General features: G+C 35.7%; 2 protein-coding genes across 2 annotated transcripts; both read right to left on the reverse strand.

Annotated features, from left to right (window-relative positions):
* Positions 1 to 32,806: 32,806 nt before the first annotated feature.
* Positions 32,807 to 34,717, reverse strand: LOC122525850. The gene is given in 3 exon segments (XM_043648836.1): positions 32,807 to 32,837; positions 33,987 to 34,446; positions 34,519 to 34,717. Coding segments are annotated over 3 exon segments (690 nt in total).
* A 5,065-nt stretch (positions 34,718 to 39,782) lies between these two features.
* LOC122525851 (fatty acid synthase-like) lies at positions 39,783 to 47,488 on the reverse strand. Its single transcript, XM_043648837.1, is given in 16 exon segments — positions 39,783 to 39,975; positions 40,168 to 40,905; positions 40,985 to 42,819; positions 43,290 to 43,673; positions 43,739 to 44,013; positions 44,077 to 44,297; positions 44,370 to 44,675; positions 44,751 to 44,810; positions 44,812 to 45,069; positions 45,154 to 45,314; positions 45,419 to 45,638; positions 45,709 to 46,002; positions 46,088 to 46,515; positions 46,689 to 46,920; positions 47,001 to 47,254; positions 47,341 to 47,488. Coding segments are annotated over 16 exon segments (5,889 nt in total). The 3' UTR covers positions 39,783 to 39,900.
* Positions 47,489 to 62,078: the final 14,590 nt, after the last annotated feature.

Genomic DNA, 62,078 nt, shown 5'->3' on the forward strand with positions numbered 1-62,078 from the left:
ACCCGCATCCCGTTTCTCCCGTTACCCCTGTTAGGCTTAACTCCTCTTCCTTCCATGCAGCGACCGCCATCCTCCTGGCTTCAGCGCCCAGCGCCGCCTTAATGGCCGGAGAAAAGGTTCCTCCGCCCCATTAAGGGCCACATACACCTCCGCCAGCCGGGGCGCAAGATGGTCGAGAGGAATGATCCCCGCAACCATCATCGCCGCATGGAACGACACCGTTTTGTATGCACAGCACACCCTGATCGCCACCCTCCTCTGGAACGATCGAATGGCCCGCTTGACACGCATGTCCTCCACAGCAGTGCGCCACCACACCGGTGCCCCATAAATGAGCACCGACTGGACCACACTACTGTAGAGGCGTCTCTTCTTCTCCCCCGGTCCATGAAGGTTCGGAAGGAGCCTTCCAAGGGACCGAAGGATCCCCTCCGCCTTCGGAATCAAGGCCGCGAAGTGGGGCCTAAAGTTAGATTAGAGTCCAACACCACGCCCAGGTACTTGATTTTGGGACCTATAGCAACCCTAGACCCCCTAACCCTAATGGCGGGGGCCGGAACATTCCTGCGTCTGCGGAGGGCAGAGGCAGGGAAGGCCATTGCCTCCGTCTTGTGTGGCGCCACCTCGAGGCCAAGCTCCTCAATCGCACTCACCAGCACATCAAGGTCGCGTTCCGCATTCGCGATCGCCTCCGACAGGCCCCGCCCCGATGACAGAAGGGCGTGTCGTCTGCATAACAGACGACCCGGGAACCCCCCGGCATCAGAACCCGGAGGACACTGTCATAGGCTATGTTCCACAGGGTTGGCCCCAGCACCGAACCCTGCTGAACCCCGCACGAAACCTGTCTTTCTTTTAATTGTCCACTCTTCCCAACAAACAATAATGTTCGGTTGGACAAATAACTCCTTATAATGTTTACTATGTATGTGGGAAGGCCCATCCCATCCAACGCCCTGAAGATGGTCTCCCATGGCAGCGAGTTGAAAGCGTTCCTGATATCCAACGAAGTTAGGATCCCGACGCACTCACTGTCCACACACTCCCGCACTACGTTTTTCACCACCATTATGGCACCAACCGTCGAGCGTCTGACGCGAAAGCCATGTTGCGCCTGCGACAACAGACCCCCTGCCTCCAGGCATCTGTTTATTCTTGCCACGATTACCCGCTCGAACAGTTTCGCGGTCTCATCCAGTAGGCAGATCGGTCTGTAGGAGCCAGGCAGATCCGGTTGGGCGTCCAGTTTCTTCTTTATCTGGACCAGTCTTGCCCTCTTCCAGGCTGTTGGAAAGTTGCTGGCCCTGAGGCACTCCGTGAACAGTTCAGCCAGGCCGACCCGCAGTGGACCGCTGCTGCCTTTATCACTATGCCCGGGACCCCGTCCGGTCCCGGAGCCTTTCCACCGGCGATCTTCCTTGCCGCAGTCAGCACCTCCTCCAGCGTTACCGCCGCACCATCCACTTGAACACCGCGGAGGTCCCAACTGTTGTCCCGCTCTACTTGGGGAAATAGGCCCCCCAGCACCCGGTCACACTTCTGTCTCGAGTACCTTCGTCAAGGGTGCTGAGTATGGCCTCAACTTCCCCATGACCAGGCGATATGGTCTGCCCCACGGATCCGCCTCAAGCGTCCCCACGAAGTCCCTCCAGGCAGTGGCTTTGGCCCTCCTAATGGCCCTCTTCAGTTGTTTTTTAGACTCCCTGCGGGCCTCCAGGCACAGTTCCACTCTTCTTTGATCCCCACTGCGCCTGGCCTTCAGAAAGCGTCTCCTAGCCGCAGTCGCTTCTGCCCTAATAGCAGACAGTTCCTGCGACCACCAGCACGCCTTCCTCCTCCTGTTCCTCGTGTTCCCCGCTCTCGGCAGTGCCATATCACATACACGCACTAACATTCCGCGCAGCCACTTAACGAAATCCCGCGCACTACTCTCACCACTGGGACGAGTCCAGTCGCCCGATATAAGGGCAGCGTCGAGCATGTCCCTGTCCGCAGCCCTCGCATTCCACCGAGGGAAAGTCCTGCCGGGCCGGCTCAAGCTTGGGACCCCTGCAGTCTCATGGCAGTACTTGAAGACTACGTACGCATGGTCCGAAAGGACTCTGCTTGATCTACCCTCCACTCCGATAAGCGGATACTAGCAGCTGACGAGCTTCACGTGAGGTCAATGACGCTCGACCCTTGCGGCCGAACGCACGTGGGGGAGCCAGCTCGGTTGAAGAGGTGCAAGTTCAACCGATGGCTTAGGTAGAGAGCAACCCACCCCTTAGGTTACTCCTACCCCCCGGGTCCCATCTATGGGCCCGGGAATTAAAGTCGCCAGCCAGCAGCACCGGAGAGGTAGGAAATCTTCCCAAGAGCTCTTCGAGCTCGTCCACGAGTTTAAATATTTACTAATTACCTCGCTGGGGGAAAGTAAACGGAAATCACCAGCGAGACCCCCCACTTAACAGCTACGAAAAAGTTACCCCTTTGCACCAGACTGCAGGGTCTTCCACTTTCACCCATCAATACCGCAGATAGCGGAGCCCCACCCAGGGACCAGAACCATTTCTCATCACCGGGTGGAACCCACCACGGTTCTGCGATAATCGCGATCCCCGCCCCACACTCGCGCATACGCTGGATCAATAGATCCTGCGCACCCCGCGCATGGTTCAGGTTCACCTGTACGCAGCACTCACTAAGGGACATTGTTGATGTTTACACCACTGACCCCCGCTACTTCTGCAGGCCCCGCACACCTGTTCCTATCGCAGCCCTTGCCCTGCGCAGCTTTATCGTTCGTTGTTCCTGTAGGAGTGATAGGTCCGCGTCCACCTCCATACCCTCTCCCCACCGAAACACTAGGCACCCGAGCCCCACTACCCGCGGACGCGCACGCTTCGCTGTTCGCCCTTCGCGGAGGGACCACCGGGCACTCCCAGCTCCCCGCGCGATGGCTCCTGTTCCTGTGCCCAGCGTCCCTACATACCGGACACTCTATCTTATTTCTGCAATCCTTTGCGTTGTGGCCCGGTTGGCCACACTGATGGCAAAGGTTCGCCCTAGAGGTTGGACTAGGGCAGCTCATAGCGACATGCCCCCTGGCCAGACAGCGGTGGCAACGCAGTGGCCTTTGCCGGAGCTCGACCACCTTTGCCCGGTATAGACCGAAGTCTACCCCTCCCCTGTTGATGACAGCCTGGGCCATTTCTACCGGGGCAGAGACGACCGTCTCCCAGAGTCGTCCCCTGCCCGCCCTGATCTCACCAACCCAAATTTTATTTGGGTAGATGTTCCCCTTTATAGCGAGGAGGGCATTCCTTATTACGGTCATGTTCAGGCTTGGGTCAATACCCACCAGCCTAAAGGACCTCGTTCTATGTGGCCGAGCGTTCTTGGCTTCCGGCACCGTCCTCTTCAAGGCATCAGCTACCCGGTCCGCCTCAATAGCAGCCTCCTTCCCCCTGATGCTGAAGATGAAGGCCCCCGTTAGACCCCTCCTCATTGTTACCTTCTCTACCCCAAACTCTTTGAGGCTAATGCTCTCTCTGGCCTTGGCGAGAGCATCACGATATGACAGTGTCTCATTGCACGCTAGTGAGACCGCTGCTGTCTCCCTGGTCCCACCGCTGCGATTCTTCCTCTTCTTCTTTTTCTTCTTCTTCTTGGTGCCACTTCCTGTGGCACCTCGATCCCCCGATGTGGTGGTCTTCTCCTGTCTAACAGCTGGTTTTGTCTGCTGGCGTCGCTTCTTCCTTCCGACTACCTCGACAAACCCATCCTGTGAGGGGGGGACAACATTATTCACGGTAGGAACCCTTTGGGCAGGAGCCCTCGAGGTTCCCGGGGCGGGAGCACTTCCCTTCCCCCCCGCCGCAGTCCGCCCTGTTTCCCGCTGGGGTGGCTTGTTGGTTTCCCTGAAGATCTTCCACATCTCGAGCTGTGTCTTCTGCAGGGCCTCAATGCTCTTGCCAAAGTCCCTCAGAACCGCCATCACACAGCTCATACCATCCCCAATCCTAGCATCCTCCAATCTCTTCTCCAAAGATGGGGTTACTTTGTTTATTGTAGGCGTCTGCCTTCCCTGATTCAGGGCAGCAACCGCCTTCACTCCATGGCTTTGCTTTTCTGCCTCTCGCTTTTTAAGCTCCCTTTGAAGCCTAGCAATTTGCCCTTCCATTTGACGAATCTGCTCGTCTCTGATCCTTGCTTCCGTCCTCAGCTGGAATACTGCCTCAGCCCTTGAGAACCGGGAGCCGGATTGTTTCTCCATCCTCTTCTCCATTTCGTCGGCAATGATAAGCGACTCTTTAATAAGTCGCTTTATTTTTCCCGACACTTCCCCTTTCATGTTAGAGCATCTCGCTCTCTCCTTTTCTATTCCTCTTAGGTATGCTCTGAGTTCTTCTGGCAGCCTTCCCGCCTTCAGTGTCAGCGGCGTCCGGCTTCTTCTCGGCGCGTCCTCTTCCACGATGAGGCAGTCGTCCTCATCCGACGACGTGATGATGCTCCTCAACCTTTTGTTGCCCCTGGTCTTGATTGGTGACTCCGGGTCCGTCAACCGCAACTCCTCCATGGCTCTGGCCTCCTTCTGCCATTCCTCCATTGGTACCTCCTTTCCTAATGCCTTAGTCAATTCGCAGGCCAGGTCACCTACCTGCGAACAACTTCCCGAGGCATTAACCAGAGTCTGGGCCGTGTTGCCTACCACAGACTCCTCACAGTAGTATGATGACGACGATGGTTGGCCTGTCCTACCACCACCAAACACCGCCGTTGCGTGGGTATCCCTCCCACACGGGTTTTTCTCCAAGCTTGTACTTTCCATATTAATTTTTTAATTTCGGTAGGCACAAGCCCAGAGGAAAGGAGAGGAAATGAAGGAAGTAAGAGACGAAGAAAAGAATAGAAAAAGGGTGATAGAAAGAATTAAAGATAGAAATAGCCACAAAAGAACATACACACACCATTCATACCCTCCCTTTTAGTCGCCTCTTACGACAAGCAGGGAATACTGTGGGAGTATTCTACTACCCCCTACCCACGGGGGGAACCCTGACGCAACCCTGACGCAACCCTGACGCAACCCTTTTTTTTTTTTTTTTTTTTTTTTCGTCAGGGGGAAAACCTTCATAGGCCCCTTGAGCCCGGTACTCAAGGGAGTGTCGGATTCTTACCGACTAAAAACCCACCTGGTGCAATCACATTCATTCGTTGGATGGGAGGGGCGGAACCGTGCTACATGCACATACTTCACCCACTCCCACCCCGATGAGCCTGGCCGGTGTTTTGCCAGGCTCTCTCCATTCACACACACTCACATACATCTTATAATTAAGTTGTTGCACCCCACGGTGGGGCGCACCCTAAAACTACTATATATATTAATATACACCAACCCGACCATCCATCCCATGATGCAATGGTCGGGTTCATACACCCCATGCATGAGCATGCTCATTCATCTCCTCAGGGGAAAGCGGCGCACTAGACTAGGCCAGTCGCCGCAAAAGCTGCCCGGAGCCTCGCCCGGGGGGGCCGCCTAGGAGCTACTCTCCTACGCGGCCTAGCATTCATTCTTCTACGGTCTCTCATTATTCTTTCTCTCTCCCTCTCAGCATCCTCCTTGGCCCTCATAACTAGTCCCGCAAAGGACTGGAATGCAGCCCACGCCCCCGGGGTATCCAGGGATCGCCCGACTATCCCGGGGAGAGTGAGCTGCACCCCCCCCAGTTCCCTGACCAAGGAGGCCCTCGCATTCGTCCATGCAGGGCACTCAATCAGGGTGTGATCAGCATCATCGTTCCCCGCATCGCAGTGAAAACACCGCGGGGAGTCTGCTTTCCTGATACCGTATAGGTACGCGGGAAAGCAGCCATGGCCAGTCATCAGCTGAGTGGTGTGGAAGGTCGTTTCCAAAGAAAACGGCCTTCCAACCCACTCCTCTAACCTGGAAGCGATGGCTGCTCTCACGCGCACCCCCGTTGTTCCTATTGCGCCAACGAGATTTTCTTCTTCTTCCTTCCATGCGACAATTGCCCTCCTCTTGGCAACAGCGCCCAGCACGGCCCTTGTCCTAGGGGAAACGGGATCCTCCGTTTCCCGGACCGCTGCGTATACATCCGCCAGCTGCGGCGCCAGATGTCGAGGGGAATAATCCCCGCGACCATCATTGCTGCATGGAAGGACACCGTTTTATACGCGCAACACACCCTGATTGCTACCCTTCTTTGCAGGGCCCGAACATCCGCCTGACCCTCTGATCTTCCACAACAGCGCGCCACCACACCGGAGCACCATAAAGGAGCACGGAGTATATCACGCTGCTGTAGAGGCGTCGCTTCTTTTCCCTCGGTCCGTGAAGGTTCGGAAGGATCCTCCCAATGGACCGAAGGATCCCCTGCACTCTTGGAATTAAGGCCTCGAAGTGTGGCCTGAAAGTCATACCTGAATCTAAAACTATGCCTAGGTATTTCACACTGGGCTTAACCGCAATACAAACCCCCCTGAGTCTGATCACAGGGGGGGAGCAATCCTGCGTCTGCGGAAGGCTTATATTGCCCACACGTAACGCTTATATTGTTAACGGTGCCCTGTCCTCCTATGAAGGACAGGAGCCTATTTCTAAAATAGTCTTTTATTATGTTCACTAGATGGGTGGGGAAGCCACACCTCGTCATAGACTCGATTACGGTCATCCAGGGGAGCGAGTTAAACGCGTTGGCGATGTCCAGTGACACCAGGACACCAACCCGTCCCGCACCCACGCACTCCTGTATATATCGTCGGACCTCCCCAACAGCCCCAAGGGTGGAATGGCCCACCCTGAAGCCATGTTGGCTCGGCGACAAAACTCCTCTTAGTTCCAAAAACTCGCTCACCCTGGAGACGATCACTCTTTCAAATAACTTCCCAACCTCATCTAGCAGGCATACGGGCCTGAACGAACTCGGTAAAGTGTCCTCTCCAGTCCTCTTTCTTATGAGGACCAACCCGGCCCTCTTCCAGCACTCCGAGAACACGCCGTTCCCTAAGAGGCCAGAAAAGCAGCGAGCCAGTCTCCCGCTGCAGATATCAGCAGCCCTTTTCACTACTAGTCCCGGCACACCATCAGGGCCTGGTGCCCTTCCAAGGCCAATCCTGGCAGCGGCCCTGCGCACCTCTTCCGGCAGCACCACCACCCCAGCAAGGTCCTGCAGGTCTTCATTCGGGGACACTGGTTGGCCGTCCCCCGGAAATAAGGTTCCGACGATTGTGGCCAGCAGAGAGGGGTCCAGTGCCTCAGTAAGGGGGGGGAGACCCCGAGCTCTAAGCTTGTTCATAACAAGCTTGTATGGCCTCCCCCAGGGATCTTCCTCGATGGTAGTGAGGAAGTCCCTCCAGGCTGAAGCCTTGGCCCTTCTGATAGCACGGACCAAACCCCTCTTGGCCTCTCTCCTGCGCTCCAGGCATTCATGTACTCTGGCTGGGTCGCCGCTGCGCCTAACCCTCTGGTAGCGCCTCCTCGTCGTCGTGGCCACCCTCCTTAGTGTCGATAACTCCGACGACCACCACGACACAGCACGTTCTTGGTTCTTCGTCGATCTAAGTCTTGACATAGAGATGTCACACGCACCAGTCAAAGTATGTCTCACCCACAACACTAAGTTCTCCCCACTGGCACTATGGTCCCGTGTCCAGTCAGCAGATACGAGGGCTGCGGCGAGCCTATCATCGTCCACAGCCCTCGTATTCCACCTAGGGAAAATTCTATCCCTAGAGCAAAGGCTTCGGAAGCCTGTAGCCTTACGCCTATAATTGAATATAACATACATATGGTACGAAAGGGACTCGGCCTCATCCACTCTCCAATCCGATAAGCGGACGATGGCTGTCGGAGATCCCCACGTAAGATCTATAACGCTCGACCCTTGCGGCCGAACGCACGTGGGGTGGCCAACCTGGTTGCCCAGGCTTAGGTTCAACCTATTGGCCAACATGCAGAGCAACTCACCCCTTAGGTTACTTCTGCCTTCCGGATCCCATCTTTGGGACCGGGCATTGAAGTCTCCGGCAACCAACGCTGGGAGAGTAGGAAATGTTCGTAAGAGATCTTCGAGCTCGTCAAGGAGTCTACAGAATTTGCTAATATCCTCGCTGGGGGGAAAGTAGACTGAGACTACCAGCGAGTCCCCCCATTTAGCGGCCACAAAAAACAAACCCCTGCGCACTAGGCTACAGGTTCCTCCACCTTTGCTCACGAAGATCGCGGCGAGAGGCGACCCCCCCAGGGATGATAGCCATTTCTCATCCCCAGGGGGAACCCACCACGGCTCCGATACTATGGCGATGTCCGCCTTAACCTCCCTCATTCGCTGGCCCAGCAAATCCTGGGCCCTACGCGCATGGTTGAGGTTGATTTGGACCACCGCCATATTAATTCAACACCATGTTGAGGTTGCATGGAGGGGGAGGAGCCGCCTGCTCCACCTCCTTTGCGTTGTTCACTGGACCCACGTTAGGTCCAACACTCGGTCCCGCACTTTTGTCGGCCGGCAAATCACTAGTACGCGCTGGTGCGACGTTTTGGACCGCAACCACCAGTAATTGTTCCCTTCGTCTAATGGGAGGCACCAGTGGACACTCCCAGGAGCCCGCCCTGTGCGAGGTCTGGGAGCGACCCGCCTCCACACAAACCGGACACCTGGGACCGCCCCTACACTCGCGAGCAACATGCCCTGGCTCACCGCACCGTAAGCATACATTTGTTCTAGCACAGGGTGCCGGGCAAGAGGCCGCAACATGGCCTCTTGCGAGACACCTGTGGCATCTCAGGGGCCTGGGTCTTACGAGGAAGACCCGCACTCTCCCCCACCCCACAAGCATATTGCCCCTATCTATGGCCGCCCGGGCAAGGGCCGTCGGTGCCACCATCGTGGCTTCGTAACGACCACCCCTGCCCGGCCGGATATCTCCCATCGTTATGAGGTTCGGGTCATTGCCCGACCTCCCCTCTAGCAACGCGCACCTAATCGCGGTGAGGGTGGTTGTCGGGTATAGACCCTCCAACCTGATGGTGGAGGTCCTCTGAGGCCTTAAAATTTTTGCCTCAGGGAGGACCCCCCTCATCGCCTCAGCGACCTTGTCCGCCTTCGCATTAGCGTCCTTACCCCGGACCTCCCATATGAAGGAGCCCGTCAGGCCCCTCCTATATGAGAGTCCCTTGACACCAATAGTGTCCTGGTTGACGCTACTTTCCAGTTTCTTAAGAGCCTCCAGGTAGGAGGCTCCTCCCTCGCAGGTCAGGGAGACTGCGGCGGTCTCCCTGATCCTTTTTGCCTTTTGATCCTTCTTCTTCTTTCTTTTCTTACTTTAAGGATTCACAGTGGGGGGGGGGCAACCCTCCCAACACCTGGTTGTGTTGGCAAGGGCCCCCCAGCAGGTATCACACCCCTGCCTTTTCTTCTGACCACCGTGAACCCGTCTCTGTCCGGAGCAGGAACCGGTGGTGTCGCGATAGCCGTCGGAACCCTGACGAAACCCTGACGCAACCCTGACGCAACCCTGACGCAACCAACTAAAACTAAATTCTTGAGATTTAACAAGCGATAATATTTATCATATTTGTCGATACTATTTTTCCAATAAAATAATTGTATTAATTTACTGTACAAATAAAAAAATATTTTTTAAAAACTATGATTATCCAGTTTTTATTAAGGATATCGGTATTCGTATTCTTAGGAATAAAGTATACAATATCACAAATAGACTGAAAAATAAACACATTAAATTAAAAATTAAGTATTTTACAGAATAACTCAAGAGATACTTAAGTTGCTTTAATCGATAATTTGGGTATATTGAGGATATTTGATTTTATTCAAAGAAGTCAAATTTTTTATCGTTTGGTAATTTTTAAATTTAATATAAAGTTATTAGTTTAGAGTAAGTCTTTTCTCTGTATCTTCGAGTTTGATTCTCACTGTCGGAACGGTTTAAAAAAATGCGCTGCTCGATTCGATCCATTCCTTTCGTTACGGCTTTACTTAACCGCTTTCCTACTTCGAAGTAACGATAATAAATCCAAAAAAAATTCATGCATGCAGTTCACACGCGGTAGAAGTGAATTCTCCATAAAACTAAACTTCTGTCGAAGGACAAATGAGAAATCGATAAGGTAAGAAATTCATCTCCGATTCGTTTTTAAAAACTTTCATTATATTTTCAGAATAAAATTTATATTATGGAGTAATGCACGTTTTTTTATATAATATCCTTATCGGGACCATCTTTCGTAATATAGCTCTATGAGATAACTGTGCGAAGTCGCAGTATTTATTCAAGAAATTTTATTTAAATAATAATACACACGATATCGCAGCAAGTTAAGCCACAATCTAGTGATAATTTGGATAATAAGAATCTGATGCTTTTTTTGTATGATTGATTGACTGATTGAGAAAAAAAGTAGTTACTTTATACTGAATACAAATTATGTGAAATAATGTAAAAAACGAAGAGAATATATGTAGTGATACGTAGACTCCGATACTGATACCCTTAGCCAGCTTTCTATTTCTCCTTATCATTTAGAGAAAGCCCAAAAATTAAAAATAGAAGTTCCCTTTTAAGCCAGTCAAAAAGAGCCAAACTTCCAAAATTTCTTATCAGCCTGCGAATTTGAACAAAAGAAAACTTGACAACGCTAACTCGAATGGTACAATTTTTTTTGCAACTTGATGTGTAAGCTTTAAAAAAAAGGGTAGAAAAGGTTAAAAATTGGTAAAAAATAGCCTTTTCTTAGAATCTAGGCATTTAATCAAAAAAAGTTTCAAACGAAAGTTGCGGAGAATTACAAAAAAAGTAAAAATTGTTGTATGGTTTATCTTCGTATTTGCACAAATAAGCGAGAAATATTGGAAAAAAATGGTTAAAATAATTTTAAGAGTGGGGAAGCAAGTTCCGCCTCTCAGTCGGCTTTTACACGCGAGCGGGCTAGTGTGCGTGCGAGCGTCCGTGTGTACTAATACACAAACGAACTATCTTCGGTAATCTTCGGGTCTTTCGGCCTTAAATGCAAGTGCGACTGAAAGAAGAAACCGATATTTCTCACTTTCTATATGTTTAAGCGATAGCGAGTATTTTTGTCTTAGCTGTCGATTGTTGAGCGTCCTGTATACGATTGCGAGTAAGACTAATATTATTATACCGATATTTCTCTCTTTTTATTTTTTTATTCTCGGTAGCGAGCATTTTACGTTTTGGCCATCAAGTGTCGTACGTTATGTATATATATATATTAGACTGTGCTAAATAAATCGACTATTTTTTTTTTTCGGTCCCATATCAAAATTTCGTTGAGAGTGACGAAAAAAAAATTGTGTCAAAATTTGAGCCCTCTATCTTTATTTTTCAGTTAGCGCTCGCTAAAATAAGAATTTTCGCCAAAAAAAGTTTTTTTTCACTTATTTTTTGGTTATAGACAATTCAATATACCAAATATAAAAAAACCCTTGGTATGGTTTTGTAGGAAATTAAATTCTCTACAAAGATGATTTTTTATCGAACTTAAAAAGTCAACAGCTTTTTTTTTATAGCTAATTTAATTACATTTCGTTCTATAATTTTCATTTTTAATTATTGATGAACACTTATTAAACTACTTCCTAACGAAAAGAATATACTAATGTAATTTTTCTAGGTATATTTATGATCTAAAAAAATAGTTTTTATGCCGTAATGAATGTAAATACTGTTGAGTAATTTATATTCTTTACTTTTAAAATAATGAATTACATGTTAATTCTATTTTTTTTTGTTTTTCACCTTATTGATTCAAAAATTCGGTGAAATTTTTCTGTTTACAGTGAGAATTGAACAAACCAATGATTGTATAAAAAATCATTAGTATTTTAATAGAAATAGAAAATTACTAAAAACGAAATATCCTAAAAAATTTTAATAAATTAAAAAAATGATATGCTAATCTAAAAAAAGAAGCTGCATCAACTAAATTTCTTAGACATCTCTGGTACTTGGCCGAAGATCTTGTGGCATTATCATTCTTCGATGAAAGAATTCCATCGGCCATCAAGATAAAAATGGTTCAAGCAATAAAAAATCGACAGAGTTCAACAGAAAATACGAGAAAGTTATGTTTGAAACAAGAAGATTTAAAATCATTCGGCTCAAAAGATATAAGTGATTTTGTTACTCAAAAGTCGATGGTTTTATTCGAGAAGTTCGGTTTATCTACAAGTTTTCTTGATTTACCTGTAGATCAATGGGAATTCGATGACGAGTACAAGGCTTCTTTAAAAATTGTTCGATCGATAAAAGTTGTAAATGATATTGCCGAAAGAGCTGTAGCGTTAATTGATAAATATAATGATAGTCTCACTTGTGATGAAGAACAAAAACAGTTTTTATTACAAGTTGTTGCTGAGCATCGCTAAAAATATCCCAATTGTAACAAACGAAATTTATGTGAGTAATATGTTTACTCGAATCTCATAACTGATTTTAAAATAATTTAAGTAAAGATCTTATTAGTTTCATTTATATATAACAAGATTAAAAGTGTGTCTATCATAATTATATTAATGTTTATTTAAAAAATGTAAGCTCTTTAAAACTAGTAAAACATATGAATAAAGACAATAATAAAGATTAGCATATCATTTTTTTAATTTATTAAAATTTTTTAAGATATTTCGTTTTTAGTAATTATCTATTTCTATTAAAATACTAATGATTTTTTATACAATCATTGGTTTGTTCAATTCTTACTGTAAACAGAAAAATTTCACCGAATTTTATGTAAATCAATAAGGTGAAAAACAAAAAAAAATAGAATTGACATGTAATTCATTATTTTAAAAGTAAAGAATATAAATTACTCAACAGTATTTACATTCATTACGGCATAAAAACTATTTTTTTAGATCATAAATATTCCTAAAAAAATTGCATTAGTATATTCTTTTCGTTAGGAAGTAGTTTAATAAGTGTTCATCAATAATTAAAAATGAAAATTATAGAACGAAATGTAATTAAATTAGCTATAAAAAAAAAGCTGTTGACTTTTTAAGTTCGATAAAAAATCATCTTTGTAGAGAATTTAATTTCCTACAAAACCATACCAAGGGTTTTTTTATATTTGGTATATTGAATTGTCTATAACCAAAAAATAAGTGAAAAAAAACTTTTTTTGGCGAAAATTCTTATTTTAGCGAGCGCTAACTGAAAAATAAAGATAGAGGGCTCAAATTTTGACACAATTTTTTTTTCGTCACTCTCAACGAAATTTTGATATGGGACCGAAAAAAAAAATAGTCGATTTATTTGGCACAGTCTAATATATATATATATATAAGGTATATTCTATATGGTTCTTATAGGGATAATGTCTTGGAAATATAACTGCCTTGAGTTTCTGCAATTAAGAGATTCTCTCGATTATTTTATTAATATTATTCACACTAACCTACATTATCTGCATTGCGTTACATTGTAAAAATACAAATTACACTTAAAACTACACTATATACACTAGTTGCATTACCTGCAAATAAGAGAAACAACATTTACAGCTAATATTCACTCTTATTTTATTGTCTTATTTCTAGCTACGCAATTTGAATTCTAACCGGCTCAGCTTAGCCAACTCCTAACCGTTTCTATACTTTCGGTCTCTTTGTTAACGTTCTCGAATCTTCTAAGCCTAATACGCCATCGCGTCTTAACTGTAGGACGACGGGAAATTTAAATAGTAAAGGTGACGAAATATAAATAGTAATATTTCGTTACATCACGCCTCCTCGGGGAAAGAAAAACGAAAGACAATATACTAGCTTTCTTGATCATCACACATAAATGGTACTAGTTTCGTGATGTGAAACAATGACTCTGATTTTTTTCGGTCCGTCTGTATTTTATAAATAGTATTTGAAATCTTTTCTATAATTTTGTACGGTCCTATTTTTAATTCATCTAATTTTTTTCTGTTTAATCTATGATTATTTTCTACATATACTAAATCTCCTATATTAAATTCGTGATGTCTTCTGTTCTTATCAAATATCTTTTTATTATGTTAATGCGATTTTATTGTGTTTTTTAGAGCAATTTTCCTATCTCTGAGTAGATCATCATGCGTTTTTGTGTATTTTAGTTCTTCAAAAATTATTGCTGTATTTGTGCCTTCTAGTAAGTATTGTGGGGAGAATCCTGTCACTGCGTGTTCGGTTTTATTATATTTTGCTACACATTCATGTGCTATTGTAGTCCAAGCAGTTTTTCCTCTTTTCTCATTTATCTTACATCTAATTTTGTTTATTATGGTTTGATTTAACCTCTCATTTAATCCATTCGAAAAGGGTGCGTTCACTGCCGTGAATGTTAATATAATGTTTTACCTGTTTAAGAAGTTTTTAAATTCTTCCGAATTAATGCCCGGATATTGGTCTGACAAGATCATACCTATTTTGTTGTCTGCTGTTATATTTTGTATTAATCGTATGAAATGTTTGCATTTTGAGTTCTTGATGTTAGAATATGAACATATCTCGTGAAGTGGTCGACAAGCAAGTGTAAATAATTTTTTGTTGAACGGGAGCCCCCGAATCCTCCAATCGTGTCTATAGAAACTATCTCATGCGGATAAGTATCCAGACCCAAATGTGATGTCAATCCAATTTTATGTCCTCCTCTCGATTTGTTCTTTATAGAGATTTCACAATTTTCACAAATTCTTTTTATATTTTGATCCAGATTCTTTGCTACATAAAATGGTTTGATTTTTGCTCTCATTTGATTTGTTCCTATATGACAGTAAAGCGAATGTATTTTCTTTATAAATTCTTTACTGAAACTTTCTGAAAGAATAATTTTTTCTTTTTTCCCTATTTTTTATAATAAATTTTGTGTTTGAAATTTTGCGTATCTTTAGCATTTTGTAGATCAGTGTTGTACTTTTGATCGCATTCGATCTCCACCACTTTTATAAAATTAACAGTTTTCAAAATTTCATCTTCATTTTCATGAGATTCTAATACCAGGTTTTGGCTTAAACAATCTGCCTCTAAATTGTGTTTCCCTAGACTGTACTTAAGTTTAAAATCATATTGCGATAAGTCATACATCATATCTCCTAATTCTTTATCTGTTTTAGTCTTAATGTTCATATCTTCTGAAGGCTTATGGTCCGAGTATACCGTAAATTTTTTCCCGATGAGCCAATGCTGCCAATATTTTATTGCTTCTTATATTGCTAAGCATTCTATATAAATTGCTTTTTTTCTTTTCTGAACTTCATTCAATTTTTTCGAAAAATATGCCACTGGTTTTTGTTCCCAATTTGATTGTGTTTGCTTCAAAACGGCTCCAACACCTTGCAAACTCGCGTCGGTGTAAATACATATTGGGAGACTTGGATCAAAAATCGTTAAAACTGGCTGGGAGCATAGTAGTATTTTCATATCATTAAGTGCCTTTTTGCATTGTTCCGACCAAATGAACTTTTGTTCCTTCCTTAGCAAGTTATGTAGTGGTTCCCATACAGTCGAAATATTCGGCACGTATTTTCCGTAGAAATTAATTTTTCCTAAAATTTGACGCACATTCTTTTTTGTTTTAGGTGTAGGAAAATTTTTTATGAATACTAAATTATCTTTCAGTGGACTGATTGAGTTGTTTTTTATTATATGGCCCAAATATTTGACGGAATCTGCTGCAAAAATACATTTGGAAAACTTTAATTTAAAGCCCTCATCCATAATTGCTTGTAATAATCGTGACAAATTATCTATGTGCTCTGTAAAATCTTTAGAGAAAACCAAGATGTCATCAATGTAATTTACACAAAAATCAGCAAGTTTGTGTTTTCTTATTATGTTACTTAAAATTCTTTGGAAAATTGCTGGTGCTGTTTTCAAACTAAATGGTAAGCACGTCCATTGTTAATGTCCCTCTTGGGTTACAAAAGCTGTTTTCTGCCTATCTGCAATCTTCAAAGGAATCGACAAGAAAGCCGAGTTTATGTCGAGTGTCGAAAATAGTGTGCAATTTCTGGCCTTAACTATAAGATCCTCAATTAGCGGAAACGGTTGCGGTTGAGGGATAACGATTTTGTTTAGTTCCCGAAAATCTATGCATAACCTTGCTCTTTTTTCCTCATCTTTTTTAAATGCCAAAGTCAATGGAGCCGCAAACGGACTATACGATTCCTCAATCAAGTTTTTCTATAATAATTTTGTTGTTCTATCTCTTTTTTATCTTCTATGGAACATCTGTATGGTCTTTTGTAACGATATTTATTAATTATCAGGTCTATATGAGCTTCATAATCTCTAACCTTTCCTACATCATATTTATCTCTAGCAAAAACTGTTTTTTGTTTATCAATCAACTTATCAATTTCAATTTGTTGTTTAGTTTCTAAATGAATGGTTGATTTCTGAAATTCACTTGTATCTATGTGTTCATTGTAATTTATTTGGTATTCATTATTATTTTCTTTTTCTCTTTTTGGATTGTCCTTTGAGCTTTGTGGATTTATTTTGTTTTTGATTTTATCCTTAGGGATAGACTGAATTTTTTTTTTAGTTATTTGCAATCTCTCATTTCAAGTTAGTAGGAATTTTTTTATACAGTCTAATCCAATTAAAAAATCATATTTAAAATTTTCTTTATCAACTACTGAAACATCTATTTCCTCTTCAATTTCAAAAATTTTTATTTTTAAGGTGACCATACCATCTATCTTTTTCACACCATTAATCGTTGTTAAACCTACATTTTTTGTATTACTAAATCTTTTCTTTGGTATGTTTAATAGTTTTGAATTTATCAAGGAGACATTCGAGCCGAAATCATAAATACCTATAACCTTGATAGTGTCGTTTAACAAAATATTTATCTTGATTAATGGTGGTAATATTAGTTTTTTTGATTGACATCATTCAATTTCAGTTCTAATTCGGAGTTATTTACGTGTTTGTTTCGCTCTTTCTTACTCTGTTCGTTTTCTTTATCTTTGTATCAGCATAACGATTCTGGATGGAAGCGATTGCTTTTATTTCTCTGTTCGCAGATCGTACATGGTTTGCGATTATTAGGTCCATCTTTAGGTATTTTTTCATAATTAACAGTAGTCCTCCTCGCTACATTTTTTGTCATATATTCTAGGCCTCTAATCTCGGTAAAGGTGACGAAATATAAATAGTAATATTTCGTTACATATATATATATATCGGCGTATAAGCTCGGCGTTTTTTTATTTATTGTCAAAAATTATGAAATTTGAATAAAAGAAAAACAATAATTAATTTTAACAGAAACTAATATTATTTAGTTAAGAGTAAAAATAATGAATTAATTTTGTGTCTCGCAATATAATTAATTAGTATTAATTGATATAAATTAAAAAAAAATAAATAATAATAATAAATAAAATTTATTAGAATTTATTGATATAAATTTTTGCCTCACAAAAATTTATTTGTATATCAAATTAAATACGTATTCTCTTTAAAACGAAATTTACAATTCAAATATTTTTATAATAAAATTATTCCTATATAAATTTTAAATTACTGATTGTTAGTTTCGTAAAAATTTATTAGTGTATCATATTGAATACATATTTGAAAAGGAAGAATCTTACATCTACGCATAAAATGAATTCAAAATATACAGGAAAGAATATTCTAAAAACATAGAATTTTTTTTTTGGCTAGACATATATAATTTTAATTCATTTTTAGTATGTTCTATAAAAACAGTAATGCATATTTATTTAGCTTCTAAGTTATAAGAATTGTACGAAAAAAATCGAATACTCGTCAAGTGGTACGCTAACGTAAGTTGTATCTTCCTGGATTCTCGTGCCGGTTATTAACGTTCGATTCTTCGTAGGGGAGTTATTTTTTTTATAAGTTTTTTCAATCTTTAGGTTATATAAATAATTTTTACATTTCCTAATTTCCAATTATATACAGAAAAAAAATTTTAATTATTACGAAAAAAAAAGCAATAAATTTTTTCACATCTTGCACAAATAAAAAAAGATTTATTACTTAAATTACAGATTCATTCTGTAAATATCATTCTAAAATATGTATCGTGTCGGCACGTTAAAAATTAATTTTTGTTATTTATTGGATATTATTTAATGTCTAATTAGTAATTTTATTACTCGCGTATATAATAATGTTGATTTCTTAATAAAATTTATATCGTTAGCACAAAATTTGAAAAAAATCTGAGGTAGGACCCACTGACCGTCTTCTTGTTAAGGATAGAAAAATTTATACAAAAAATAACTCCCCTACGAAGAATCGAACGATAATAACCCTCACGAGAATCCAGGACGATACAACTTATGCTAGTGCACCACTGGACGAGTATCCAATTTTTTTCATACAATTCTTAAGACTTTGAAGATGAGTAAGAATGCATTACTGTTTTCTTAGAACAATAAAAATGAATTAAAAATAAAAATGTGTAGCCCAAAAAAAAATTCCATGTTTTTAGAATATCTTTTCTTGTATATCTTGAATTATTTTATGTGTAGATATACAATTCTTGTTTTTCAAATATGTAATTAATTTAATACACAAATAAATTTTTAAAAACAAAAGATCAGTAATTTAAAATTTTATAAAATACATAATTTAATACGAAAAAAATTTAAATTTTAAGTTCCGTCTTAAAAAAAATACGTATTTATTTTGATATACAAATTAATTTTTGTGAGGCAAAAAATTTATAACAAATAATTATTTTATTTAATTTTATGCGTCGAGAGACAAATCAATTCATTATTTTTACTCTCGACTAAATAATAGTAGTTTCTGTTAAAATAAATTATTGTTTTTTTTATTCAAGGTTCATTATTTTTGACAATAAATAAAGAAAAAGCGTGCTATAAGCATTAAGATTTGATTTAAAAACGCCACTCTTATACGCCGATATATATAGATATATAGAACGCTCGACATTTGATGGCCAAAACGTAAAATGATCGCTACCGAGAAAAAAAAAATAAAACGAGAGAAATATCGGTATTTTGTCTCACTCGCACTCGTATACAGGACGCTCAACAATCGACGGCTAAGACAAAAATACTCGCTATCGCCTAAACATATAGAAAGTGAGAAATATCGGTTTCTTCTTTCAGTCGCACTTGCATTTAAGGCCGAAAGACCCGAAGATTACCGAAGATAGTTCGTTTGTGTATTAGTACACACGGACGCTTGCACGCACACTAGCCCGCTCACGTGTAAAAGTCATCGGAAAGGCGGGACTTTGCACCCTACTCTACAATTTATTTCTCGTTTATTTTTGCAGATACGAAGATAACTTTTTGAACATTTTTTATGTATATGTTAATTCTCTACAACTTATATTTAAATCTTTTTTCGATTAAATGCCTAGATTCTAAGAAATAAGCCGTTTTTTCTCTTTTTTACAATTTTTTCAGAAACGGCACATTTTATTGCAAAAGAATTAGCACTTTTCGGTTAAGCGTCGTCTATTTACCCTTAGATCAAATTTTCGAATTCTTACCTAAAATTCAGAAATTTGGACCTTTTTTATTGGCTTACAAGCAAAAAAAATCATTAGAAGGAGCTTCCCTTATCATACTTCCTCTCTGCTTGCTTTATCAGCCGATCGCTTCTGTGGTGTGTGTGTATGGGTGCGAGTAATGGGTTGTTTATTCCGTATGTTGCTGTGCCAGTACCCGATAATGCATTCTTTCAACGTTGCTTAAATAGTAATTTGATATTCTATAGGATACCAAAATATTATGTTCAATGCTGAGGAAAAGCTGTAAGAATTCTCATGTTTCCGACTTTGTCTAAAAGGGCTTTGCATTGTTGACTTTGCCTAGGAACTGCTACCAATGGCGGATTTCTAGCTTTGACGGTAACATATATATATAAAACAATTTCTTTGTCTTGGTAATGATGGTAACTACGGTTGAATAATTAGTACAACGGTTGATGCTAAGATGAAACTGAATCAACAATATGTTCAGCTTCCTTTTATTATGATTATAACAAATATAACTTAAATCAATACACATAGGTTATAACAAAAATATCTCTACGAGTCTACTTCTCGTCTCACGTAGTTACGACTCTCAAGTGCCACGGCCAGACGACTTGAGCTTGGTCTGAGTGTCAAGCGGCTCCCTCTAGCGAGTCGCCTTACAGTTTAGATTTACCCTCAAACTTACATCCCCCCTCCCCCCCAGACCTATGTCAGGAGACTGAAATAGGGAATCATCTTACTCGCATGGTAGATGTTTGACTCTGGTGTTTTAAATCCCGAGTCGACAACATATATCAGATCGGAGATTTTCTACTTTATTCTAAAAGGACCTACCCTGACTGGATCCAGTTTCTTCCGATTTAAGCGATTTCCGTTCTGAATATAAACTAGGTCCCCTACTCTGTATGTAATCTCACGTTTATTTTTATCATAATAAACTTTATTTTGATTATGAATTTTCTCCGTATTTAAAAATGCTATTTTTCTGTTTTCTTCTAGATTTTCTAAATTATTTTCGTTAAGTTCTGAGGGAAAGAAAGATCTGTCAATTCCGTTTAATAAATAATTTGGTGTAAACTTTGTTGTGGTGTGTATTGTATTGTTGTAGTTTTCTACACACTGTTCCGCTATGACTGACCACGGCCTGTCTTTATTTTCAAAAATTTTACACCTCATTGAATTTACCAAAGTTTGATTTGTCCGTTCGTTTTGCCCGTTTGAGAAAGGGCAGTCTACCGCAGTGAAAATGTTAGTTATGTTTTCTGCTTTTAGAAAATTCCTAAACTCTCTTGAATTTATTCCAGCGTACTGATCTGTTAGGAGTAACTTTATTTTCCCCTTTTTCTGAACTTTCTTTATCAAGTTAATAAAATTTTTTGCTGTTTGTGTTTTTGAGGTCACTATAAAGGCGTACTTTGTGAAATGGTCTACGAATAAATGTAAGTATTTTTTTGGTGACCTGTTTCCACTGAACCCTCCTATTGTATCCACGGAAATTATTCCATAAGGTTCAGACGCTGGACCCAATTGTGAGAGGGGTTGAGTAAAATTACCAAATCTCGATTTGTTTCTTATGCATGTGTCACATGTTCGACAAATAAGTTTTATATGTTTATGCATGTTTCTAAAATAGTATTTTTGAGGTAATGTTAGATTTAACTGCTTGACTCCAATCTGACTTTTATTGTGAACATTTTTTATCATTTTAATTCCCAAATTTTCCGAGACCCATATCTTTTCTTTGTTATTTAGAATTTTATAACAAATGTTATTTTTTCTTACTAATTTATCCTCTTTTTTTATATTTCATTGTTTTTGATCTTTCAACAATTCTTCCATTGACAAGAAGTTTGCTATTTCTATAGCTGTTTCACTGCTCATGCTTTCATCTAACACTGGGTTTCTAGAAAAGCTATCTGCTTCTGCATTATTTTTTCCTGGGCTGTACTTTATTTCGAAATCAAAATTTGAGATGTAGTGTAATAACTCTAAAAGTTCAGGATCTTTACTCTTTTTTACATTAAAATTTTCCAGTGGTTTGTGGTCTGCAAAAATCGTGAATTTGTTTCCTATAAGCTTGTATTGCCAATATAAGATACACTCTTTTATTGCCAGAATTTCCAAGAAAATAGCGCGTTTATATTCTTGTGATTTTGTTAATTTTTTTGAAAAGTAGAAGACTGGTTTTATAGAGTTGTCTTTTTGAGGTTGTTTTAAAATTGCTGCTACTCCTTTTTTAGATGCATCCGTAAAAATGTAAATAGGAAGTTTCAGGTCGAAAATTTTTAATATTGGTTACGAGCTGAGATAGTTTTTTATCTTCCTTAGACTGTCTTAACATTCTTGTGTCCATTCAAATTTTACATTTTTCCTGAGTAATTTATGCAGTGGTTCTAACTCTATTGAAGCTTGTGGTATATATTTTAAGTAAAAATTTATCTTCCCCAAAAGTTGTCTAACTTTTTTCTGATTTCGCGGTGTAGGAAAGTCTTTATTATTAAATTTAAATTAAATTTAATTAAATTTTAAATTAAATTTACTATTAAATTGTCATTTACGGGTTTTATCTTATTTTCTTTGATTTCGTGTCCTAAATACGTAATTGATTTTTTTGCGAAAGCGCATTTTTTCTTGTTTAACTTTAAACCCGCTTTTCCCATGGCAATAAGAACTTCGTTAATATGACGTACATGATCTGAATAATTTTCTGAGAAAATCAGAATATCATCAATATAATTAATCGCGAAAGATTCGAGATTATTTTTCGCTGAAACGTCGCTCAGAATTCTCTGAAAAATCGCTGGAGCCGACTTTAAGCCAAAAGGCAAGCATTTCCATTGCCAATGCCCGTTTTGGGTAATAAACGCTGTTTTATATCTATCTTTTTCCCTAATCGAGATTGACCAGAAGGCCGAGTTTATGTCCAGTTTAGAAAACAATTTGCAGTCTCGTACTCGCATTAACATATCATCAATCATTGGGAATGGATGGCATTCTGGTATGATAATTTTATTTAGTTCACTATAGTCCACGCACAATCGTTACTTTCTTCCTTCTTCCTTCTTTAAAACAAGAGTTACCGGAGCTGCGAAAAGACTAGTAGAGCGTTCAATTAAGCCTACTCTCAATAACGATTTTATTTGTAATTTTATTTCTTTGTTATCTTCTATAGAGCATTTGTACGGCGTGTGCGCAATATATTTATTTACCGACAGCTTTACTGATGCCTCATAACCGTTTATTTTTCCTACTTCAAACTTATCTTCCGTGAACAACTCTTTGTGTTTATTTATTATCTCTTCCAACGAGCTTTCCTTGCTTATAATTATGTTTGTTGATATTGACTTTGTTTTTATATTCCCATTTAACCGATCTTTCTTTGTATTTTTTTGAAAAATTTTCAAATTTTCGTCCTGACAAAGTTTAAACTCTTTAATTGAATCTAGACCCAGCAAAATGTCATCCTGAAAAGAGTCACTTTTTACAATATAAAAACATATTGTCTTAGAAATACTCATGACTTTAGATTCTAGCTTTATTGAGCTTAACGTATTCGTAGTTCCTGCGAATGTGTTAAGTTTATTTACCCCACTTATTTTTTTGCTTAATTTTAAATTTACAACTGTATTGTAATTTATAATTGATACATTTGCTCCCGAGTCATATACCGCAGTGACTGAATTATTCTCGATGCATATTTTTAATCTAATAAGTGGGATCGCACTCCGTTTTTTGACTCGTCCGAAAACGCTACGCTCTCTTCCATACTAGTGTTATTTATTATTTTTATTTTGTCATTTCTCGTTTTTTCTTTATCTGATCGTTTTAGCCTACACACTTCTTCTGGATGATATCTGTTTGGAAAACCCTTTTTTATGCAGTAAGAGCAAGGTTTCCAATCTGATTTGATTTCCTCTGGAATTTTTCTTTTTCTTTTCTTTTCTATCTCCATAAGACCTTCTAAGTGATTTATGCGTGACATAAGGTTATCAATTGTATTCAATTCCTTCCTGGATATGTGCGGTAGTATTTTTTCTAGGAAGCCCAAAACGATTATGTTTATTTGAGTATTTTCTAATATTTTCGGGTCTGTGCCTAAAAGTAGGTTTCTTTTTTTAGCGCGTATTCTAATAGTGATCCGTTTAAATATCGAAAATCGTATGCATACTTTATTTCTGGCCACCCAATCACGGCAAAAGTATCTAGAAAGGAATTCTTCCAATGCTCCCATTGTAGTGTAATCTTATTAGTCTTCAGAAAACTTTGGAACCAGTCAAGGGCCGGTCCCCCTAAAAAAAAACGCAACGTCTCAGCGTAATTCTCTTCTCTACAATTTATGCGAGTGCACTCACTCACAAATTGATCTATAAATGTATCTGCGTTCTGATTTTTTCCAGAATATTCATCAAGAACCATGTTCTTTATTCGCGACGTGATATTTTCATACGGGAAGGTTTCAAAGTTATGGGGAGAAACGGAACTAGGATCAACATATGCCCGACACTCATCTAAATAAATACCGTCGTAACATACGTTACCCTCTTCATCCAAGTAACGACTTTTAAGATCATCTATAAGAGAAATCCGCACCTTCCGAAACTTTCCCCGTGTTTTTAAAATCTTACCTATGTTTTTCAAGATTCCGGTTTCGAAAAGGTCTCGATGTTTCTCTTTCGTTGAAAAATTTTCCGGAAATTCATAGGTCATTCATTATGTCCTCTCCTTCTAATTGAATCGAACGAACTCTCAAAATGGTAGTTTTAATGTCTAATGCCTCAGAGACAAAGCAGAATCTTGCTCGAACAACAGCCATTTTTTGTATTGTTGATTTATAAGACAATTTCTTTGTCTTGGTAATGTTGGTAACTACGGTTGAATAATTAGTACAACGGTTGATGCTAAGTTGAAACTGAATCAACAATATGTACAGCTTCCTTTTATTATGATTAAAACAAATATAACTTAAATCAATACACATAGGTTATAACAAAAATATCTCTACGAGTTTACTTCTCGTCTCACGTAGTTACGACTCTCAAGTGCCACGGCCAGACGACTTAAGCTTGGTCTGAGTGTCAAGCGGCTCCCTCTAGTGAGTCGCCTTACAGTTTGGATTTATCCCCAAACTTACATATATATAAGATATATTTTTTAAATGATTCTAATAAGGATTTATATTCTATTAAATAACTGCATTGAGTTTCTGCAGAAATAAAAGTCAATTTTTTTTTAAATATTTTTTACATTAAAAACTACATTATCCGCTATGCTTTACATTCTGTAAATAAAAATTACCCTTAAAACTACACTATTTACATTAGTTTACATTACCTGCAAATAAAAGAAACAACATTTACAGCTAATATTTCACTCTCGTTCAATTGTCTTATTACTTCAGGTAATTGTACTTATTTCTACAGGTTTCGCAATTCGAACTCTGCTTAACGAATTCTGTTAGGGAACTGCTAAAAGTTTCTATGTATCCTGTCCCATTATCAGCATTCCAAAATCTTTCTATATCTCGCTCACTCTAATACGCATGTGTGTCTTAACTTTAAGACAGCAGCAAGTTTAAATAATTACTAACGGTAACGAAATATAGCTACTAATAATAATATTTATTAGTATATAAATCTAAAAAACTAGTTGTTTATTACGTCTTAAAATAAAATTATAAATAAATGTATCACAGGGAAGTTGGAAAAGGTAAAAAACTGGTGTACTTACTCAAGTACGCATGTAAGAGGTTATACTTCTTTTGCATAACAAAACATTTTTCTTCGCAGCCTATACGCCTTACAACGTTCCGCGTTTGTTTGTGATTGATACATTCTATTAGATACATTTTTGTAACCATAGAAATAGGCATTACACGTTTTTGTATTAGTTTCAAAAATCTTAAAAACTGAAAAAGAAATTTAAATGTTATTGACACTGGTCAAATAGTTACAAGGGATTATTGTTTAATAAGAATTATTGTAGAAAATAATTTATAAATAGCTAAGAGATCCCTTATTCTTTTGATAAAATAATAATGCACATAAAATATAACATATTTTATGTTTATTTTAGAAGTAAGATTATTATTTTCTTCTTTTAACAGATTCGTGTCTTCTATTCGCATAATAATTCACATGAAATCTCCACGAAGGAAAAAATTGTTAACAGAAATTTTTATATCATTAACCACCATTGAAAAATAAAATTTATATGCATAAATCCGATAATGCAATAAAGTCTTTTTCTTGGGTGTGTTACGGTCTTTGATTGGAATAAAAAATTTACAACTGCATAATTAGATAAAACTATTTAAGAAAGCAGTTTTCGTATGAAATATCAAAAATATGAAAAGAGAAGTAGAGCACCCATAAATTGAATAAAAAAATAATATAATACATATATTTTACTCGGTAAAGTATTTTAATTGAACAGAATATTACTATTCTACCTACAATTGTTTGTTATAATATCAGGATAAAGAGAATCATTGTTTTTCTCATCTGTATTCTTAGATTTTATTCAGTAAATTGTCATCGAGTTGTCAAGGCATAAAAAATCGCACAGCATGTTATCCAGTTTATTAATTTTCAACCTAAATTGATGATCACTGTAGAGAAATAATGAAACAAATTAAAACTAATAAATAATAATACATACCTTAGTTAACCTCAAAAAACTAGTAAATAATAATACATACCTCAATTAACCTCCAAAAAACTTTTATTACTAATATTCACAAATAATCAATGTTTTTTAAGATCCTTTTAAAGATATTCACAGTTATTTAATATCAAGCACAACAATATGTAATAATTAAATAACTTAAAAACACATAAATAATTGTTATTTGTATCGATATAAAACACGTGTTGTGTATATAGAAAGATCAAAATATAGATACTTATCAGTTAATACTAAATGTAAGGGAGATTTATCGACTTACTTCATGGAGGTAATTTCAAATCGCTTTGCCCGCGTATCGTAAGTACCGACAAAGTTTATCCTGTTAATTTTTTGGTCAGTGAGCACGAAATTGTAAAAATTCACTCCCATCATTTTTTTCCAAACACGCTAAAAGAAGTATAACTTCAAAAAGAAATCAGAACGTTATGTTTTGATCTTGTTGAACGGTTCGTCCCTTTATTGGAATTTCTTCAGCAACTATAAAATATATTACATAACCTTAAAAATACATAGTTTATCAAAATATTTAATAAATAGATATTGAAGATTATCTTGATCATCAATGTTCGAAATCTTCTATGTACTTTAACGACCGCACGTCTACGCAGTCAAACGTCGTCAGGGGCCGAAAAAAAAGAAAAGAAAAAAAATAGGCAATAATTACCAATACTCAAAGACGTGACAATGAAATATGAAGCCAGTAGCAGTATCCACAATTGTTTACATTTATAAATTATCACACAAAGAGTGTGTTACTGGCCAAATATCTTCGTCGGTAGCATCACACACATGTTGTGTGAGCGGTCTTTAAAGTGTTAAAAAGACATACATTATTAAATTTTAATAATAAACTACACTTAGCATATATAAATCGTTTTTATTTCAGTGAAAATTTCTTTAAGATTGTTGTGATTTGAAACCGATGAGACGCAGCCGATGAAACGAGAATGACGTACTGACATTAGAAGGAGACAAACATATACTTATAACTATAGGATTTAGCTTTCGAGAGAATGAGATAGAATACAGTATACTGGGCTTCCTATTATCTCGATCTCCTCTTTAAGCGGTGGTTCGTAGCCTCCCTACTCTTTTCTACTAAGCGTTGTTTGGATGTGTGCTCGCGTGTGCCTTCATATTTCCGAACCGAAGATGGAGAAAAGTGTCATATATAGAATATAGTAAAGGACGTGTGTTAGTACGTGTGTGACATGATGAGAACTTTTGCTATCATCCGAATTCAGACAGCGTGGCCTTTAACGTGTTAATTGACTGAAAATATGGAATTATTTTAATTCAATTTACTTAATCTACAATTATTTTCTTGCATTTGACAATTTATATCCAAACGTAAGGCAGTTTTAGAGTTTCGAGAATTCATAGCTGAAATTGAATTGTCAATTTTTTCCATAAATGCAACTGTTGTATTACAGTCATGCAATTCATAAAAATCGTCTTTATACATAGACATTGTAACTCTTAATTGGCGTAATAACAACTTAAATGAAAATTTAATAAGATGAATTAATTTGTATGAGCTAAAAATATAAATAACAAGCAATTCAAACATGGAATTTTACGAATGAAAAATATAAAAATAAATCATCAGTTACTGATAACAATGTACAACATATTTGTATTTGCAAGAAGTACATTCATTTTTTGAAAACCTTCGAGCCTTAAATGATAGGAAGAGAATTTATATGCAATTAAGTGTTAAGAATTTATTAAGAATTTAAAAGCGATTTTTTAGTTATTTATTCAATTACTTACTCATAAAGATGGAGTTTTAATTACTTTATTTCTCAAACTTTTCAGCAAATGTGAAAAGTCAAACACAAACCATAAGTATTTAATAAAATCAAAAGGATGCGTACAACTAAATTTATGATCTAATCCAAACAGTTTCCATACTCTGTGGTTCCATTGTGCACCATCGTAAGTTATTCAATAAACATTAAATCCTGATTTTTCAAGTAAAAGTACCCATTCTATAAGTAGCTTGAGTAGAATATCATTAGTCACTGCATTTTTATTTAAGAAACTTTCAATAACTTGTACCTATCCACCTTGGAAAGACGGTAACATGAAAACTAAATCTTGAGCAGCTCTAGTGTTCATTAAATGCTCTGGCATATGAGCTTTCAAATTAACAATGCCATCCAATTGTATGGTACGTAAGTTACTTTTTTCACTAAGATAAATAAATTAATTCAAACATTATTACAAAGCTTAAAAAAGTAATTATTTGAAAACGAATGGAAAGTTGATAAGAAGAAAGCCACTGAAGCAAATCTACAGAAGAGATAGAGCTAAAAAAGGAAGAGACAACAGCAACTCGATAGTTACATGAAGAATAATTTGGCAACCGAAAACACTATCTAATTTTTGAATGTAAGAATTTGAAGTTTATTGCAAGGAAGGACTAAAATTTATCTTTTTCAAAGATGGTCATATATTGCGAGGCTTTTAATTCTTATTAGAAGATACTTATATATCAATTCTATATCGTATCTTTGCTGTCTTAAAATTTGTAACTTTAGCGGGATCGAAACTGGCTAGAACGACTTTTTGTTGGATTTTAATAAGTCAGCTATTGCTTGTTCGAGTTCTTTCAGTTTTTACTTCTGCACATTTTAATTTTAGCTCATTAATTAATTGAGACAGTACATTATTCTACTCATAAAATAAACTAACAAACTATTAATTCGAATAAATCTTAAAAATAGTATATACTACACTTTAATTACCTTTATTTGCAAGCATGAGCATTTGCTTTTTTTGAACATTTATTTATATTTAATTTTTTGATACAATACTTAAAACTTTCTGAGCCTTTTGTTTGCGATTTTGTGACAGTCTTCTAAATGTACAACATGATTCAAATCAATACACTCTTTTATATTTTTCTATCTTTTCATTTGGTAAAATTATATTAGTTCACGTTGTAGAAATCTATTAAAAATACATCTGACTTTAAAAACTTGAAAAATTCAAAATAAGAGAGATAAAACAAAAATTGTTTTTCTATAAGAATAATGTTTAAATATATAACAGAAAAAAATTATATATAAGATATAAATTAAATAATTAATTAGTAAAGTTAGCAATTATGGATTATTAGTTAGCAAATAGCAAACAATTAAAAGCAGTTATTAATTTTTTTCAGCTGTTAAGGTTCTATGTCAACTTTTTAATGCAAATCTGTGGCAGGTAGTAGCCGGGCGGTGAGCATTAAAAAGTTGGCATAGAACCTCAAACGCTGAGAAAAATAAATAAGTACGCTTTGTTGAGTATGGTACCTTTATACTATAATTTATACACACACATATATATATATATATAAGTGTGTGTCGAGAGCCTATGGTAGGGAGCTACAATTGTAGCCAGCATGCGTGTGCACGTTCAGTTGGTAGAGAGCAAGCGGCTAGTCGTAACACTTAGAATGTAAGAAATTAATCTAGGATTATAATAAAGAGTTATTTTTAGAGTTTATTAACCCACAACTATTTTATTTAATCCACCTAACATCAACATGGTAGCAGAGCGTGGTTACGATATAAAAGTAAGTGTTTAATTAACATATGGCTAAAGAGATTAATTAAAAATTAAAGATAATAAAAGGAAGAATAAATGGCTGATCAAGCAAGAATTGATGATATTCGTATTCCAATATTTGATGGAGTTAATTATAGTGCATGGAAATTTAGATTTTTGACTTTATTAGAGTATAAAGAATGTGATAAGCCTGCAATAAGGAAAAGGTTGGATACAGAAAATGAAGCTAGTTGGAAAAAGTTAGATCTAAAAGCGAAAACGATATTAATTAGTTCTGTATCAGATAAACAATTAGAATATCTTAGTGAGTGTACGACGACGTTTAAAATGATAAATAAATTAGAAACTTTATACACAAGTAAATCAACTGCACTGCAAATAATCAATCGGAATAAGTTAGATAAAATAACATTGGAAAACTATCACACAGTAGATGAATTTTTCATTGAATTTGAAAAAGCCTGTAATGAGTTTAAACAGGCTGGCGGAAAATTATTAGAAGAAGAGAAAATGAGATATATTATAAAAGCACTTCCATCTAGTTATGCACATATTGGAGATTTTATTGATTTGGTGCCAGAAGATCAAAAGACTGTTGATTTAATAAAATCTAAGATTCGAGAAAAGAAGATAAATGCCAATGATAGTGAAAATAAAATAAATACGCGTACATTTAATGTTAAAACTAAAAGTCAATGTTTTAACTGTGGCAAAACAGGACATCATATAAAAGATTGCTGGCATAACAAACAAAGACAATATCAGAAGTCATCGAGAGGACAAATGGGGTCTCGCAGAGGCAACACGTACAGAGGTCGAGGAAGAGGTCATGAACAACAACAGAAATCATCGCACGAATCCTGGGCAACACAGGTAGTTCAAGGAAATGTAAACCCGTGTAGTGAGAGTGAAAACGAGAATGAGAACATTATAGAATGGTTACTTGATAGTGGTTGCACAGATCATATCGTAAATGATCAGAAATATCTATGTGATATAACAGATTTGAGAAACCCAATAGAAGTTATCCTCCCAAATGATAAAAAGTTAAAAGCTACTAAGATAGGAAGCGTAAATACGGTGTTTAAAACGTATAACTATGAAACAAATGTTGAATTAAAAAATGTATTTTTTGTAGAAGGGATAAAAAGAAATTTATTAAGCATATCGAAAATAACCGAGAAGAATAAAGTAGTAGCATCTGGTAAATATGCAAAAATTTATAATAATTATCATAAATTAACAGCAGTAGCAGAAAAGACTGATGGTTTGTATCATATGACTAGCTTTATACGTAAGAATAATAAGGATAATGTTTACCCAAATTCTGTTAAAATAACAAGTAAAGAAAAATGGCATAGAGCACTTGGCCATATAAATTTTAGGTATTTAAATAAACTAGTAAGGGATAAAATGCTCGATGGGTTACCAGATAAGATAGAAAAAGGTTTTATGTAATGTATAAATTGTAAGCAAAGCAAAATGGGTAATGTACCATTTGAAAATAAGCGGAATAGGTCAAAAGAAATATTAGAGGTAATTCACACAGACTTAAATGGGCCTCATAGGACTCCTGGTTACAAAGGAGAAAGATATTTTGTAAGTTTCATTGATGATTATAGTAGATGTACTAAGATATATTGTATTAAAAGTAAAGATTAGACAGCTGATTGTCTAATTGAATTTGTAAACTTAGTAGAAAACCAATTCGGTAAAGGTATAAAAAATATAAGGTGTGATAATGGTACAGAGTATTAAATAAGAGAATTTATGATTTCGTAAAAAGTAAGGGTATTGAGATATAAATTGTCCCCCATATGTTCATGAACTCAATGGAGTAGCAGAAAGGTACAATAGGTCAGCAATGGACATGGGCAGATGCTTAGCAAGAGAAGCAAAAGTTAATATTAAGTATTGGCCTGAAATAATGAAAACGGTAGCGTATTTGAAAAATCGTACGATAGCCAATACGCTGGAAAATAAAACTCCTTATGAGATTTTCTTTGGTACAAAACCAAATATTAAACACTTAAAAATATACGGAAGTAAGGTTTTTGTAAGAGTCCCAGAAGTTTTAAGAAAAGGAAAATGGGATGATAAATCAAAATTAGGGATTTTGGTTAGGTACAATCATGATAGTTACAGGGTTCTAGTCGATAATAAAGTTTTAGATGCAAGACATGTTGAAGTAATTGAAAATGAGAATGATTTGATTTATGGTGAAAATGGAACCAAAGACAGAAACGAAAAGAATGAAAATGAAAAATTTAATTTTGTAAATTTAGAAAATGGTACTCCTATTTCTGTGCAAACCAAGGAGGAACTTAGAGATAGTGATGAAGATAAGAATAATGAAGTAGAATACACTAATGAGAAAATTGGAAGTAATGAGTGGAAAAATGAAAGCAATAGAGACCCAGAGAGTGTATCACAGAGAACAAGAAATAAGGTAAAAAGATTTGGAGATCCTACAACGTATTGCATCTCTGTAAACTATATGGATATAAATGTACCTCAATCATTTGAGGAAGCATTAAATTGCGAGGAACATGAGAAATGGGAAGTAGCGATGAAAGACGAAATTAAGAATATAAATGAAAACAAAACCTGGGTTTTAGTAAATAGGAAAACTAGTAAGAATAATATTGATACCAAATGGGTATATACTAAAAAGGTGAATGGTAGATTTAGGGCAAGATTGGTTGCATGAGGGTTTAAACAGAAAAATGCAATTGATGATATTTATGCTCCTGTAGCGAGCAATCAGGCTATAAAGTTTTTGTTATCTTTCTGTTGCATTAATGGATTGACAATTGAAGTAGTAGACGTAGATTCAGCCTTCTTGTATGGAGATGTAATCTCAGAGGTATACATTGAACAGCCTAAAGGTTTTAGTGATAGCACAGATAGAGTTATGAAATTTAATTATAACCTCTATTAAAATTTAACAAAATCATTAGTTTAATCAAATAGTTAAACTTAGAAAACAAATCTCCAGTTTTAAGTATTGCAATCTAAAGTACAATTAACAAGCATTCAATTAGAATGTATAGAACAATGATGCAGTAGTACTGTTTAGAAAATTTATGAGAATTTTGAAGAGTAACAATAACAGTCAGTTTATAGAAAATTCAAAAAATGAACAAAATAAAATTATTTTACCAAAGTACATTAGGTAACTATAAATATATTTATTAAATATGTTTTTCTTTTAAATTGCGGAAATACATTTATTGGAAATATTTATTTAGCACTTTAAATGTTTCAATATATGATGCATTGTTATTTTACATTTCTAAAAAATATTTAATAAAATAAAGTTGAGGAGCCGGACAAACAAAAGGCGAGCAATTTAGAGAAAAAAAAAACACTAAAAAACTTTATTACTTTTCTTAGAAATGAGAAAATATTTTTCCACATTATCAATTACCGATGACTAATTATATAATTAATTAAAAATGTAAGCAATTAAGGTTTTTCAATTAGCAAATAGCTAGTAGTTAAATGCATATATTCATTTGGTTCAGCTGTTGAGAAAATTACGTTGCTTTATTTAGAAATAAAAAAAAAAGTTTTCACATATTTAATTATAAATAACTAATTAAATAATTATTTTAAAAAAGTTAGCAATTATGGATTTTGAACTAGCAAATAACTAGCAAATAAAAGCACTCATTAGTTTTTTTCAGCTGTTAAAGTTTTATACTAACTTTTTAATGCTACTCCGTTAATAGAATAGTCGCAGGTTAGTATAGCTGCTTTCTGCGGTAGTCGTAACATGGTCCCAAGGTGATTGACGATGTAGCGGAAGGAACCAGAAACTTAAATTCTATTAGTTCAAACACTGATAGTAACGACTATTTATATGTAACATTTATTTTATTCATAAACTATTACAGAACTAAAGAGCAGATAACGAGAATTCGTTGTTGATCGAGCCCGTGTAACTTTTTAATTCATTTCTTCATTTATCATAACGGAAGAAGAAAGTCTTTGTAACTATGGAAGCATTAACGTTTCTCATAGAAACGTTGTTAGCTGTGATAGAGTGCCAGCGCTAAAGTAGCTTGGCAAAAGAATGAGCGGTGAGGATAGCGGTGCTAATCGTCGTATATGATAAAGTAGAAATCTGCTTATCGACAGCAGGCCGTTACAGTACTCCCCCCGAGCGACTTAGGCTAACCGAAGTCGTGAAACGTATCTTCTTCCTAGAAAAGTACGTTTTAGGTAGGTTCGAGATCGGAGATTGGCTGTCGTTGTTGCCCTCCATGGTCGGGGGGATGTCCGTTTGCTCAGTGGCCTCGAAGAAAGCTGGTTTGTGTCGCTCTGTCGACGGTTTTCCATTAACGTTGACGCGGAAAACGCTATCCGATATCCTTTCCAACACTTCGAACGGGCCCTCGTAGGGTTGACAAAGCCGTTCTGAAGAACCACCGACCCTGACAAACACGTGGGTGCAGGAATGCAGAGTCTTATGCGAAAACGCCCTATCCTTGGAGTGATGCGCAGCTGGTGCTGACCGAACTCGACGCATTTTCTCCCGAAGAGGCTCGAGGAATATCTGCGGACCGTTAGCAAGTTCATCACTGAAGAAGTATTCGCCAGGAAGCCTTAGCGTCGTCCCGTAAACGAGCTCTGCTGCTGTTGCTCGAAGGTCTTCCTTGAAGCTGGTGCGTAGGCCTAGCAAGACGACGGGAAGAACGTCGACCCAGTCTTGTGTACCGTAGCACATGATTGCAGCTTTGAGCGAACGGTGCAATCACTATATCATCCCATTGAAGGCAGGATGATACGCGGCTGTCCGAGTACGTTGGCAACCTAAAAGTTTCGTCAAAGCTTGAAAAAAGGTAGATTCGAAATGCGAACCTCGGTCTGTGGTCACGATGGCGGGTGCTCTGAAGCGAGCGACCCAACCGCTGAGGAATGCCTTCGTGACGCTATCGGCTGACATATCGGCTATGGGGATGGCTTCCGGCCACCTGGTGTACCGATCAATCATCGTAAGGCAGTAGCGGTAACCTCTCGATAATGGCAGTTGTCCAACGATATCAATATGGACATAATGGAAACGTGTGTCTGGTATTGCAATTCGTTTCGGAGCGGTCTTCGTGTGTCGTTGAATCTTGCTGCGTTGGCACAGCAGACAGGAGCGTACCCAACGGGTAATATCGCTGTTCATGCCGGGCCAGACGAACCGTTGCGCTATTTACCTCTTAGTAGAACGTGCGCTGAAATGTGCCAGGTTGAGCGAAGTATCAAAGATGCGTTTTCGCAGCGTCTGCGGAACGTATGGTCGGACATCCGTTCCAGAGACGTCGCAGTAAATGTCTGTCTCGGTGTTACCGACGCGTTACTTTCGTAGAACGAGAGACGTTGTTGCTCCAGGATCAATCAGGGCAGCGAGTTCCTCGTCTCTCGCTTGATGTTCTGCCAAGTCCTGTGTGTGAACAACGACAGGCATGCTAATTTCCTCTACTCTGGAGAGCGCGTCCGCGACTGTATTCTCGTCGCCTGCGACATGGATAATATTGGTGGTTAACTGCCCAATATAGTCCAAATGTCGTGGTTGTCGTGGTGACGTCTTGCTCGCCTTCTGTCTAAATGCGAAAATTAATGGTTAATGATCAGTCTTTATTATTAGGTGTCGTCCTTCGACCAAGAATTGGAAGAATTTGAGGCTGCTATAAATAGCCTGTAGCTCTCTTTCGTAAGTCGAATATCTTGTCTGCGTTTTCGAGAGCTTTTTCGAGAAGAAACCTTAAGGTTGAAATTGATACCCACTCCGTTGCTGCAAGACTGCCCCTATAGCGTTTTCGGAGGCGTCCGTCTGCAGGATCAGCGGTGCATCTGCAATAGGATGTGCAAATAGTGATGCTTCAGCGAGTTGTCGTTGGCACGCATCGAACGCGCGCTCTGCGTCCGGAGCCCATTCGATAAGTCGCCTGTCCCTCTTCCTGGCGCCTACCAGATAGGCGTGAAGTGGTGCCTGCACCGATGCGGCGTGCGGAATAAAACGACGATAAAAGTTAACAATTCCCAGGAATCTTCGTAGGTAGCTGATGTCCTCGGGTCTTGGATACTGTTGGATGGCATACACACGCTCCTCCACTGGACGTGTACCTTGCGCGTTGATTTTGTAACCGAGGTACTGGACCTCGCGGGCACCGAAGGTGCATTTGAATACGTTGACAGAGAGGCCGAAATCGGGTAATCTCTCGAATAACGCGCGAAGATGCCCTGTATGCTCCTCCGGCGTTGACGACGCTACCAAGATATCGTCGATGTAGCAGTAGTTAAAATCCAATCCTCTCAACGCGCTCTCCATAAAACGCTGAAAAGTCTGTGCTGCATTCAAGAGTCCGAAGAGCATAAAGTTAAATTCAAAAGGCCAAACGGCGTGATGACGGCTGTGTTTGGGCTATCCTCCGGAGCTACTGGAATCTGATGATATGCGCGTTCTAAATCGATAACTCTAAATATCGTGCAACTATTTAAACTATGCGCGAAATCATGCAAATGTGGAAATGGATAACGGTCTGGTTCCCACAGATTAAAGAATCAGGACTCCACCAAAAAACATGGAAATTTGGTTCTTTTTGACTAGCTTATTCTGCGTAGAAAAATATTAACGTGAAATTCTACGAAGTATTTTTCATCTGTCGTTAAACGTAAATGTACATTGCATTTAATCATTTCATTTTCGGAATTCCCTTACATCCAGGATTTTTGCAGCGTCTTCTGTTGTCCGTAAAAAATTGACCAATGTACTACTTCGTCTTTTCGTACGTTTTGTATTGTTTGTACTGTATTTGGTCTTCTTTTTATATTTTTATTTAATTGTTTATCTACATTGATAGAAACAGAAAACTCTCTTTTCTTATGAATTCCATTGTGCTCCTGACATAAATAAAATGCAATATTAGTTTTAAATTTCAACGATTTATATTTATTTCTGGGGCTTTTTTTCCGTAAAAATCTATCCCTCTTGTATCTTTATAGCTCTTCCGCAATAAAACTGATAAACATGGTTAGAAATTATTCGCTGCAACAAATTCCACAACTTGTTCTGACATTTGACAGAACACACAAGCTTTATCCTAAATAAAGAGAAATGTCTCTACAACAAAAAAATGTTTAGCTTGCTTCTATTGCAGATAGCTTATACAATATTTATTTTGTTATTTCAGGTTGATGGTATTAGCAACAATCATTAATATTTGTATTAGTTGTCTCGGAAACATTATAGATTTAAGATTTTTATGCCATCACGTTAAAAAAAACTAAAATTATTTGGAAGAATGCCGAAAAATTATCATGTCACCTAAAAGTAACACTGGCTCATAAAGGGTTAATATGTAGTCTATATCAATTTCTGTCCTCTCGTGTTTTTGTAGGTTATTTTGTGTTGCGGTTTATGGGGGTAGAACGTGTTGTAAATGGGTAGCTCGTTCCTGACACAGAAGTTAGTTAGACTGTCCCCATTGCCATTGGTGGTATTCTCATTAAAACAGTTTTTTTATCCCATTGACTATCATATTACCGATCCTTGCATTGAAGTTACCAAGTATTACAGTCACATTTTTCCTAGGTATGTTGTCTAGGTGCGCTTGCATCGGTTCATGGAATTCCTTTTTCTTTTTTTGTGTTTTGGTAAAATCTGGAGCATATGCACTAATTATATGTGTCGGTATCTTCTTTTGGAACTGTAGCGTTACCTGTAGTATCCTGTCGCTGATATATTTGGACTCTGTTGAGGAAAATAAAAAAAAGTGAGATGGACGCCGAGCACTTTACAATAGACAGGTTTAATTTTAAATATTTCAACTACAAACAGGTGGTTGTCACGTGTTACTGTAAGTGAGACGTGTGAGAAGTCGGTTTTTAGTAGAGTGAGTCGGTTTTTAGAGAGGTTCTGGATTGTATTTATCCCCTGAGCAAGGCTTCGAGAGATTGTAATAATCCCTTTCCGGTGAGCACATTGTACGCGTAAGAAAACTTCGATTGTAATGGCTGCCGGAGAAGCCGGCGTTACGGAGAGTCTTCAACAGTCGCTGGGGTACGTGGCGTTTCTTCATCGCGCGATAACTATCGTGTGGCGCCTTCCGTTGGGAAAGCTCGTTCCCAAACAGTCTCTAATACGTTATTTTCGACTTTCTCGAGTACCAGTAGGCTTACTCTTGAGTTGGCATTTTCATTTTTGTTTTTTTTGCTATGAAACAAGATGTACTTTCCATATTTGATGTTTCACTTGCCTTTTTTTTTGGTTTTGGGAAAAGCACAGATATCTAGTCTGTGTTTTTCTATTTCTCCCAGTACTTCCTGGTCTTTAATGTCTATGGAAGTTACATTCCAGCATCCTATTCTAAACGTTTTTATTTTCTATTTCTTTCGTATTTCTTTTTCTCCTTACTATGTCGTCATCATTATTTTCTGTCCTATACGAGACTACATTTTTAATTCTTCTAAGATCGCTTTATTCTTTTTTAACGAGGGTAGGTTTCTAGCCTCACGCTCGAATCCTCCTATTTAGTCTGGGATTTTGACCAGCTAGTTATTAACTAGGCGGATTTCCAAACCTAAGAAAAATTTTAGTAACCTTAGAAAAATTTTAATTTAAAACAAGTGCGTATTTAGATATGAGAATTTCAGACACGTGCGTGTTTTTAACGATTTATAAAATTATATTTTAAATATGAGTATTTTTCATTTTAAATATGTCTGCTATCTGCTTAATTAAAACCTTTAATTTTCTATACTATTTATATTAACATTGAAAATACAGAGTGTTTTTAAATTTTTTTAAATATAAATATTTGTTATTATATTTTGCTATTCCATAGGAGTATAACTTCTTCCGTGCGTACATAAATACATACTTCCGTGTTTTTTTATTTGGTTTTTTTGTGGTAATAATAAACCTTTCCTTGATTACGTGACTATTTGATGAGGAAAATATCGAGCGTAGAGGATAAAAAAAATGACTTTGGACGAAACAATATTAAAGTTTCAAGAAAGCTTGAGAATGATCAAATAACCTTTCTGATCGACAGACGCCTTGAATCGGTACTCCAATGGTTTTTCTTGTCGTGGAAAAATGCCTTCAAAGGTGAATGTTGGAAATCGTTTATTTGTTAGGAATGAGGATAGGTGAAATCAATTAAAATATATTTTTTGAGCCCAGTCAGTACTGAAAAGTATACATTATTTGGCTCGTCAGGGAAGAGTCTTTCGGCATAAAAACCCTGGTTAAAGTATACAGATTTCGATGAATGTTGAGTTAGCTTGCTTATCGGCAGCTATCAAAGGTGATGATATATCAAAGCAGAATAGAATTCTGACCACGTGTGCCTTCTTCCTTTGTGGCTTGTAGTGCTTCGCTGATATCTTCGTTGCACAGAAATGTAGCTCTCTTCGAAGTGACGGCTCGCAGTTATCGTGGTAGAATATGACGAAGCGCGAGAACACACAGCTTTTATAGAAAAAGGCGATGCAAAGTGCAGGCCATTTGCCGAATAGACAAATACCGTAGCTGTCGATGCATATGATTGGCCTAATAGAAGTGGTGGGAGAACGCGCGCTAGAAGAACGAAGGCGCCCTTACAAAAGAATCGCGGTGCTCCTTTGTTTTTATCACTGAACTGCGATGCTTCCTTATCGCTATGTCTAGCTGTTTTAGATTATTATTTAAGGACATCCCTTCATAGCCTTATGTCGCATGACTAAATTGTCCCTTCTGCATTTCGAGAGTAATCCAGTCGCTGAAAACTCTTGTGTTTTTGGACAAAACTATGTGTATATACGTATACGTTGGTGGAAAATGTGTTTCGTAAAACAAGTGAATAACTTAAGTCGAAAAGAGGCGAAAAGAGCCATAAACGTCGAGAAACAATGTAATTTTACTATATACTAATACTAATTTTATTCTTTAATGTACACTTTTAACCTTTCATATTTCGATACATTTCATTTCATATTTCGTTTCATATACGATATTATTATTATCTTTTTCCAAACTAAGTTACAAAATTTGCATATATAAAGAAGAAACAACGAGAAAGAGAAGAGACTGATTAAAAGTAGGTAACCCTATACTCAACGAAACTTACATACCTCTTTTACAATTTTACAGAATTTTTAATCATAGTTATAAAGATATTGTTCAAATTCCCGTTTTTCCTTTTCTTGTGGATTCCCTTCATCAATTCGTTGCTAAATAATTTTAAACACAGTCATAATTAATGAGATATAAAACTTGCATATAAAAATAATAGTAATATATATATATATAATAATTATAATTATAATACCAGTGAAAATTATAATAATTATACTATGGTAAGAGAGTTGATCGAAACAAAAAATAGATAATGTCATTATTGACATAAAAATAAAATTAATTACCTCGTTGTCGGTCTCCCCAACGAAGATATTTTTCTCGTTGTCATTTGGGGAATTATCTATTAATATTTGGCGAACAGCGATAACTGAAGAGTCTGTGCAAAGTAAAGCATTTAGTCGTTTTAAGAACCATGACATCTTTGTGTAATATAAATTTTTGAATTTGGTCTCAGCTTGTGTATTTCCCACAAAATTAGGCAATAATATAAATAAACCATGAAGGGAAGATTCTTTTCTTTTTTTGCATAATTTTTCCACTTTAGTGTCTCTTAAGCTATCTTCGTCTAAGTCGAGCGAGGAGAAAATGAAGAATTTTACGTATGATTGACAGTGCTTTCTGCTATATGTATCGAGTATTTCAGTAACTTTAAAATACTTTAACGAAGAAATTGACGAATCTATCTTCGTTCTCTGTAAATCGAATATACCATCGAGTTGACCTATAGTTAAAGCTTCTTTAAATATTTTGTCAAAGCTTGTGGCATTGTTTAAGTCATCCTCTTGTCGAACAATGATCGTTGCTCCATATTCGTGCCATTTAAGGACCAAATTTTCGTTACTTTGTTTTGACATATTAGAAACAATGATAAATTTTCTAGCTCCCTGCTCGATCATCCATTCGATCAGTACTTTTCCAAAGATATTAAAACCGTCGATAACGAGGTAGCAATTATCGCTATGAAAGAAAAGTTGAGGAATAAAGTTAGAGAATTCTTTTTCTTCTTGCAAGTTGACCAAAACCTGTAAAAAAATACATTCGTATCATACTTGTCAACAAATCGAACGTATTATTTCATAAAGTTTATACATAATTAATTACCTTTCCGTAACGTTCACAAGCCTTAATTTTTCTTTCTTCTGTTGCTCCCTGAATCATAATTCTTCGTGATATAATTGGTTTTATTATACCCGTTTGTAGAGCTTTTCTCATCAATTCCGCTAATTCTCTCCTTCTTTTTTGTGGTAACTTAATAAGGTCTTGTAAACAGTAACTATATACACTTATGAACCGTATTAAATTAGATAGTGGTAATGGATTGTAATTAGGCTCTTTAAAATTGTAAATCATTACCAAATGTTTTATATTTTTAACAATGTCCAAACAACTTTCCATATCGTCTAAGATGGAATTGTTTGCAACTACAAAATCAAAACCTTTGCCTTTCGTAATATTCATAATATTAATTGTATATTCTTCAACTTTGATAATATTAGACTTTGGTAAACGTGGTCGCATCGACTCGATAACTCGTTTTTCTGCTTCCGTTTCGTAAGTAGTGTAAACATCAAAATTATAAGATAAGGATAAATTTATGAGAGCCTGTCCTACGTCGCTAGCACCATAATGTACTAATACAGTTTTAATTCGTTTAAACCTCCAAGTATCCGAATGCAAAATGCAGAAAGCTGCCAAATAGGCTTGGGGAATTGTTGAAGCATCTTCGAAGCTCCAACTGTCTGGAATAATCCAAGTAAAATCTGGATCGGCTGAAATTTCATTACTTATAGTGAAATTATCAACTAGTCCCATTACTCTACGACCTTTCTCATCTGTCCCTGAATATTCTGTAATAGATATCTGTGATTCTAGGCTGACATCATTTTTTAACCAATATTCGTATGCACCTAAGTCAAATGCAGAACATTTTACCTTTACCATCCTATTATTTTTTTCTTTAATCAATGATAATTTTTCCATCCATACTAATGAGCCTGATTTATTAATTTTCGCTTGCCAACGCATAGAAGAAGTAGATTTTATTCGCAATGGCATCCATCTGTATGTGCCCCATACCCCGTTTGGGGCTAATACATTTTCACGAAGATTAAGTTTTATTTGTGATTCATAGAATTCAGTTTGAAGTGAGAATTTCGGTGCCTTAGCATCTTGTAGATCAAAAATTTGAAGTTTTTTATACGCAGGTTCTCCTTTTATATCTCGAAGTATCTCAAATATATCATTATCGATAATAGTGTTTACCACAAATATAACATTGTCATATTTTGTGTCTTGTAAGCAGATTTTTAACCGATCTAAACAGTTTTCGTGGTTATTAACGACAACAGTTTTTCCTAAATTTCTTTCTTTATGTAAAAGAAGAGCTGTACGACAGAGAGCAATTTTTATTTTCATGACGATGTTTAATCCCACACTTGTTAATACAGAAATCGCATTATCTTCCTCTTTTGTTTCAATGATTGTCAATAAAAATGATTCTTTACCGAGAGTACTAATAAATCTTCTTACATCGGTATAATGCGCGTTATTTATAATCGTTAAAATATAATTTTCATGAATTGTCTTATAAAGCAACTCTCTAGCAGTTAATTTTATATTGAAATTTGTCCTCGTCCTTTTTATGATATTTTCGAGAAAATCCAAAATATTCTCATTTTTCTTTTTTGACTCATTCGTTAACAATATCTTTTCTTCACTGTTCATGCTAATATTTTTGGAAATTAATCCTAGTACTGCGTTTAATACGTCGTCGATATCCATCTTTGTTTTATTGATATTCTGGATAAACCGAAGTTCATCCGCGACAATTTTCCAATTCCTGTTTTTAAATTTTATTTCTTTAAATTGGATTCCACTCATAGCAATTCCGGGGCAAGCAATTACGTTTGCCCGTTTTTCAAACTTCATCGGTAAAGCTACGAAAAAAAATCAGTATAGTTCATATAGTTTGTTAAACTATGATACATTACATTATTTTTTGTCAAAACATTTATAAACACGATATTTAAATAAGTGATCATTAAAATGTTTTTTAATAATATAACAAGTTTGATGTACGAGCATATTATAATTGTAACATTTCCTAATTGTAAATTTTAGTACTTATACGTTAAAAAATTGCTGCAGATTATTATTTTTAAAGATACAGTCATAAATAATGTATTATCAAAGCATAATTTAATAAATAATAATAATTTTAATTTTTTATTCTTTGATTGTAAATAAAGAAAATTAAAATTTATTTATTTTTAGTCAAAAAATGCTCTTAAGATTCTACACATTTATTTCAGTTTTTATTTACGTGGTAAAGAATTTGAAGAGTTTTTTAGTCTATATTGTATCTTAGTAATCACGAGTAAGTTAATATTAGGTTTCAAATTCTTACCATAGTTTTCTTTCATTTTTTCTGTTAATTGTTCCATGTCGATTACGAGTTTCTGTATCCTACTCGGTACCAACATATTTTTATTCCTACTGCTGATAATATGGACTTGAACTAATCCTTCTAGTAATAACCTCCAGTCTCTGCTCCATTTAAGCGTTCCATTGGAACACGATGTAGAAAGTCCGCTAATAATATTGTAAGATTCTTCATACTGGTAACCATGTAAAAGTAGATTAGAGTAAATATTTTCTTCGTCTAAAATTTTCGTTTCTTCTTTTAGTAAAATGATTTCTGGAATATCTTCCTTCTGTGTTTCTGCTAAGCGAATAGTTCCAGAAGCTATCATAATTTCATCTTTAGTTTTTACTTCAAATTTTCCTGAACCTGAAAATTTACATTATTTTAAATATTGTTTTAAAATATTATATTTATAGGATTGCTATTTATACCTCTAAATATCATAATAATTAAATGAATTTTGCCATTTCTAGGTACTTCTAGTAATTTATTGTAAATAATAATGTTCTCGAGTATAAAAGAGTTATTAGCCTTATTAGGTATTAAATTCGAGTACATATTCACAACCAACTTTAAATAGACAGCTGAAGAAATGATAACATTGCCGTTTATTTTAAAATTTCGTAAAAACTTGTATTTATCTGATTCCAAATCTACCAGTTCTTCTATTTGTTGAGTTTCCCAAAATTTACCACTTTCCACGTGCCTGTCAAACATACACAATAATTGTTTATAGAATCCATTTGAAAAAAGTCTATTTTGTACTTACCAATCAGAACTGTGTTCCCATCGAACAAGAGGAGAAATAGATGGGGTTTCTCTGGAAACAGGATAAGGAACTCTCGGATAGAGCTTTCCTGGCGTAATTGGAAATCCAAGATTATAAAGCTTTCCTAATGTGGATAAAATAAAAGTTGCATTGTCCTTATGGCCTCGTTTTGCTAATGATAAATTAATGCAACCACTGTCCAATGATTTTCTTAGAATTGCCTAATAAATGAAAAGTATTAGGTTATTTAATTTAAAAAAACTGTATTAAAATATTTATTTCAACAAATAAACCTGTAAAAGTCCATGGGGAGAAACTTCAATCGTTATAGCGTTTTTTGGTACAATTGTTAATATTTCTTCGAATAAGACAGGAGAAAGGAGATTATTCGTATGATATTCTGGTGAAGAAAGGTGAGCTTTCATTAAATGCCACTCATTTTTCGGAATAGACGTGCATAGCCAACGTTTACTGCGATTTTTTGGATGAGAGATTACTTTTTTTAAATATTCTAACAACTTTGGACCAGCTGGAGAAATGTACCGACTATGAAAAGCAATATTACTAGTCGGCACGGTTTTAGCAAATATACCTTTACTCTAAAGAAAAAATAGGTATAGTTTCAAAATTTTAATATTTTTAATGTTTATCAAAAAATATCTCCTAAGCATTACCTGTAATTCTTTTACAAAAGCTTTTATGGACTCGGTAGGTCCACTTATGGTAGAACTGTCAAGGTCCATTATGACAAGCAATATCAATGTTTTCAGGACAGAAATGTCTCAACTGTTTGTAACCGAGACCAACTGCGGCCATCGTTCCGTGTATCAAATCACTTTCTACTGAAGCCAAACCACGTGAAAGAGCGCTTAAAATCATTTCCTCAGCAGTAAAGCAACCATCTGCGTAAGAACAACCCAGCTCACCAACAGAATGCCCGATCATGTAATTCGGTTTAACACCAACAGCATATAGAGTATCTACCAGACCAATCTACGTAACAATTATTCGAAATTATTCATTTAAAAAAAGAAAAAATAAACACTGCTGAAGGGGAAACATTAGATATATTATTACTTGTATTGCTGCTATTCCCAGAAAGCAATTTATAATATTATCGTATATTGTTGGATTTTTATCGCATATAATATGCACAATATCGTAACCTCGAGGTCTTAAAACTACATCACATTTTTTTATTGCTTCGGCAAAGATTGGAATTTTCATTAGTGATTCACCTAAAAGAGAATTTTACATTTAATATATACGAGAGAGAGAGAGAGAGAGAGAGAGAGAGAGATGTAACATTTTTTTAATTATTTAAATATAAAATTTGTAGTACCCATTCCGGTCCATTGTGATCCCATCCCCGAAAAAACGAACCAGATCTCTCGAGATTGAACTGAAAAATTAGCTTGAACCATTTCTATCGATTGCTCTGAATCAGCTGCTTCAAAATCTGGAATTACTGTATACCCAGAATACAGAGAATTGGAAAATGGTTTCTCAGTAATATCAGTAATTAATTGAGCCAATTCTTCATCTCCTCTTCTCGAATTTAACTAAACAGAAATAGAATTTAATTCACGATCATTTTGCCTAATCAGTTCGGTCGTAAAATAAATATCTTACAATATCAAAGATCGACGATATCATTTCCTGAGTTCGACAAGAAGCTACAAAAAGTCGTGGCATATTATATGGTGAAAGTTTTCTCCTTTGCTTCTTTTTTGAATGACGTTTTAGGATAATGTGAGAGAAGGAACCGTTTAAAGCGGCTGTGTTAACTGCAGCGTAACAACCCATCCAAGGTGTTGGTTCTGTAATTACTTTTACGCGTCCATCCTGAAGGCATTGGGCCTCTTCTGGAGGCTCAGAATAATGAAGATTCGGAGGTATAACTTCAGTCTCCATAGCAATTAGTACCTAGAAATAAAAAATAAACAAATGTGAAATATTAAACCAAATTAGCGTTGTTTTATATTTAATTTTGTCTTTTCAGTAAATTTACCTTGATTATCGAATTTATTGCATTATTATTATAAGCGTTACCAATGTTTGACTTAACAGATCCTATTAAAAGAGGATTAGAAAGACTTCGATCTTGACCATAAACAAGATCTATTGCCTTTAATTCTTCGAGATCCATTGATTTGATTGCTGTACCATCAGCCTCGATGTAAGTTACGTCGCTTGGTTTTAGACCGCAGTGTTTCAATGTCTGTTTCATTATTTGAACCTGAGATTCAGCTGTGGGAAATAGACAAGTGTTTCTCGGGATTGCATCAGTGTGCATAACACAAAGATTAACGACCTCGGCATAAACTCGCTTTGCATTTTTTGCTCTTTGAAGGAAAATTGTTCCTATAGAGTCGCTTCTCGAAAATCCTGACGCTTTTTTATCAAAAGATCTATTTACCCCGTCCGCTGACAACAAACCTAAATAATGGAATGCACAAAACAAAAAATTATTTATAAATTACCTAAAAATTCAACTTGTTGTTCTAAGACTTTTTATTATCATTGAAATGTAAAAAATATAAGAAAAATTGCCTTTATGTTTTTACATGCAAGAACAGGAATTAGTTATATCTAGTATACTCTTATTTTACCTAAATCATACAGTTGGTTAGATGTTTGGGGAAGTAAGCTTAATATACCACCACTAACAATCGCGTAATCGCAATCTCCAGCTTTTATAGCTTCGTACGCTTTTTGAATTGCTAATGAACTTGATGTGCTGGTTGAATCGATAGTGCAGCTTGAGCCAATAAAACCCATGCAAAACGAGATCCGGTTTGGTAGCAAACCACGGCAAAACCCAAGTAGACTATATCCATTTGACTAAAATGAATATAGAAATAATTGCACATCGAATAATTTTACCTTTACATGGAAGATATTAGATTAATCTAATTACTTACCTGACCTATTTGGTCCATGAGATAACTATCACCCTCAAATAAACTCAATAGCCCGTAAACATTGGTTTTTTTGTTCCGTAGCTCTACAGGATTAATTCCAGCATCAATGACCGCTTCAAATGTAACTTCCATTGCCATTCTTAATTCTGGCGCCATTACTTGAGTCTGTAATGCATTAATTCCAAAAAAAAAGTTATCAAATTTAGATAAATTAGAAACTCTTCCTAAACGCGATGGTACTTTAGACGAATGACCTAAAAAATAATAATTTATTGAATCAAAAATAACGCACATTATAACATTTTAGTTCTGTATGAAATATAATTGAACATATTTTTACCAAATTTCCATCTTTCACAAGTCTCAGATACGCAATCTTCTCCATTTAATAGATTTTCCCTTAAATCATTAATATTGTCACTCTTTGGAAATTTTCCTGATATTCCAGAGATGACCACTGCACTATCGTCCAAGCCTTCTAAATTCATATTTGCAATATGTATCAGCACGAGCAACACAATCAACAGCTAATTCATATGGCAAATAAAGCTATTCATTGAAATCGCTGCTTATATAGCCAATCGAATAAGTCTAATTTAAATTGTTAATTATGCGATTTAGTTATGAAATTTAAATGCGTTTACTATGCATTATGCTGAATTGTCAATGCCGTGTTGTATAAAAGAAATCTTTCCTAAGGCTTCCGATGACTTTTGATTTATAATTTTTTTTTATATAAAAAAGACATTTTCGTATGATCTATAAGGTAAACGATTCGAGATAACTATTTCATTATATTATAAAGAACATTTATTACTAGCTTGATTTGAAAATTTTTTCCTAGATTTTAACAAAAATTAAATTAGATGGTAAGAAGAAGGTTGCATTAGAACGATTCAAGATACCTATGAGATTTTTAAAGAGTAAGAATAACTATTTGTTAATGAAAATCTCATAGAATGAACAAGATAAAACTATTTCAACACAAGTACTCTTTGTAACTTGAGAGATTTTTATTTAAAAGTTTCTTTGGTTTAACTGCACTGTTAAAGTATGCTTAAATATTTATTTATGCCATTGAATTAGCAAATTAAATGCTTTTACGTATGAAATATTGTCATTGTACTTTCATTTAAAAGAAATCTTTCCCACGGAATCCGATGACCTTTGACTTCTAATTGTTTTTATATAAGAAATTTAAATCCGTATGATCTATAGGGTAAACGATTCAAGATACCTTTTTTATTATATTCTAAAGAACATTTATTAATAGCATGACTTGAAAATTTTTTCAAGATTTAATAAATCCGTAGAACAGACGTAAATAGCAATATACTTCTAACTAATATAGTTCTTTAGAAATACTTCTCGAGCATTCTTAATGCAAGATCAAAGTATTTAATATTACAGAATATTAACAATGTATAACATTTAAAAAAATTTAATTACAAGTAAAATTTTCTATTCAACATTTTAATTATTATTCTTTTTAAAGCATTATACGGGTCATTATTCTAATAAAATAGCAATACTTATAAAAATATTTCCAGTTTGTAATATTGCACGCATAAGGAACTTTAAAAATACTTAACTTAGATGGTAAGAAGAAGGTTGCAGTAGAACGATTCAGGATACGTATGAGATTCTCAAAGAGTAAGAATAACTATTGTTTAATGGAAATCTCATAAAATGAACAAGATAAAACTATTTAAACACAAGTACTCTTTGTGACTCGAAAAAATTGTTATTTAAAATTTTCTTGGTTTAACCGCACTGTTAAATTATACTTAAAGATTTATTTATGCCATTGAATTAGGAAATAAAATGCTTTTACTTATGAAGCATTTTCATTGTACTTTTATTTAAAAGCTGCTACTTATATATCCTTACGGATGACTGTAATTAAAATGGTTAAGTTTAAAATTTGCTTCAAAATTTAAATGCTTTTGCATATGGATGCATTGTTATTGTACTTTTCCTTTGAAAATATGTTATAAATAAAATAGCGATGACGTGTGAATTAATAATGTTTTTGTCTAGACAAATTAAATTTGCATGCAATGTATAAGGAAATCATTCGACCTTTTTTGATCTTTCTAATCATGGAACTTGGAACAGTGACAAGGTGGAAAAATTTTTTAAAGATCCTATAAATCCGTAATACCGACGTAAAAGAAAATATATTCCCCTTTAATATAACTCTTTTTATAATACTCATTGAACATTTATAATAGATGACCAAAGTTTGTGAATATTCTACTTGGGAATTAAAAAATTTTATTATATATTGAAGAGAAATAAATCGCAAATAATACAATTAAAAGGTTTTAATTATAACCTCTATTAAAATTTAACAAAATCTTCCTTTATTTTAACATTTTTTCAAGACCTTATAAATCCGTAGAAAAGACGTAAATAGCTATACACTTACGTATAATATTTTTTTTTGAAGTTATACTTCTTTTGGCGCGTTGGGAAAAATGTAGATGGGAGTGTTTTTGTTCGGAGCGTCTGGAGAAACGACACCATGAAATTTGTCGGTTTTAACGACGCGCGGCGAAGCGATTTCAAGTATACGGCATGAAGTTTTCTTCTCTTTTTCTTTTCTTCCCTTTTTTTCTCAAGCGGGTCACCCATCCAAATACTAATCGTACTCAGCCCTGCTATACTTAAATGATCGAGTGAGAACTAATGCTGTAACCGCGCCATGGCTGTTGACGCATAAAGTAATTCGATATATCTCCCTTACATTTACTGTGGACTGATATATATTTTTATATTTTTTTACTTTTTATATTATTTCCTATATATATATATATATATATATTATAATAATAATTATTTTTTTCTTTTAATTTATTTTTTTTCTTTGAAGTTTTTTTTTGAAGTTTTTTTTAAGGTTATTGAGGTTATACTCGTTTTGCTACGCCAAAGAAGTATAACCTCTTACGTGCGTACCTAAGTACTCACACCAGTTTTTTTAATTTTTAAATATATACAGGAAAGAAAAAATTATTTATTACAAAAAAATTAGAAATAATAAATTTTTTATCATCTTGCGCAAATAATAAAGAAAAATTGATTACTTGAATTACAGTTAACATTTTATTTTTTAACAGGTATATAAAAATAGATAAATCTTCAATATACTAACAAATATAACAATCGTATATATTCTAATTATTAACAATTTCATATATAATTATTTTATATCCATGAGTTTTACCATTTATTCTACATTTATTAATATTTATTAAACGCAGATTCCAAAATGATAGTGTTTGTAAAAGCATTCAATAATCCATCATCAATTGTCATCAAAAATTTTTCATGAAACGATTTGATATGCATGGTACGCTTCGATATTATTAAAACCAAATGATAGAGAAATATTTTTAAACAATATACAGGTTTGTTTTCTACAGATGCTTTAAAAAATCGTTGTTTATATAATTTTATTAATTGCGCGAAATGCAAAAAAATGTATTATTTCTAATTTTTTTGTAATAAATAATTATCTCTTCCCTATATATATTTATAAATTAAGAAATATGAAAAAAATTTGAAAGCAGATAGAAAAAAATTATCAATAAAAACTTCCCCCATGAAGGAACGAATACTAACTAGCGGCACAAGAAGCAAGAACGCTACTATTGACGCTAGCGGGCTACTTGATAGACAGTCAAAATTAGGATAATATAAACATGTATACAACAAAAATCAAAATTTTAAAATATTTATTCTCAAAATTGGCTGGGCATTTTAAAAAACCCTTTACAACGATAACACCCTATAAGTATACTACTAATATACTAAAGCTCGTTAAAACCCGTGAGTATCCCAGTGTAAGGTCACCTTGTAAGACGTAATTAGTAACATAATTGCTTCTAAGCTTTTAAAAACGTCAGGTAAGTGAAAAATGTCAGCTTTTGAAAATAAATCACTGGATTAAACTTACATTTTGATATTTGCAATGTTTTAAATGCTTATTGCGTGTCTATTTTTGATATAATGAAAGTATCTTCACTTGTAAAGCTATTATAAATGAATATACGATCGAGTAATAACGTTTCTTTCAATTATTTATACGGCATTACATATTCATACAGTAAGATTCCGTTTCGAATGAAAAGCGTCAGTTTTTCATGACTAATAAACCGATATTTGTAAGTAAAGACTTTTAATTGGACTTTGTAAAAAAAAAAATAATAATTTTTTTAATTTTAATATTTAAAATCTAAACGACTATAGAAAACTTATCTTTGTTTTATTTTCGAAAGCACTTATTGGATATTTTAATATATTTTCTAAAAGAGTTTACCCGAAAAATAGTAAAATTTACCAAGGATTTGAACAATAATAATCCAGCTTTAATAGCGTCATAGCTCGTTACCAAGTATGTGTCTAGTAAATATGTTTAACACTCATTGAATACGGTTTATACATGCGAGTTCATTCTGCAATAAAAAATTGTTTGCATTATTTTTATACAATACGGATTTCCACGCGTGGCTTCATAGTTCGTCACCTGTAAGAGTCTTACGTAAGCTTCGTTCTGGCTGAAAATAGATGAAGGGAGATCTCACGTCCGCACTTCTAACAGAGATCACGTGTTATCGTTCAATGATAATTCGCCGCCGTCGTAACATTCCAAAGTCTAGAAAATGTTAACGTGTACATTAGATAGGCGAAAGTAATCTACATTCTTATGGTCACTTGATCGATTGCAAAAACTGACTAATCCAAAAATGATTTTACAGCTAAAGTCGTTAAAAATTTTAGTAAGACAAAAATGTATATGCAAATATAGAGAATAAATAGATAGATTATTTTTAATATAATTTGAACAGTTTTCTTATGAAACACATAACTAAGATTTAATGTTCCCACAGCAAGTCGTACAAATGTATTATATTGTATACACGTATTGGTATTAAATGAATTTATATATTTTTTCTGTTTTTAATATTAGCTAATGTATTTATTATATTCTTCTGCTTCCTCTTTTTATTAGGACTTTGTCCCGTTATAATAGCTTTTCGAAGATATACTTCTTTTGGAGAGTTTGGGAAAATTTGATGAGAGTGAGATTTTTACGAGCGACATGGTAAAAATCGAAACCACGAAGTTTGTCGGTATTTACGATGCGCGGCAAGCGATTTCAAATTTATGGCATGAAGTCGTTTTTCTCTTCTTTTCTTCCTCTTTTTTTCTTTTTTCTCAAGCGGGTCACCAATCCAAGTACTAATCGTACTCAGCGCTGCTTGACTTAATGATCGAAGCAGGAACTAGTGCTGTCACCGAGCTATGGGCGTTGACGTATTTATTAAAAAATTTATGTAAAAAAATTTAAATTTCTTTAGCTCCAATGTGCCACGCTTTGCATGCGACAACGTGGTAGTTAGGATTACCGGAAGAGAGAGAGAAAGAGAGAATAGAATTATTACTTAAAAAGGCACATGTGTGCAAGAACAATATAACTTCAATTGACGTTTCTTTGTTTACAGGGGTAATATCATATATATTATATTGTAGATAACCCGTACATGTACAGTTAATTAAGTTTATAACTTTATTTACAGAGAAACACTTTTCGGCCGTTTTATCAACATAATAATTATAATTGTCTTAATAAACGACAATTATTTTTACAATGACGAAAATATTGCAGCAAGCATTAAAATTTTCGGCATCACCAAAGGGTAGAAAAACGAACGTAATCGCTATAACCTGAATTAGAAAAGAGAAGAATGAAGAATAAGCATTACTACCACAACACATGATGTTTGCAAATGAATATGCAGAATTAATGAAAACAGAGATATTAAAATCAATTAAAAACAACATTCAATCAAAGACTCCAAGAAAAAAAAGTTTGGATCACAATAATAAAAGAATTAGAAAAGGTATACTTTAATGAAGAGGGTAACATAATGTTCAATGACTTGTATTTAAAAAAGATAAGAGAAAATAAGAGAGTAATAAAAAATAGACTAAAAATGAGCAAATTAATGTAAAAAATTCGTGTGTAGACTTATGTACGCACGTAAGAAGTTATATTTCTTTTGCGTAACAAATATTTTTTTTCGCAGCCTATACGCTTCAGAACGTTCTGCGTTTGTTTATGATGAATACTTTTTTTAGATATTTTTGTAACGATAGTAATAGACATTACACTTCCCTACATTAGTTTTTGAGATCTCCAAAACTGAAACAGAAATTTACATGATACTGATACTGGACAAAAGTTGCAATAGATTATTATTTATTTAATAAGAATTATTGTAGAAAATAATTTATAAATAACTAAGATGCATTCTTTTTTTTATTTCTTTTGATAGAATATCAATGCACATGGTTCTTTCCATGTGTGAATAAAAAGAAAAAATGTCTTTTAAAGTCTTTCATGATTTAATGTCGTCAGCTTCTTCTTATCGTTATTGAAAATAATGCGCTCCCTCTTCCAATAAAATGATAGATAACCTAAGCGGAGAGAACAAGCTTTTTAATGCTTTGAATAAATATTTTTCAAAGAATTATAATATTTTTATCTCTTAGAAGCAAGATTATTATTTTTACCTTTTTACAGATTCATGTTTGCTTATTAGTTGTAAAAACAGTAGGATTCTATTAGCATAATAATTCAAATTGAAACTCTACGAAGAATACATTTGTTAAGAGAAATCTTTATATTGGTAATCATTCTTCTTCTTCTTCATTCTTTAGTTTAGGCAAATTGCCTGTTTCGTAACGACGTTTTTCTGCCTATTGCACTGTTAAATTGTCGCACCATCGTTTTCGTGGGCGCCCCGTGCTTCTGCGGCCAACCGGTGACTTATCCCGTGCAATTCTGACAATTCTTCCGTAGTCCATTCTGTTAATGTGTTCGTTCATTCTTTTTTTTTTTTAGTATCCATTCGTTAATGTTCTCTACTTTGCATGTTCTTCTTATATCTTCACTTCTCTCTCGGTCCAGTAGTGTTTTTCAACTATTCTGCGAAGAACTCTCATTTCGGTTGTCTCTAGTAACTGTTTCGTTTTCGCTGTGTCTGGACGAGTTTCTGCGGTATATGTCATAATAGGTCTCACCGTTGCCTTATAGATTCTTGCTTTGGTCTCTAAATCCATGCTTTTGTTTCGCCATATTGTGTCATTCAAACAACCCGCTATTCTAGATGCCTTCATTGTCTGTTCTCTTACCTCTGATTCAACATCACCATATCCTGAGATTTCTATTCCTAGGTACTTAGATCTTATGTCCAGATGAATAACCTTCCCTTCAATTTCCAGTTTGCATCTTAACGGTGTCTTTGATGTTGTCAGGCATTTAGTTTTCTGGGCCGATATTTTCTTATTGAATGATTTGGCTATGCAGTTAAATCGGTGTAGTAGACGTTGTAGATCATCCTCATTTTCGGCCACTAATACAGCGTCATCAGCATAGCATAGGATTTCTTCGTTGCCCATTTTATATCCTTTTAGCAGTCTTACGTTTCTTATTATTTCGTCCATAATGAATTTAAAATGCAGGGGACTTAAGGAATCCCCTTGTCATATACCACGACCTGCATCAATCGGTTCAGTCAAGGCACCATTTATCTTTGCTTGGATCTTATTGTTTCTATAGATGTCCTCTATGGTCTTGATAAAATTATTCGGAATTTTTCGGTTGATAAGATTATTCGGAATTTTTCGTTAATTATATCGGTAATCATTGGGAAATTAAATTTACATGCATAGATCCGATGCTAGAATGAAGACTTTTCCTTGGATGTGCTACGGTCTTTGAATAGAATTCAAACTGTAGAGCTGCATTCTAGATAAAACTATTTAAGAAAGTAGTTTATATATGAAATATACAAAATATCAAGAGAGAAGAAGAGTATGTGATAAATTGAAATAAAAACAATACAATACATATATTAAATACTTACTTGTATACCCAATGGAAAAAGACCATTAGTTAGACCAAGCCAAAATGGGAGGACAATACTAGAAGGGATATTAGGGAAATGGGATATAAAATCGTGAATTGAGGGATCGCGCTCAGGAACGAAAACACTGGCGGGATTTAGTATATGCGGCAACGAGCTTTCGAGTTCCAAACACCACTTAATAATAATACATACATTTTAATTGGTAAAGTATTTTAACTAAAAACATATTGCTATTTTACTTACTATTGAATGTTACAATATCAGGATAAATAGATTGATTGTAATTCATCTTTATTCTTAGATTAAAATCAGCAAATTGTTCAAATTGAACGCGTTACTGATGTCCAGCGAAACCAGGACATCAGCACGACGCCTCTCTGCGCACTCTAGTATATAGTTCTTCACTATCACATAAGCGCTTACCGTCGAACGACGAACACGGATTCGATGGTCTTGACCAAAGTCCTCTTGGCCTCCCACAGAGCCTCAAGTTATAGGTCGATCCTTGGTTTTTTCCCACTGAACCTCGCTCTAAGATAGAGCTTTAAGCCGCGGTAGCCATAGCCTTCAACATCGCGACATCGCGTGACAACCAATCTACCCTGAAATTCCTGTCCTGGGATTGTTTACCGCAATTAATCTTTTGATAAAATACCAAAACTTTTTAGGCGTTTTGTTCGCGATTTTGTAACTGTCTTCTAAATGTCTAACAGGATTCACCACCGCTTTTGTCAGGACCCGCACAATTTCAGCAAGCTGCCTCAGGTCCTACTCTTTGTCACACGTAGCTAGCGCTAGTGCTGCTCAATGCACGTCCTTGCCTGGCTTGCTGAAATCTTCCTAGCCGTGAAAGTTGTAGAAGTAGTTGTATTGGGGGAAGAAAGTTTCTCGCTCTCTTTCATATCTCCTTTCTGAGAAGTGCAATCTCTTTTAAAAGGCTTTTATTCTCCCCTGCGATGCTTCTATTTTCGGCCCGAAGCTGGGCTATAGCCTCCGCACTCTTAGCGTCCCCGAAACCTCTAGCCCCTAGGAGCCCGTACAGGACTTTCATCACCTCGAGAACCTCGAGGTGATAACGCTTCATACGTCCTGAGATCTCCCTTTTGAGTTTAGCCGATCGCCCTCTTTCGGACTCGGCAACCAGCCTATATTCCCTGGCCCGTTCGAGTAGACTGCTTGTTTCCATGCCCTTGCAGGAGTCTTCTCAGAGCCTTGTTTCTCCGGGCTCGTTAAGTCCACAACCTCTCTCTCTGAGGAATAGGTTAAGGGCCTCGCCCACTTAAATAACCTCCCCAAAATTGGTGAAGCCGAGCCGCAGAGCTTGACTCTCTCTGCGGCCCTGGCAACCCTTTGCCACTTCTTCAGGTGACGTTCTTCTCTTCCTGTCGCATTTGTTACATCGCAGGCCAGGTCGCCTACCTACGATCTATTGCCTGTAGCATTTACCAGAGCCGAGGCAAGGTCACTTACCCCAAGCTCATGACAGTTTCTTGCTGTCGACGATTGCACCTACCACCAATTAAAACCCGTCGTGGCGTGGCTTTCTGGAATGCATTTTTTAAATAATAAGAAAATGCTATTCTCCAAATGTTATTTTTCTTGGCACTTTCTATAGTGAATGCCATAACCTCAAAACCGTCACAATTGTCTGCAATTATTTTTTTATAATAATAGTAAATAATAAAATATCCAGACGACAGCCTTGGTAAAATGCTCATAACGTTGGTCTAAATTTTGTACCTATGTTACCTAAGTGACTATACATGGACTGTCGCCAAACTTAATTAGTTTCCCTCTAATGTATACCAGGTATGAGAGATTGACTCAATGAAATTTGGATTTTTGTAAATTACATGCAATTTGCTGACCACTCGCTCTCAGACTATTACAATTTTATGTAACAATAATTTTCTAACGAATTTCTATTGAATCATAATCAGACAAGATAGTGTAATAAAAGAAGTAATAGAAATTGTTTGGGAATAAGCGTTCCCAATGGACGGCGACACCCGACAGTTGTCGCGCGATGAAGACACGCCTCGTTCCCCAGCGACTATTGAAGACTCGCCGTAACGCCGGCTTCTCCGGCAGCCATTGCAATCGAAGTTTTTTTACGCGTACAACGTGCACACCTGAAAGGAATCTCAGTTTGCTCATTGTCGATCTTATACCATTTGTTTGACCACTTAAGTGATTAATACAGTCTCTCAAAGCCTTACTCAGGAGATTAATACAATCCAGAACTTCTCTTAAGCTTTCTCACTTACGGTAACACGTGACAACCACCTGTTTGTAACGGAAATATTTAAAATTAAACCTGCCTATTGTAAAGTGCTCGGCGTCCATCTCACTTTTCTTTTTATTTCCACAACAGAAATATATAACATATATAAATCCTACGAGAGAAACACGTGCGATCAAAAAATTTGTCTAACACTGTTTGCAGAATATAAGACTTAAACAATTTGAAATTAACGTCGTGAGTTCGGTTAAATTAATGTACGAATGAGTGAGATAGGAAAGGATAGATAAATCAATCAACACAATTTTACGCGATATAAAACACTTGCCTAGGCATAAAAACTCTCACGGAGTTGAGAGAAAAGCCAGGGCAAGCAAAGGCTTTATTCAAACAAATAGTACAATGTAAATAGTACCCTGTAGACAAGTTAAAGAAAGAATACAAGCACTAATTTCGTTGCGAAGGACCTCTTTTTTTCTTTACGCTAGAGATCTCTCTTACCTTTGTTTCCACCGCAAACTATTCATGATACCGCCACTATCTCGACGTTCAACAAAGGCGCGTTAACTCCTCGTCGCCAACAACCTCAACTTGGTGTAGCCGTGCATGCAACCTATCCTACACTGAGACCGGCAAGCACTGTAAAGAGAAACCGCTACTCGCGGTAAAAAGAATGTTTTGTCCGTGCATAACCCCTTGAATCTTAGTAAATAGCACTGTTGTGTCCTTGCACAACCCTTCAAACTTAGTAAAGAGCGCGGTTGTGACCATGCACTACCCTTTCAAACTTACACGTCGGTAGCTCGGAAGCACACCACAAAGAACAACACAGCTCTCACTTATAAAAGGCCAATATGGCGTCACTTTCCTTTTCCAGAAACGAAAACTTACTCTCGCTATCCAGATCTGGTCTGCCGGGTGCGCCCTCGAGACCAAGGCTCCACGCACAAATCTCCCCTCCAACATACCGCAAGACGCACTCGCATGTACCTGTCATGCTAAGGCGGTCCTACATGTATCTCATAACTCAACTAAGGCAGTCGTGACCGATCCTATTTAGGGTGTAATTCTAACCAATCTAATATCTCAACGCCGTCGCTATCTAACCTATTCGGCGCGCAATACAAATCGGTCAAATGCCCTAATTTCACCGAACAAGCACAATAATTTAATATTTCAATAAGATAAGAAAAAATTGTATTTATCTTGAATAATTAAAACTTATCGAAACGCTTATATATAATGCAAAATAAAGTCATTTCAATCTGACCTGTAATCGAAAAACTTCTTGCTTTTCATTTATGTATCTCGTTTATCTAGTTTATTTATTAACATAAACAAAGTCAAATAGTGGAAAGGGATAAAAACAAGATTTCTTTAAAAAGAAACTATGTTAATAATATCGATTAACTTCTTCTAATTTAAAAAACTATATAGATTGCGACTATGCAAATAATAATATTACGCACGGAATAAATGAATAGATAACATACAGGTTTTTGTTTAATTTTGTCTACACGTGTTGAAAGTCCTTGACAACTGGATAAAGTATGATCTCGATCTTGCTTAAATAGGTTCCCCGTCTGATGATTCTTTCCTAGTTTCTGTTAAATCACGAAAGATAAGAAGTCGCTGCGAAGTGTTAACTTAATATCACTTCCTGGCTTACAAGATAGGACCCAGCCATATTTTAAAACTATTTTAGTTGTTTTATAGTTTTGTATTGTTTATAATAACATGGTGTATATAAATAAAGTTAGTACTTCAACAGCAATAATAATAATGTAATTCTATGGTCTTAAATATATAATAAATAAATTTCGTGAGTATAACATGGCAAAAAATTTTTCAGGACCTAAAGCTTACCTTTTGATTGGAAACCTGAATATTTTCCTTGGTGATTTAAAAGGTACATTTTTATTTCACTTTATAATGTCTATATTTATGCAATCTCTATTGAAAGAATTTGTCTTACAATTAGATAACTCATAACATAATGAAATTATTCGCAAACTATTTTCGCCGTGGCTATTGTGGCTAGGCCCAAATTAGTACTAATCTTCGATGATCCTGAAAGTATTGAGGTAAGATTTATCAAATTTACTGCACTTTATAAACGATTTGCCTATAAAATTTTCTTTTAATTCCCCTTTTTTATATAATTTTTTGTTTTTTTTATTTTTTCAAAATTTATTTAAAATTACATAAAATTTCTTTTATCCATTAAAAGTAAAAAACATTTTGTATTATTTTTTAGGGAAGCGATAGTGAAGCTAATACACTTTCATTTTTATTTTTAATGTTAGCCACGTTTTCAGATTTCAAGTACGCACAGATTGCACTTAAGCAGTATCTTATTTTTCATTATCTTTTAAAAATCAATTATATTTTCATACAAAACTTGTATCATGTATTCAGCTTTTTCGATTGCAGAATCTAGTATACGAAGAGTTGTACGATTTGTACGGCTCAAGCGTTCCGAAAGATGTTCCTATTACAATGGAAGATATTAAGAAAATGAAATATTTGGATCGAGTCATCAAGGAAACATTACGTCTTTTTCTCCAGCTCCATTTATTGCACGCAAACTATATAGGTATACAAAAGGTATATTTACATATAATAAATATTTTTGGTATATTTTTTTTCTATTGACATTACTGTCTTATGTTAGAATAATATGTATTTATTTATTTCATTAAGTGAACGACAATGTGATAATACCAAAAAATTGTCATGTAGTTGTTGCAATATTTTCACTTCATCGAAAAGATAAATATTGGAATGATCCTTCAAGATTTAACCCGGATCGGTTCTTGCTGGAAATTATAACCCGAAATGTTTCATCCCGTTCAGCTTGGGATAAAGAGGATGCATAGGTAAAAGCGCATCTTTATGCATTCTTGAAATAGTATTCTAAAAAATTTATCAGCAAAGTACTGTTTATTTATTTACTTTTTTAGGTCAAATATTTGACATGCCCAAATGAAAGCAATCGCTGCTAGTTTATTGAGAAAATTTACTGTTCGAATAAACGATCTCGTAACAGTTGAAAATGTTAACATAAAATTCAGAATAACTTCGCAACCAACTGAAACTAAATTCTTGAGATTTAACAAGCGATAATATTATCATTTTTGTCGATACTATTTTTCCAATAAAATAATTGTAATAATTAACTGTACAAATAAAAAATAATTTTTAAAAACTATGAGTTTCCAGTTTTCATTAAGGATATCGGTATTCGTATTCTTAGCAATAAAGTATACAATATCACAAATAGACTGAAAAATAACACATTAAATTAATAATTAAGTATTTTACAAAATAACTCAAGAGATACTTAAGTTGCTTTTATCGATAATTTGGGTATAATGAGGATATTTGATTTTATTCATAGAAGTCAAATTTTTTATCATATGGTAATTTTTAAATTTAATATAAAGTTATTAGTTTTGAGTAAGTCTTTTCTGCATCTTCGAGTTTGATTCTCACTGTCCGAACGGTCAAAAACGCTGCTCGATTCGATCCATTCCTTTCGTTACGGCTTTACGTAACTACTTCGAAGTAACGATAATAAATCCAAAAAAAATTCATGCGTGCAGTTCACACGCGGTAGAAGTGAATTCTCCATAAAACTAAACTTCTGTCGAAGGACAAATGAGAAATCGATAAGGTAAGAAATACATCTCCGATTCGTTTTTAAAAACTTTCATTATTTTTTCAGAATAAAATTTATATTTTGGAGTAATGAACGTTTTTTTATATAATAGCCTTATCGGGACCATCTTTCGTACTATAGCTGTATGAGATAACTGTGCGAAGTCGCAGTATTTATTCAAGACATTTTATTTAAATAATAATACACACGAATTCGCAGCAAGTTAAGCCACAATCTAGTGATAATATGGATAATAAGAATCTGATGCTATTTTTGTATGATTGATTGACTGATTGAGAAAAAAGTAATTACTTTAACTGAATACAAATTACGTAAAATAATGTGAAAAACGAAAGAATATATGTTGTGATACGTAGACTCCGATATCGATACCCTTAGCATACTTTCTGTTTCTCCTTGTCTTTTAGAGGAAGCCCAAAAATTAAAAATAGAAGTTCCTTTTAAGCCAGTCAAAAAGAGCCAAACTTCCAAAATTTCTTATCAGCCTGCGAATTTGATCTAAGGGAAACTTGACGACGCTAATTCGAGTGGTACAATTTTTTTTGCAACTTGATGTGTAAGCTTTAAAAAAAAGAGTAAAAAAGGGTAAAATTGTAAAAATAGCCTTTTCTTAGAATCTAGGCATTTAATCAAAAAAAGTTTGAAACGAAAGTGGCAGGAGAATTAAAAATATATAAAAATTATTGTAGGTTTATCTTCGTATTTCACAAATAAGCGAGAAATATTGGAAAAAAGATGGTTAAAATAATTGTAAGAGTAGGGAAGCAAGTTCCGCCTCTCAGTCGGCTTTTACACGCAGCGGGCTAGTGTGCGTGCGAGCGTCCGTGTGTACTAATACACAACGAAGGATCTTCGGTAATCTTCGGGTCTTTCGGCCTTAAATGCAAGTGCGACTGAAAGAAGAAACCGATATTTCTCCTTTCTATATGTTTAGGCGATAGCGAGTATTTTTGTCTTGGCCATCGATTGTTGAGCGTTCTGATACGAGTGCGAGTGAGACAATAAACCGATAGTTCTCTTTTATATTTTTTCTTTCGATAGCAAGAATTTTTCGTTTTGGCAATCGGTAGTGTCGTGCGTTTTGTATATTTATATCGGCGTATAAGCGCGGCGTTTTTTATTTATTGTCAAAAATTATGAAATTTGAATAAAGAAAAACAATAATTCATTTTAACAGAAACTAATATTATTTAGTTAAGTGTAAAATAATGATTTAA

This window comes from Polistes fuscatus, unplaced genomic scaffold, assembly GCF_010416935.1.
Source record: "Polistes fuscatus isolate 324 unplaced genomic scaffold, CU_Pfus_HIC Scaffold95, whole genome shotgun sequence".
Classification (NCBI taxonomy): domain Eukaryota; kingdom Metazoa; phylum Arthropoda; class Insecta; order Hymenoptera; family Vespidae; genus Polistes; species Polistes fuscatus.